Below are 72,089 nucleotides of genomic sequence, written 5' to 3' on the forward strand. Positions count from 1 at the left end.
CCTCCTCCTGTCTGAGTTCAGTGAGGTGCAGACTCCACTCCAGATTGCTGCATGGCTCCCTCTCACCTCAGGGCCCAGCTGGAGGTCTTTCTTCCTGGGAGGAGCAAGGCTTTAGCTTACAGTTGCCCCTCCATATGCATGGTTCCTCTGTATTTGCAGTTCCACCATATCTGTAGATTCAACAACTGCAGATGAATCATGAATTACTGCAGCATTTACCACTGAAAAGAAAAATCCATGTATAAATGAACTCATGGAGTTCAAACCTCTGTTGTTCAAGGGCCAACTGTCGTTTCATTTTGCCTGCATCATCCCATCATCCAGGATGGTATCTTTCAGTGCCAAGAGGCAATGCTCCAGCCTGAGAGTTCCCTTCACTAAGAAAAGGACAGTGAGCAAGCAAAACAACCAACTTTCCCACCCTTTCAGTACTCAACATGAAGAACCCATTTTGGTTTCACTCCAACTAGAGACAAACAAGCTGAGACATGGCTAGGAACAAGGAAGAAGTGTAGGGCCACTGGTATCAGCCACACAGTGGGAGGGACCATAGTTCCCCGTGGTGATCTGCTCTGTAGAGGACCTCAGCAGCCCCTGGGGATACTACTGACCACCTCCCCACCAGCTTCTATCACTGAGGCCAGCAAAGCTGCTGTAGACCTCCTCCAGGTGACACCATTGAGGTTTTCTCTCTACACATTTTCACATTCAAAGATGCTAGCCACCTGTGTTCCTTCCCTGCTGCCCTACATGAGCCCTAGATACATACTAGCAGACAGCCCTGGCCTCTGTGACTGCATAGGTGCTTAAGCCCCTGTGGCTAATTCCCAGCACTGTGTGTGTACCTGTGGCTGCACCAGTACACGCTGGCAGTACACAGTACGCACCAGTACACAGTACGCACCAGTACACAGCCTCGGCCCACACAGCAGCTTTTGGGCCCCCATCTGACCCTTACTCCTATCACTGGCCTGCACTGGTATACGTCTGCCGCTACAGGAATGCATCCCAATAGCCAGGGCCCCTGAAGCTGCTCATGTGCCTACAATTGGCCTTGGTCCCTGTTACTGACCCTAGCCCTTGCCACTCATCTGTCTACATCTGGCCCCTGCTACCACACAAGAACCAGTAGCCAGCCTGTGTAGCGAACATATACATACCAGTGGCTCCAGGCACATGGACCACCTGCCCTAGTTCCTAGCCACTGGACCTGGAGGCTCCACTGAGGACCCCAACAGCATTTTCAGCTACTGCAGATCCCCTGCAGCTCTCTCCACGGATCATGCAGTTGTCAATAATACGAAGCCAAGAGGACTCAATGAACAATACTGCATGTCTTCCAGGGCCTGGAGCTGCCATGGAGCCACATGCCACTGGATTGAGGCTCACAGCATCTTCCACTATGTCCAACATGCATGGGAAGTTCTTTCCTTATAAAAGTAAAGTCTATAAAGTCTAAAAAACGTTGACTGCTTCTTCAAATGCACAAACACCTATGTGAGGCTACAGGGATAGTAAAGAATCAGGGAAATGTGATACCACCATAAGAACACAATAAACTTTCAGCAACTGACCAAAGAGAAGTAGAGATCCAAAAATAGCCTGACACAGAACTAAAACTAATAGTTTTAAAGATGTTCAGGGAGCTACAAGAAAAGACAATCATCAAAACTACAGTGAGATATCACCTCACACCAATCAGAATAGCTATCATCAAAAAAAATATATACAAACAATAAGAGGATATGGAAAAAAGGGAACCCTACCAGGAAGTAAAAAACACTCCCCTGAACAACTAATGGTGCAAAGAAGAAAGCAAAAAGGAAATTTAAAAAAATATTTTGGAACCAATGAAAATGGAAATACAAAATACCTAGACTTAAGTGATACAGCAAAGGCAGTTTTAAGAAGGAAGTTACAGTGATAAGCTTATAGTATACATTATTGAAAAAGAAACAACTTAAATAAATTTACTACCTGAAAGAAATTCAGAGAAAGAATAAAGAAGTAAGCCCAAAAGTAGTGGAGAGGAGCTAATAGTAATAATAGAAATAAGAAATAGGAAAAAAACAGAACACATCAACAAAACTAAATTTTGGTTTATTTTAAAATATAAAAATTTACAAAATTTTAGCTAGACTTAGGAAAAAAAGGGAGACTCAAATAAATAAAATTAGAAATAAAAGAGTAGGCATTACAACTGATATCACAGAAAAACAAAGGATCATAAGAGATTTCCATGAACAATTATATGCCAATAAATTTGACAACTCAGAAGAAATGGATATATTTGTGGAAATTCACAAGCTATCAAGACTGATTAAGAAATAGAAAACATGAACAGATCAATAATGAGTAAAGAGACTAAATAGTAATTAACAATCTCCTAAGAAAGAAAATCCCAAAACCAGATGACTTAACAAGTGAATTCTACCAAATGTTTAAAGAAGAAATAACGTCAATTCTTCTGAAACTCTTCAGAAAAAAAAAAAAGTGGAAGAGGGTGGAACAATCCCAAACACACTTTATAAGGCCAGCTTTACCTTGATACCAAAGTTAGATAAAGGGCATTATAAGAAAACTACAGAGAAATATACCTGATAAATATAGATGTAAAAATTCTCAACAAAATATTAGCAAACTGAATTCATCAGAATATGAAAGGATCATACACCATGATAAAGTAGAACTTATCCCTGGGATCTATGGATGGTTCAAAAGACACAGATCAATAAATGTGAAAAGCTACATTAACAGATTAAAAGACAATAATCATATGATCATCTCAGCAGATGTAGAAAAAGCATTTTTAAAAAATGTAACATTCTTTCATGATAAAAATCCCTCAATAAGTTGAGTACAGAAGAAACATACAACACAAAAAGGGTTATCCGTTTGGTTATCTATAGCCAAATCGTACTCAACAGTGAAAGACTGAAAGCCTTTCCTTTAAGATCAGGAAAAAGACAAGATTTCCCACTATCATCATTCCTATTCAACTTAGTACATACTAATAGTATACATATAGTGAAAGTGAAAGTTGCTCAGTCATGTCCAACACTTTGTGACCCCAGGGACTGTAGTCTGCCAGGCTCTTCTGTCCATGAATTTTTCAGGCAAGAATACTGGAGTGGGTAGCTGTTCCCTTCTCCAGCAGATCTTCCCAACCCAGGGATTGAACCCAGGTCTCCTGCATTGCAGGGTGGATTCTTTACCATCTGAGCCACCAGGGAAGCCCAGTATATACATATCAATATACTATCAATATACTATATGTATATATACTATCAATATACTATATATATATCAATATCTATCTATCTATATCTATATATGGGGGGTTGATTCTTAAACAATTTAAGGTTAGGGATGCTGACTCTCTGCACAGTTGAAAATCCAAGTATAAATAGAGTTGCCCCTCCATACATTCGATTCCACTTCTGTGTATTCAACTAACCATGAATTTTATTGTCCTCTAGTAGGTATTTAGTGAAAAAACTCCAAATATAAGTGGACTCAGAGTGGACAGTTCAACCCATGCTGTTCAAGGGTCAGTTGTATGTACACAAATATACAATGGAATATTATTCAGTCAAAAAAAGAAGGAAATCCTGCCATTTGTGACAACATGGATGAACCTGGAGAGCATTATTATAAGTGAAATAAGTCAGAAAGAGAATGAAAAATTGTGAATGACTCACTTATATGTGGAATTTTAAAAAGCCAAACTTACAGTAAAAGAGAGTAGATTGGCTGGTGCATGTGGCATATGGTCAAAGGGCACAAATTTACAGTTATAAAATAGACAAGTTCTGGGAATGTAATGTACAGCATGGTGACTATAGTTAATAACACTGTGTTGTATAGTTGAAGATTGCTAAGAGCGTAGGTCTTAATTGCTCTCACAACAACAGCAAAAATGGAAATTATGTGAGTTGATGGATGTGTCAACTAGTCTTATCGTGGTGGTGAATTTTGCAATATATATGCATATGAAGTCATGACATTTTATGCCTTAAGCTGACACAGTGTTACACATCAGTTATACTTCAATAAAGTTGGGAAAAAGTAACAAATGTCAAATACACATAGTGACCATCATATCTACCTTTTTTTTTTTCTGTCAAACGGTGAAAAATGAATTTCAGGAAACCCAGGTCACTGATATAAAGTGGGATTTCTTTCTGACATATGGTGGGAGCAACTGAAAAATGTACTTGGCAATCACTGAAAGCCCTCTATGACCTCTTTAGAATCCTCCTGTCTGTGGTGTGTTGTGTGTGTGTGTGTGTGTGTGTGTGTGTGTGTGTGTGAATGTGAACACTCGAACTCTGAGAAAAGAGCAGTAAAAATGCAGATACTCTATAGTCAGGTTGGCCACATTCAAATCTTGCATTCAATTTACAAACTGGCTGATCTCGAACAACTTATTCCATCACTCTTAGGACCTGTTCCTTAAGCATTAATATGGACATAGAAAGAACCCCTACTTTAGAGCACTTCTGTAAGGATCAGATGAATGAATTCATGTGAAGGACATAGGAGACTGCTTGGCATATAACGAGCAGCGGTTATTGCTGTAATTGAAACAGCTACTCAGTAATTACTGGAAGGCAAACACAGTCACGTGAAATGATAGCATGTTCCTGAGAATCAACCGCACAATTCTTTCTCTGTGCCTCTCTTCTGTCCAAAAATCATTGTCACTATAAGCACTTGGTGCTAATTCTCTAATAACAGAAATGGCAGAGCAAAAGTAAAACAGAGTGAAGAGCGAGAGAGCAAGAGACAAAGCAAGTGATAGAAGCTTTCCCCCGAAATCGTCCTTCCTAAATTCCGAGGGATGGATGAGAGAAGAGAAAAGAACAGAAAGGAGAAGAGAAGAGGAAACTTGGAGCTGGCAGTCAGGGGACCTGCACCCAATGGTGTCAGGAGCTCTGCCTCTGCGGTGCTGTTCTGACCTCTGCATATTTACATTCCTCCTGCTTCACGCTCTGATTTGCTTCACGAGGCACAGCCGCTGTGTCTCATCAATTAAAATAGGTGCCCAAACTCGCAGCTGTGAGTTTCTCATGACTCCTGGTTTCAATGTGATGCATTTTTATTTCCTAGTAAACGTCAGTTTTCATCAGCTCAAATGTCCTCATGACATAATATGACTTGAAGATATGCAAATACCTCCTTACCAGACACTTCTATAATTAGGTAGAGGTCTTGGGTGAGGAGGTACTGCCTAATTACTTCTGAGATAATCGGGAGAAATCACACTTGATTATATGCTGCAAATTGGCTTCTAGAAACTCAGGGCCAGCATTAATAACCACAGGGATCTCCTGGGAGGCAGGATCCCAGCTTTTCTTTTCCTGAAAGCTACTTCATTTCTCTCCTCTCAGCTTCTTCAAGTTACCTCCTCCACCTTTATATTCATGGTTTGCAGACAGCTAGGGACTTCACTTTGCATTATAAGTGGACCACCAACCAGGCTCAGAGCAAATGCAACACAATTGTAAAGACACCCAATAGTTAAATCTCAAAGCAAACACACAGGTGTCTGGCGGCTTTAATCGGAAATCATTGGGAAATGTCACAAGTACAGACATTATGGTTAAAGGGAACTTGTCAGCTTGTGGGAAAGCGACATTGATGGCGTCTGGCTTGTACTCCAAAGAGGGCTTTGGTGCTACTAACTATACTGAAGAGAAATCTCTAAAGAGCTACAATCATAAGAACTTGAGGCCAGAAATCCATTTTCATAAAGTTTACTTATCAATCTCTCTGGGACCACTTTAAGTTAATGACTCTTAGTTTGATTTATAATTGTTAAAACTTCATGTTTGAGTTAAAACTTCATGTTTGAGTTAAGCCACACCGCTGGACTGACAGTAAACAGTGACACTATGAAATCCAGGGAACATTCTGAATGAGGATTAGCCTGCCTGAAGTTTTTGTGCTTGAGGTAAAAAATGCAGGAAGGTTCCATTCAGTATTCAGTGCATTTATCTACTCCTGATTTGTAGATCTCCATGAATTTTCTGAGGCTTCCCAGGTGGCACAGTGGTAAAGAATCCACCTGCCAATGCAGGAGACATGGGTTCAATCCCTGGGTGGGAAGATCCCCTGGAGGAGGAAATGGCAACCCACTCCAGTATTCTTGCCTGGGAAATCCCATGGACAGAGGAGCCTGGTGGGCTACAGTCCATGGGGTCACAAAGAGTCAGACACAGCTGAAGTGACTTAGCACGCACGCATGGAAACAACAAGCAAATTCTCTGCTGTGACTGCAGGGGCCTGGGGAAGGGTGTCAGATGTCTATTTGGTGCTGACACAGGCTAAAGTAGAACAGAATTTGGCCCACTTTGCAGTGTTCTATGCCTGAGCAATTGAAATGGTGACCAGAGGCAGAACGCTCAGTTGTGTGCTTTAGAAATGGGGACTGCCTATTTAGCTGGAGCCACAATGCCACAAGGCCGAAGAATTGATGCTTTTGAACTGTGGTGTTGGAGAAGACTCTTGAGAGTCCCTTGGACTGCAAGGAGATCCAACCAGTCAATCCTAAAGGAAATCAGTCCTGAATATTCATTGGAAGGACTGATGCTGAAGCTGAAACTCCAATACTTTGGCCACCTGATGCGAAGATTGACTCATTGGAAAAGACCCTGATGCTGGGAAAGATTGAAGGCAGGAGGAGAAGGGGACAACAGAGAGGATGAGATGGCTGGATGGCATCACCGACTCAATGGACATGAGTTTGAGTAAACTCCGGGAGTTGGCAATGGACAGGGAGGCCTGGCGTGCTGCAGTCCATGGGGTCACAAAGAGTCAGACACGACTGAGCAACTGAACTGAACACAGAATGTGCTTTAAGGTCAAGCTGTTTGGCCTTTATAATTCTGCATTTACCAGGAATTGCATGAAGACTGCATCCTGTTTTCAGGACTCTTGACTTTCAGAGATAATTTAATTGTTTGTCACTATCTTGCAGGTCTTCATAGGGGAAGGGGTTAGAGCCATTCAAAGTCCAAATCAAAATGCTAATCATATAAAAGTCTTCGCACTTGAAATGTAACAGTGGGTCACTTTGGGCTAGGGGGGTGAGAAATAGTTCAAGTATACCTAGGACTGCCCAAGAGATAGCAATAGGGAATAGTAATACCTGATTCAATCAACATAAACAGCCAGAAGAATAATTTTAAGACAAAATAAGAACACTGTACTATACCTCAAGAAAGCTGACTGGGCAAACTATTAAATTGAATTACACAAAAGCCATTTAATTATTTATTATGCAGATCAATAAATAGCATAGTAAGCTGACAACACCCCCCCCCCCAATCTAATATTATTGTTTCAAGAGAAAACTTTAGCAAACATTGACAATTAACACTTTCTTTCTGTCCTACAGCTACAATCTAGTAAGAACCACTTACTCAAGTTCTTGGGATCACTATAACTGCCACATCTTCCAGGTCAGATTTTTGGTCAACAACTTCTTTGCTCAAGGATTTAGACATTCATTCTGGGAAGGAGTCTTCAATTTAATTAGAACATAAAATTCACCAGCCCTTGGGGCTGATACGGTAGCAGGGAGAAGAGGCTGGTGCACTTGTGTTAGTGGACAGTGTAGACGAGTTGTGTTGGTGCTAAAGAACTCTAGACACGGCCACGCGGGACATGAGCACCATAACAGGTGGATTGAGTTACAAGCTACTGTACTGGTTCGCACTGCACTGCTGGCCTGCAGGGTACACAACACAAATTGGGATCTGTTGCTAATAAACAAAACAAAGCATGAGATTTTTAAAATAATTAAAACGAAATTGTAGCAAACCAGTCACTGCATGAAGGTCAGAAGAAACTGAGCAAGGAACCCAACCTCTGCACAAAACTGTGGCTTGAATATCCTGCTCCATGTCACAGTTGTCAGTAGGCTACACTTAAAAAACAAGAAAATAAAGGTTTTCTGTGGTCTTTGATAGCTGCCGCACAACAGGACTGACCTTGTTAGAATCATAAAACAATGTCAAATCAGATGATCACTGGCACAAAATACTGCAAGTTACTTTCCAAGCAGCACCCTTTACTTTTCTTCTGGTTTAGTTTATTTTGTTTCTAGAACTGGCATTTAAATTTTTTTCTGAACAAAGAAAACAGTATTTCAAACATGTTTCTGCCTGGGTTTATGTCTTCAGTTCCAGGCCAAAGTGCTTTAGTTAACACATTTTTTCCCCCCAGCAATTGACCAGAATAAGCTTAAGAAACTTTCCAATAGACACCCAAAATGACAGGACAATCGATTGTATTGCTTCAACGGTCACTGAACAAGGTAAGGATTGCCTACAGTTGTAAGTGAAACGTTCTTTTTTGGCTGGTGAGTTGTGAGCAACCTAAGTTGGCACTGCAGGCATACTCTCATCGATTAGGAAAAGACTTCTAAGAGATGAGAGCTGGGACTTCCCTGGTGGTCCAGTGGTTGGAATCTGCCTGCCAATGCAGGGGACACTGGTTCAATCCATGCTTGGGAAACATCCCACATGCCACGTGGCAGCTAGGTCTGTGTGCCACAACTACTGAGCCCACGCTCTAGATCCCACGTGCCGCAACCACTGAAGCTCATGCACCCTAGAACCGTGCTCCACGACAAGAGAAGCCACTGCAATGAGAAACCCACGCATCACAATAGAGAGTAGCCCCCACTCAATGCAACTAGAGAATGCCTGTGTGCAGCCATAAGGACCCAGCACAACCAAAAATAAATCAATTAATTAAAATAAGAAAGAGATAAGAGCATAAAAAATTTGCAAGTCTAACCCAACTTGATGTAAACATATCCATAGCTGAACTGTCTGCATAATACATGTAATTATTATAAGATTTTTAAATACTAAGCATATTTCTAACCTATTACTTTCTATCAATTTTCTTCTCCCAGAAGACAGGGAGTATGAAATAGAAGCTATATTAGGGCAGGGTAAGATGCAAACATATAACACAAACTTTACAAACATTGTGCCTAATCTAGTATTTATTTGTTGAATTTTTTGGCAAAGATTTAATTTGCTTTTTGTTAAATCCTCACTTGAAGAAAATATTCAAACAATTGGTCAGGAGATTTTTCACTCCAGCGAAATTAAGCAAAACTTTTTCACATACTCTGGCATGGATATAAGTAAGAGGCTTGCACTAGTAATATGTGTATATCATTTTCCATTCATCCATCCATTGACACGTAGGTTGTTCTATATCTTGGCTATTGTGAATAATGCTGCAGTGAACTTGGGAGTGTAGATATCTCTTTGAGAGAGTGATTTCCTTCAGATATATACCCAGAGTGGGACTGCTGGATCACATGGTATTTCCATATACTTTGTGAGGAATGTACATACTGTTTTCCATTGTGGCTGTATCAATTTATATTTCCACCAACAATGAAAAATGACTCACTTTTCTCCATATCCTCAATAGCACATGTACAGGTCTGAGGTGACATCTCACTGTAGTTTTGACTTGCATTTCCCGGATGACTAGTGATGCTGAGCACCATTTCATGTACTTGTTGGCCATCCGTATGGCTTCTTTTAAAAAAAGTCTACACAGATCCTTTAGTCTAGCTAAAAGTTTGTCAATTTTGCTTATCTTTTGAAAAAACCAACTCTTAGTTTCATTGACCTTCTTTATTGTCTTTCTGGTTTTTATTTCATTTATTTCTGCTCTAATCTTGAGGAGATAATGAAGGACAGGGAAGCCTGGTGTGCTGCAGCCCATGGGGTTGCAAAGAGTTGGACACAACTTAGCGACTGAACAAGAGCAAATCCTGAGTATCTTCTTTGTGCTAAGCTTGGGTTTAGTCCTTTTTCTAGTTCCTCGAGGTGTAACATTAGGTATTTATTTGAGATCTTTCTAATTTCTTAACATATGCATTTATTTATATAATATTTCCTCTTAGAATAGCTTTTGCTGCATTCCATAAGTTTTGGTATGTTGTATTTCTAGTTGATTTCTTGACTGATTTATTCTTTGACTCATTGGTTTTTCAGGAGTATATTGTTTAATCTCCACATATTTGTCAAATTTTTCATAGTATTCCTGTTACTGATTCCTGGTTTCACACCATTGTTATCAGGAAAGTTGTTTGATATGATATAAATCTTCCTAAATCTGTTAAGACTTGTTCCTTACCCTAACATATGATTATCCTGGATAATATGTGTGTACTTGAGAAGAATGTGTATTCTGCTGCTACAGTTTATTGGATACATGTTTTGTGCATGTCTGTTAGATCCATTTTGTCTGAAGCATAGCACCAGTCCAATGTTCATTTATTAGTTTTCTGTCTGGAAAAACTATCCTTTGTTGAGAGTGTGGTAGACAAAAAATATTGAGTCTTGAGTTTTGTTCTGTTTTTTAAAGTATTCAACAACTTTATCTCTTTTGATTGGAGAATTTAATCCATTTCCATTTAAAGAAACTGAGAATGTATTACTGTCATCTTGTTAACTGTTTTCTGTTTTGTATGTCCTTTGTTCCTTTCTTTTCCTCTTGCTGTTTTCCTTTGTGATTTGATGAATTTCCTCAGTAAGTTGCTGTTGTTTAGTCACTCAGTCATGTCCAACTCTTTGCGACCCCATGAACTGCAGCATGCCAGGCTTCCCTGTCCTTCACCATTTCCTAGAGCTTGCTCAAATTCATGTCCATCGAGTCAGTGATGCCATCCAACCGTCTCATTCTCTGTCGTCCCCTTCTCCTCCTGCCTTCAATCTTTCCCAGCATCAGTCTTTTCTAATGAGTCAGCTCTTCTCATTAGGTGGCCAAAGTATTGGAGCTTCAGCTTCAGCGTCAGTCCTTCCAATGAATATTCAGGATTGATTTCCTTAGTAAGTAAGCTTTAATTATTTCCTCTCTATCTTTTGTGTATCTTCTATAGGTTTTGTTTTGTCATTACCATGAGGTTTACATTAAATATCTTGTAGTTAAGAGTCTATTTTAAGCTAATAATAACAACCTAAGTTTAATCATGTACAAAAAAGCTCTACACTTTAACTCCTCCCCACATGTTACAGTTTGATGTCATAATCCACATCTTTTTATATTGTATCTATTTGCAAATTATTGTAGCTATGGTTCTTCTTAATACTTTTGTTTTTAACCTTTATACAAGAAGTATAAGTGATTTATACATAATACAACATTAGAAAATTTGAATATATATTTACCTTTACCTGTGAATTTTGTATTTTCTTAAGTTTTCATGTTACTAATTAGCATTCTTTCATTCCAGCTTGAAGAATGCCTTTCAGCATTTCTAGTAAGGCAGGCCTAGTGGCCATGAAGTTTCTTAGCTTTTCTTCATCAGGAAAAAAATTGCCTTAATCTCTGAAGAACAACTTTGCCAGGTAAAGTATTCTTGATCGGCAGTCTTTCTCTTTCAGCACTTTGAATAGATGATCACACTCTTTCCTGGCTTGCAGTTTCTGCTGACAAGTCTGCTTGTAGCCTTGTGGGAATTTTCTTGTATAGATGAACTACTTTCTCTTGCTGCTTTCAAAGCTGTCTTTGATTTTTGAAAGTTTCACTATAATTTGTCTCAGTGAAGTCTTCTTTGGATTAAATCTGGTTGGGAACCTTTGAGTCACATACCTAGATGTATATATTTCTCTTCAGATATGAGAAATTATTAGCCATTCTTTCTTTAAATAAGTTTTCTGCCCCTTTCTCCCTCTCTTTTCCTTCCAGAATTCTCAAAATATAAATATTAACTCTCCTGATGATGTCTCATGACTCCAATAGGCTTTCTGTATTGCTTTTCATTCTATTTTCTTTTTTTCTCCTCTGACTGAATAATTTCAAATGACACCTTCAAGTTCACTGATTCTTCCTTTTGCCTGAACAAGTTTGTTGCTGAAGCTCTCTACTGCATTTTTTATTGCATTCATTGTAGTCTTCAGCTCCAAAATTTTCCTTGCTTCTTTTTTATGTTATCTCTTTGTTCAGCTTCTGATTTTGTGCTTGTATTGCCCTGATTTTGTTAAAATTCTAATCTGTTTTCTTTTATATGTTGCTGAGTTTTTTTAAACAATTTTTTAAATTCTATGTCAGGAGATTATAGATCCCCATTTCTTAGGTGTTGGCTAATGGAAATTTATTGTGTTCTTTGGTCATGTCATGTTTCCCTGACTCTTCATCAATTCTATAGCCTTGTGTAAGTGTCTTTACATTTGAAGAAGCAATCAGCTCTTCTAGGCTTTATGGACTGTCTTTGATAAGAAAAGACCATCACCTAGTCGGGGGGGATACACTGGAGTACACTGTAGTACCAGGTCTAGTGGCCATGTGTGGGGGCATGTGACATCTCTAGGTCCAGGGGAGGGGGTATGGTGTATCATCAACTCAGTTGCCTGGGATCCATGATGCTATTAACTCTGTAGTCCTTGGAAGCAAGAACTTCATTGGGTCCATGGTAGCTATAGGGCTGTTGGGGTCCTCAGCGGGGCCTCTGGGTCCAGTAGTGGAGGCTGGGGTAGGCAGTGTTGGGGGCCAGGGCAAATGGTATGCATGTATCTGGCTTTACAGGCTGGCTGCTGGTGCATGTGTTGGCAAGAGCAGGAGCCAGGGCTGGTTATAGGTGCACGTGCATATTTGAGGGCTGGAGCTGACAGTGTTCATATTTATGGCTCATGGAGCTATATGTGGGTGCATGCATGGCAGTGGGGGCCAGCTGTGTACATGTGGACAGCTACAGGCGCCAGGCTGGTAACAGGCATGTCCATGGCCTTAGAGGCCAGGATGAGCTTTGGGTGCATGCATAGCTGCTGCCCTGGGTCCTAGAACCTGGGCATCTGTAGTGTTGCTGGTTAAGGCAGCTTCAGTGATGAAGTAGGGATGGATTCATGCAGCTGGAGTTGCAAAGGCAAAAAGACAGTTAAGTCCCCATGAGCAACTTCTTTTTTATTTACTGGTTTCTTCATTGTAAATACTAAGGACTAAATTCACAAAAGAGAAGCTGAAGTTCAGTATTAATTTTGTGAGAAGTCTCTAGTGATTATACAAACTATTTACTATTTGATGTAGTAATTAGAGAAAAGTATAAATTAAACTTTTGGAGATTAGATTAGGCTATTAAGCAAGATATACTCATGACTAACTAATTACTGAAATAAAAGAATGATTCCACCACAGCATTTTCATAATTACAGCTCTGGGTACCATTTGTCTTAATTAGAAATGTTCATTGTATTGAGGGACACTGCACATCATCCCTCATCTTATATTCAGAACTATTATGGATGCTCTTTTGTTTTAGAAGTTTCAGGTTGGGTAGGCAATTAAACAATGAACACAAAAAACTAGGAGATGTATGTCCATTGGATACTTTTCTCATAGTTAAAAGAATTTTCTTGAGAAAAAAAAAAACACTTACAGACTGATATATGGACTTCCCTGGTGGCTTAGTGGTAAAGAATCCGCCTGCAATACAGGAGACATGGGTTTGATCCCTGGGTGGAGAAGATCCCCTGGAGAAGGAAATGGCTACCCACTCCAGTATTCTTGTTTGGAGAATCCCATGGACAGAGGAGCCTGGCAGGCTACAGTCCATGGGGTCACAAAAGAGTCGGACAGGACTGAGCGACTAAACAACAGCAAAGTTGAAATACAGGCCTCTTTAAAGACATTTTAAGCAGTTTAATAAACCATAATTGAGTGTACATAATGCCAGTGAAGACATTAGAAAAAAAATCATAATCATTTGTCAAACTATTTCAATGGAATCATGGCAATAAAAATTTCCTGCTGACTGTTTTAATCCCCTATTGCTACTATAACAGATTATCAAAAATTTAGTGGCTTAAAACAACACAGATTTATTATCTCAGTGTTATGAGGTCTGAAAATGGATCTCACTGTGTTAAAGTCAAGGTGTTAGCTGGGCCGCATTCCTTCTGGACACCCTAGAGGAGAATCCATTTCCTTGTATTTCCCTGGTCCTAGAGGCTGCCTTCATTCCTTCACTCATGGCCCCCTTTCTTCATCTCAAAGCCAGCAACATTTGGCCAAGTTCTTCTCATACTGCTACATTCTTGGTTCTCTCCCTTCTACCTTGACCTTCCACTTATGAGGACCCATATCACTATACTGGGACCAACTAGTTAATCTGGGAGAATCTTCCCATCTCAACATCTGTTGATTAACAATCTTAGCTCCGTCTATACAACCTTAATTCCTTTTTGGCATGTCACCTAAGATATTCACAAGTTCCAGGCACTAGGACATGAACATCTTTAAGTTGAGAGTTATTCTGCCTACCACAGTGACTAAAATGTCTGTTCAGAAATTGTCTTATGTAACAATAGATTAAGAATATATTCCAACTGTTAAATTTGGGGGGATCAAAAATCACAACAATAATTAAATAACATCTCCCCCACATGCACAATATTTAATTATAAAGTATATGAATGACTAACTAGTTTCTATAGACACATATAACATTTCATATGGAAATGAGCTTTTTCCATCCAATGAATTACTGTACGATGACAAACATTTTATAGTATTTGAAACATTTAAGAAACCTTTTGAACTTGTCCTTGTATTCCCTCATTAAAGTTTTCTGAATGTTGAAATACTGTCAACATTTTGGTGGAAAGATGGTTTTTATACTTAGAACTAAAAACATAATACTTTGAAATATACCTCATGAAAAAGTGAGTTCTCCAAGTTATGCTGTTTGTTATTGCTTTCACTATTGTTAGTTGTGTCCAAAAGAGCATGGCCACAAGTTGATAAGACTGATTGAAGACAATCCTAATAAAGGAGATATAAAAACAATACATCTCTATCATTTCTTAATGTGAATATATGAATTGACTATTCTTTTTAGTATTCATGGAATTAGTTACAAAGTGCCATTATATAATTGAACCCTGTGTTAAGCATTTAACTAATTAGAAACTTCCTATTGCTTAAATTTTCAAATTATTATCATCACATATATATGTGTGTATATGTGTATATATATATATATATTTAAAACTGACACCATCATATGTGTTTCCTTGACTGTGCTGATTTTAAAGAGTCACTAGCTGATATGCAAAAGCAACTGGAAATTGTTTTGGAATGAAAATGTGTATGATGCCTATCTTTAAGTCAAACACAGCACAAGAAAACCTTTCATCTATTGTTTTCTCTATCTTTTTCAGTCATATTTAAACTGCTTTTAAGCATTCCCAGTGTAAGCCCTTCTTGCAGTTTTTTTCTCTAGCCTGGGTCCACTTGTGCTGGTACTTGCATTTGTTTTTCTCAAACACTTGCAAGTGATAGAAAAGTCAATGCTTCCAGAAGTTTCTTAATGCCATAAACTGTTAGAAATTTTTCTTGAGATCAAATCAGTCTTCTTAATGCTTCTCACCATTGGAATGTATTTGCTGGTATGAATCAATTTCTTCCTCCACCTGGAGACCTCCTTGGTTCTTAACATCAAGAGAATGATAGGCAAGAGTGAGAGAAGATGGGATAAGAGGGAAGGGGAGGGAATGACAAGGCAGGGGGAAAAGAAACACATGACTAGACCCTTATTTAGACCAAAATGAATCAGATCTAAGGGTACAATCCAGTATGTGTATTCAGACAATTCATTAACTCATTTATTTATTATTGCATATATGCTGTGAATTTTACCATATGCCAGTTACTGATCAATATACTGGGAACACATAAGTGAACAAAACATGCAAAAAATGCTGAATGCATAGAATATACATACTCAGCATTTTGGACAAAGAGCAAAATGGCAGTACAGAGTGTTTTACTTGTTTATTCAAGTGATATCTATTATTGCAATAAGATAATCTGGCCCTTTGGGGGCATTAAACTAAATCTACTTCAAATTAGGATTATAGTCAAGGTATAGTCATATCTCCATGAAAAGTTGCAATCTTTAAGCAATAGGTTTATTTTTTAAAACTATACTAACAGAAATTGATATAGAGTAAGTAAAAACTGATCTGGTCTAAGAAAAAAGATATATAACTTACACTGTTGTTCAAACTACCCAATTTCCAATAACTCACATCCAGGCCCTCCAACTTACCTATGATTTATGTTTAATTTGCTCATATTAAGCACCCCCCAAAAAAATACCCCTATAAATCAAAAGCTGTCACATAGCTAGCTATCCCAGTGCCAATGACAGTGGAATTTGATCTTTTCCTTTTGAAATGTGTGCACTTTAAGATACGTGGCCTATGGTATTTTAAACTAGAGCAGTTTAAAACACAATCCATTAGAGCTGAATTACACAGGCCTTCAATCATTTGATGACTGAGTTCTGTATGAGGAAATGGCCGATGTCAAAAGAAGAGTGACAAAGATAGTTTTTATAACATGCTTTAGGAGAAGAAATGTGGTTAATATGAATCTGCAGGACAACTTCCTTTGACAAAGAGCAAGTGGCATCAAATTGGGGTAAATACCCTACATATACAGTGACAAAGGAAAGTAAATGGGAAATTATAGCTTTGGCACTTAACTGTATCCAAAAGAAACCACTAGTCTTTCCAGAAAGAGCTATTTAGTCTGGCAGTTCTTAAAACTATAATTTTCTTCTTGTTTTGTTGGTTTCTTTAATCTAAGATTTCTTGGAAAATAAAGTAAAGGGAATTTTTGAGAGAACTTCCTTCCCTATGCTCTCAGTAAATATAACAGGATAAAGCATGCATCTCTTCATCTTCTCCAAGTGATATTTGACTTGGATCTGTTGTACCTTTATTAACACTCTGCGTGATATTTGCCATCACTGCATAGGTCTGGGTTTGTTGAGGTTAGCACTTCAGAAATAGCTTCTTTGCTTCTAGATACTATGTCTGCACTTCAAGGAGTCAAGTAGAAATTATGCCTCAGGTTATAGATGTATGAATCAATAAACTAAGATTTCCCTAGATGTGCTTGACAAACAGCTTCAACCAGGGGCATAATTCAATCATTTATATTTTTCTCTGGAATTAAACTATTTATTATTAAAATATTGAATGCATACTGGTAATCTCTCCCTCAGCACTTTTCTTCCACTCAGTCCTTCTTCCAATAATTTTTCCAGGGTGAAAAATTTTAAGTTCTTATGGAAACATGTTATTCCACTACCTCAATCCATTCAATAGTTGTCAATTTATATTATAATAAAAGCCCAAATATTACACATGGACTAATAGACAGGGAACAATTTGACCCTCCCCACCATATATCATGTTTTCCGTCACTCTTTTTGCTCCATTGCTTTTGTCTTTATTCTAGTTTTTCCTATGGTCACTTATAATTTCAGAAATAACTTCTTCAAGGCTGGAAGATTAAGTTAAAAAATGTAAGAGCCCAAATAAGTTACTATGAAAATAACATTCCAGTCACTTCTCAAAAATATAATCTATATTTGTTGCTGAAACTAAATGACTGGCCCCAAAGATAGACATCGAGTTTTAGAAATGAGCTGTGTATATACACATACATACACAAAGAGATTTTATTGTAAAGAATTGGCTCCTGACAAATCCCAAGATCTGCAGTCAGTAAGCTGAAGACCTGGCAGAGCCAGCTGTATGGTTATAGTCCAGATTCAAAGGCTTGACAACCAGCAGAGCTGACAGTATATTTTCAGTCAGAAAGCCAACAACTCAAGACCCAGGATGAGCTGATATCTGAGTCTGAGTTCAAAGGCAAGAAAAAAACTGATACCCCAACTCAAAGGCAGCCAGGTAAGAGGGATTCCCTCTTATTCAGGAGAGAGGCAGCATTTGTTCTGTTCAGGCCTTCAGCTGATTAGATGAGGCCCACCCACAGTAGGGAAGAGAATGAAAAAGGATAAACTAGGAAAACTCACCATAAGAGACAAATAACTTGAAGAGTTCTATAACTATGAAGGAAATATAACTTTTAATTTAAAATCTCTTGAAAAAGAAATTCCCTAGATGGCATCACTGGGAAATTCTACAAAAGGTTGAAGAAGATACAACACAAATTCTATACCATCTTTTCCAGAAAATAGAAGAGAAGAGGACATTTCCATTTTATGAACGCAGTATTACCATGATACCTAAACCAGACAAAAACAGTACAGTAAAGTAAACCATAGATGATTATCTCTCATGGTATTAGATTCAAAAATTCTTAGCAAATTATTAGTAAATAAAATTCAACAATATATAAAAAATAATTATACAATATTACCAAGTGGGTTTATTTCACTGATGCAAGCCTGGTTTGAATTTTGAAAACGTATTACATTAACAGATCTAAGAAGAAAAAATCATACAATCATCAACTGATAAACAAAAATAATTTCACAAAATTCAATACCCATTTATGATAAAAAAAAAACCTCTCAGAAAACTGGTAATAACAAGTTCCTTAGTTCATAAAGATCATATTTAAGAAAATTACAGCTAAAATCATACTTAACTGTCAAAAGCTAAATGCTTTACCCTTAAGACTGGGAACGAAGCAAGGATTTCACCTATACCACTGCTATTCAACATGATACTGGAAGTCTAGCAAGATAAAGAAAAGCAAGGAAGAAATAAAGTAAGGAAAAGAAATAAAGTCAAACAGATCAGAAATGGATAAATTAAACTGTCTCTATTTAAGGATGAAATGATGATCCACATAGAAAATCTAAGAAATTTAGGGGAAAAAAAAACCTCCCAGAACTAGTAAGTAGATTTGCCAAGATCAGAGGATGAAAGGTTAACATGTAAAAATTAACTGTATTTTTTATATACTAGCAATGAGCATATGGAATATTTTTAAATATAATACCATTTACAACCATTAAAAAAACCAAATACTCAGATGTAAATATATCAAAATATGTTATAAGACTTATACTCTTAAAAACTATAAAATCTTGGTGGAAGAAATTAAGGAAGATCTAAATAAATGTAGAGACATACTGCATTCATAGACTGGAAGACTCAACATAAGTAACAATGACAATTCTCTCTGAATTGGTATTCAATACAATTCCTATCAAAATATCAGCAATATATTCTGTAAGTATAGATGAGAGTTAATTCTAGAATTTGTATGAAAAGGCAAAGAATCTAGAATAGCCAAAATAATTTTGAAGAAAAATATAACATGGAAGGAAGCTACCTATCAAAGTCCAAGACTTACTATACAACTACAGTAATTAAGACTGTGGTATTGATGTTAAGATGGATACATAAATCAATGTAATAACAAGAGAACACAGAAACAGGTCTGAACAAGTACAGACAACTGATTTTTTACAGAGGTGCAAAAGTAATTAAAGAAGGAAGGATAGTCTTTTCTTTTCTTTTAAATTAGTTATTTTAATTGGAAGCTAATTACTTTACAATATTGTGATGGTTTTTGCCATACATTCACATGAATCAGCCACAGGTATACATGTGTCCCCCATCCCGACCCCCTGCTCCCACCTCCCTCCTCATCCCATCCCTCTGGGTTGTCCCAGTGCACCAGCTTTGAGTGCCCTATTTCATGCATTGAACTTGGACTGGTCATCTATTTCACATATGGTAATATACATGTTTCAGTGCTATTCTCTCAAATCATCCCACCCTCGCCTTCTCCCACAGAGTCCAAAAGTCTGTTCTTTATATCTGTGTCTCTTTTGCTGTCTCGCATATAGGGTCATCATTACCATCTTTCTAAATTCCATATATATGCGTTAATATACTGTATTGGTGTTTTCTTTCTGACTTACTTACTCTGTATAATAGGCTCCAGTTTCATCCACCTCATTAGAACTGATTCAAATGAATTCTTTTTAATGGCTGAGTAATATTCCATGGTGTATATGTACCACAGCTTCCTTATCCATTCATCTGCTGATGGGCATCTAGGTTGCTTCCATGTCCTGGCTATTATAAACAGTGCTGCGATGAACATTGGGGTACACGTGTCTCTTTCAGATCTGGTTTCCTTGGTGTGTATGCCCAGGAGTGGGATTGCTGGGTCATATGGCAGTTTTATTTCCAGTTTTTTAAGGAATTTCCACACTGTTCTCCATAGTGGCTGTACTAGTTTGCATTCCCACCAACAGTGTAAGAGGGTTCCCTTTTCTCCACACCCTGTCCAGCATTTATTGTTTGTAGACTTTTGGATAGCAGCCATTCTGACCAGCGTGAAATGGTACCTCATTGTGGTTTTGATTTGCATTTCTCTCAATAAATGGTACTGGAACAACTGGATATCCACAGCCCCCCTGGAAAAGAGATAGACCTACGTCTCACATCTCATCTCAAAAATTACCTCAAAATTTATCAAAGACTAATAGGACTGGAAAAGGTCACTTTTCATTCCAATCCCAAAGAAAGACAATGCCAAAGAATGCTCAAACTATTGCACAACTGCACTCATCTCACATGCTAGTAAAGTGATGCTTAAAATTCTCCAAGCCAGGCTTCAGCAATACGTGAACCGTGAACTTCCAGATGTTCAAGCTGGTTTTAGAAAAGGCAGAGGAACCAGAGATCAAATTGCCAACATCCCCTGGATCATCAAAAAACCAAGAGAGTTCCAGAAAAAAACATCTATTTCTGCTTTATTGACTATGCCAAAGCCTTTGACTGTGTGGATCACAATAAACTGTGGGAAATTCTTAAAGAGATGGGAATACCAGACCACCTGATCTGCCTCTTGAGAAACCTGTATGCAGGTCAGGAAGCAACAGTTAGAACTGGACATGGAACAGCAGACTGGTTCCAAATCAGGAAAGGAGTATGTCAAGGCTGTATATTGTCACCCTGCTTATTTAACTTCTATGCAGAGTACATCATGAGAAACACTGGACTGGATGAAGCACAAGCTGGAATCAAGATTGCTGGGAGAAATATCAATAACCTCAGATATGCAGATGACACAACCCTCATGGCCAAAAGTGAAGAAGAAGTAAAGAGACTCTTGATGAAAGTGAAAGAGGAGAGTGAAAAAGTTGGCTTAAAGCTCAACATTCAGTAAACTAAGATCATGGCATCCAGTCCCATCACTTCATGGCAAATAGATGGGGAAACAGTGGCTGACTATTTTTCTGGGCTTCAAAATCACTGCAGATGGTGATTGCAGCCATGAAATTAAAAGACGCTTACTCCTTGAAAGGAAAGTTATGACCAACCTAGACAGCATATTAAAAAGCAGAGACATTACTTTGCCAACAAAGGTCCATCTAGTCAAAGCTATGGTTTTTCCAGTGGTCATGTATGGATGTGAGAGTTGGACTGTGAAGAAAGCTGAGCACTGAAGAATTGATGCTTTTGAACTGTGGTGTTGGAGAAGACTCTTGAGAGTCCCTTGAACTGCAAGGAGGTCCAACCAGTCCATCCTAAAGGAGATCAGTCCTGGGTGTTCATTGGAAGGACTGATGTTGAAGCTGAAACTCCAATACTTTGGCCACCTGATGGGAAGAGCTGACTCATTGGAAAAGACCCTGATGCTGGGAAAGATTGGGGGCAGGAGGAGAAGGGGACGACAGAGGATGAGATGGCTGGATGGCATCACCGACTCGATGGACATGGGTTTGGGTGGACTCTGGGAGTTGGTGATGGACAGGGAGGCCTGGTGTGCTGTGGTTCATGGGGTCGCAAAGAGTTGGACACAACTGAGTGGCTGAACTGAACTGAACTGAAATGTAAAATGTGAAACTATAAAGCATTTAGAAGATAACATAAAGGAAATTTCCAGTACCTAGTAATTGGTGAAGACTTTTTAGACATGACATCAAAGTCACAATCCAAAATAGAGAAGAAATTTAAATATGGGACTTCATCAAAATCAACAATGTTTGCTGTGTGAAGAACCCCAGTAAGAGTATGAAAAGGAAAGCTAGAAGTTTGGAGAAAATATTTGCAAACCATGTATTTGACAGAGGACTCCTATCTAGAACTATATAAAGAGCTCTTAAAAGTCAATATTTTAAAATATTCAATTAAAAATGGCCAAAAGACATTAACAGACATGTCAGGGAATAGATTTTATAAGTGACAAAATAAATATATGAAAAGGTGTTCAACATCCTAAACTGTTAGAGAAATGAAAATTAAGACCCCACTGCTGGGCATACACACTGAGGAAACTAGATCTGAAAGAGACACGTGTACTCCAATGTTCATTGCAGCACTGTTTATAATTGCCAGGACATGGAAGCAACCTAGATGCCCAACAGCAGACGAATGGATAAGGAAGCTATGGTACATATACACAATGGAATATTACTCGGCCATTAAAAAGAATTCATTTGAATCAGTTCTAATGAGATGGATGAAACTGGAGCCCATTATACAGAGTGAAGTAAGCCAGAAAGATAAAGACCAATACAGTATACTAACGCATATATATGGAATTTAAAAGGATGGTAACGATAACCCAATATGCAAAACAGAAAAAGAGACACAGATGTACAGAACAGACTTTTGGACTCTGTGGGAGAAGGCGAGGGTGGGATGTTCTGAGAGAATAGCATTGAAACAAGTATACTATTAAGGGTGAAACAGATCACCAGCCCAGGTTGGATGCATGAGACAAGTGCTCAGGGCTGGTGCACTGGGAAGACCCAGAGGGATGGGATGGGGAGGGAGGTGGGAGGGGAGATCGGGATGGGGAATACATGTAAATCCATGGCTGATTCATGTCAATGTATGGCAAAAAACACTACAATATTGTAAAGTAACTAGCCTCCAAACTAATAAAAAATAAATGGAAAAAAAAAAAGAACTATCTAGGCAGCTTCACCATTAAGACTATTAGAACAGTTAGCTCTATCAGTTGTTGGGATAGACACCACTTAAAAGAAAATTATCACAAATCATTTCCTGTACCGAGAAACAGGTATTGGCATATATGATTGAATCTCCTTCGTATTAGAAGTGTTCTTTTGTTTTTCACTACACAAGGTGCTTCTAAATGATGAAAAGAAAATTGAGTTTCCAGTAATTTCAGCATTTCTTTTTCAAAAATTTTATATTTCCTCCCTTTTCACTTTTCCTGCCAAACTGTAAAATAAAGATATATTTAATTCAAAAATAAAAGAAAATTAAGACCATCACAACTGGGACCTTTACTCTTGAATGATTCATGGCCTAATGAAGTGAAATAATGCTAAATACAGTTCTTAAATTTTATTTTATTTTATGTTATGAATGCTAGTACAAAAACTAAAAGGATTATTTTATAATCTAGTCACCATTATTGTGGTTTACTATTATGCAAGTTGTATATATTTGATATCTTAAAAGGGCTATACTGTCCTTTGTAAACTGTCTACTTAATATACATCAAGAATATTTGCATTAACTTTAAATGATTTTCCTTATTGTTAGCTATTATATAACTATTTGCATAATTTTATTGCAGTATTTTATTCTTATAGTGGTAAGCACACCTGAATATCTCAACTAACTGATAGAACATCAACATATAAAAATAATAATTCAGGGAGTTCCCCAGTGGTCTACTGGTTATGATCCTGAACTTCCACTGCCATGCCCTGGGTTCAATCCCTGGTTGGGAAACTGAGATCCTAGAAGCCATGCAGCATGACCAAATGATGATGATGATGATAATTTCACTTCGACTTAAACTTTAAGGTTCACATATTATTTTAAGACACTTTTTTCTCTATCTCCTAGGGTTGTTCACTCTGAAAACATCTTAGAAATAAATAGTTCTTAACAGGTACAGGTATCTCTGCTTGTAATACGTATAAAGAAACATCAAAGACCCATGGAGAATATCTCTCAATAGAAATATCTATACATTCCATTTCTTATGGATAGTAATCTCTACCTACACAAATGCAGTGCTTACTGTGTACTAGTATTATGTTAAGCACTTTTACCTATATTAACTCCCCAGAGCCTCTCCACAACTGTGTTAATTGAGCACTAGTATTGCATAGATTAGCATATTAAGGCAGAGAAGTTAAGTAGTTTTCCTAAGGTCACACAGCTAGTAAGTGGTAGAGCGGAGACATATACCCAGGTAATATAATTGCAACCCTGTTCCATTGTCCACTATATCATAGAGCTTCTATAAGTTACTGCTTACATATTATATTTTATGCTGTTATATGATGATATTTCATATTATTATTTTATCCCATATACAAATGGCAGTCCCTTGTCATTGGTGGTCCAGTGGTTAAGAATCCGCCTGCCAATGTAGAGGACATGGGTTCAATCCCTGGTCTGGGAAGATCCCACATACCACAAGCAACTAAATCCATGCACCAAAACTACTGAGCCTGCGCTCTAGAGCCCATGAGCTGCAACTACTGAGCCTGTGAGCCACAATGAGAGAGTAGCCCCCACTCGCCACAACTAGAGAAAGCCTGTGCATAGCAAGAAAAATTCAGTGCAGTCATAAATAAATACATGCATAAATAAATGAACAACCTTATTTAAGAAAAAAAGTGGCAGGGACTTCCCAAGTGGTGCCAGTGGTAAAGAATTGCCTGCCAATGCAAGAAAAAAGTGGCTCCCCCATCAAGCTAAGGAAGCTATGGACAATTCATCTACTGTATTACCAGTAAGGAGTCCTTAAGAATGGAACATGCAGAGAATACAATTAGAAGGCAGGCGGTAGCCACATAACCATGGATGAGATGTTTTGGTCTGGGTCTCTTATTATGTGTACTCTTTTTGTTCAAACACTGACATGCCCTATCTTTGGCTATTTCAGTTTCTCAAATCTGGCTGAATATTTGACACTGTATTTACATTCAGTATTGGATTCTCAAACATTTTTGTTTTAATTGGTCTCAACTCTTTCACAACTCCTAACTCTTATCACCACCATAGAATATTGTGAAAGGCTTAATAAAATCTCTTAATAAGGTTCAAACACTATCTTTCTCTGCTCTTATCCTCACCTATTATGCGAGTGAAAAATGAACCCTGTCAAAATTATGAAATGAGATGAGTTTGACTTGACTTGCTATTATATAATCCATAATGGTGCTTAGAAGCTATCACTCCATACCTATGTCCTCATTAAAGTTCTTGACAGAAATTAGTTAAGAAACGCATGAGCTTACTCCTTTGTATGATGAAAGGTAAGAGTGTGAGAGAAAATTGCATCACAAGGGCATTGAGCAGTAAGATACGTGTGTTGGTACATTTGTGTGCCTGTGAGGTGAAATCAAAAGGTTCATGGTATTATGGAAAGAATACAAATTTGTAGTCAGACACTCCTATGTTTCTGAAATACATTAATGGGCAAGAGAAAATGAGGGTATCAATGACCAATCTGCAGTACCTTTGTAATAATTAGAAGTCACGGAAGTCACATTAGAAGGATTCATTTTCCACAGTTCTTGGCACTCAGTAAGTACTCAACTATTTTATTAGTGACTAGTAGTGGAAATGAAGGGAAAATGAAGGGGACATATAAAGATTAAATGGATATGAAATGCATATCAATCATTATAATATAATATCAAATCAATATAATATAGAGAATATATAATCAATCATAAAATATAATATAAATATATTATTTATATCTTTATTAAATGCAATATTAAAAAATTACAGTGTACTAATCAGTTGTAATTTTTAACACTAACTGGATATTTTATGACATAAATTATTTTTTAAGTACAAAAATAAAATTCTCATTTTTAACATTTACATTTTAATCATGCAAACAAGAATTTACAGATGAGAAGTGGAAATAGATGTGTTGTCAATGGAACAGGATTGGCCATGGGGTGATGATTTTTAGAGCTGAGGGATTGGTATCTGAGTGCACATTATGTTAGTCCACCTACATAACTGTATGTTAAATTTCTTCATAAAAAACAAATAGCAATTAGTTTCCCAAAAGGGAGGGAGACAGAATGTTATAGATCATAGCTTAAGACACATCAAGCTCACCTTAGAAACAGAGTCCATATCACACAAGGGATTTGAAGAGTGGCAGAACATACAGTAAATAGTTTATGAAAGAGCAGTGAAAACCAGAAATTTTTATTTGTGTCACAGATTTTACTGTGGCCAGGCTCTTACATATATAGTAATCACCATGAATGCCACACAAGATATGTTTAGCTGCGTTTAATGTCAACTTCACAGATCTCATCTTGAATTCTGACTCTTCATTAACCTCTTCATATCCTTCTCCTAATTTATAGTCATAATTGACTCATAGATTTGTTTGCAGTTTTACTTAATTGTTGACTATGCAATATTTCCCCTGCCTTTGAATGACTTATACTCCATTTGGATTTATTTATGCTTCTAGAACATACTTGTTGATATGAAGATGTCTCTTTTATTTCCTCAGGGCATAAATATAGTATAAGCCTTTTCATTACCTTTTGTATTGTTATCTCAATCAAGTCCACTTTAACTTTCTTCAGAAGAAAAACATTATTAAATGATGCTGAGATTATGCAAGATTGACCAAAAACATAGCTGAGGCAATTATTTTAGTTACAGAAAGTCTCAGTTCTCAAACAATCAAATAAATGACTACATGCTGCTGCTGCTGCTAAGTCGCTTCAGTTGTGTCCAACTCTGTGCGACCCCATTGACCCTAATTGTTTGTTAAAATGAAAGCAACAGCTAGCAAGATGACACCTTGATTCAGATCAGTCATCTTAATGACTGAGTCAGAGCAGGAATTTGAGGAATTAACTGCTACTGAGCTGAAAAGTAAGTCAGCTAGTAAGGGATACACTCCTTATATACCAGCAATCACAATGAGGGAGTTAGGGCACATAATATTAGTATTGCTATATAACAATTATACAACACAATGACATTTATAAGGTACTTTCACATGTGGCTCAATTTAATCTTCAGAACAATCATACTAGATACCATTGTCCCTATTTTATGTTGAGAAATTGTTTTTCAATATAATTGGTTTGAATATCTCAGTCAAAGTCATACATGTGGCTACTGCTATTTCAATTGGAATCAAGTTCTGAATCCAGTGGTTTTTCCACTGTTGCCAGTTGCCAAGTACAGACATCAAACCTTAACTTTTCCAAAGCTATATTATTCCTAAAAACAAATTTTCATTAAATTCATTTGTTTGCCTGTTCTTGGACTTTTAAAAAAATTATTGGAATGTAGTTGGTTTACAATGTTGTGTTAGTTTCATCTGTATCTGAATCACAAAAAAGGGATTCAGTTATACATATATTGTACATATATCCACAATTTTTTCTTAGATTCTTTCCCTATGTAGGCCATTACAAAGCAATAAGTAGTGTTCCCTGTGCTATACATCAGGTTATTATTAGTTATCTATTTTATATATAGTAGTGCATATAAGTCACTCCCAATCTCCCAATTACTCCCCCCCAACCACCACCACCACTTATCCCCTGTTAACCAGAAGTTCATTTTCTACATCTGTTTTATCTGTGGCTATACTTCTGTTTTAAGTTCATTTGAATTCTTTTTCTTTAAGATTCCACATATAAGTGATATTCTATATTTCTCCTTCTCTATCTGGCTTACTTCACTAGGTATGAGAATCTCTAGGTCCATCCATGTTGCTACAAATGGTCTTATTTTGTTCTTTAATTTTAAACTTAGATCATAGTTACATTGTTATCAATGAGAAAGATAACCAATTTTCTGCTCTCAGAAATTAGTAGAGGCTTATATCCAACTCACAGCTCTATTGTTAATTTTAGTGGAAGTCTCCCAAATTTCATCTTATAGCTATTTTTGAACTAAATGAAAAGAAGTTTGAATAGGTCTTTCTGTCAAAGGATTTTACCTTACTAGATGAAGACCTTATTGCTCTCACATGCATCAGGAAACTGAATGTTCTTGACAGACTAGAACATCTGATTCTAGTTATCAGTTATCCTGGTGATGAGTTTTCTGCAACAATATTTTTCTGGTTTCAATTTTTCATAGATTTTCTCATTTTTTTAACAACTTATCTATAGTCCTTTAATTATCTCCTGGTTAATTCATTACAATAAAATCAGTTTCACACATAATTACAGTCACTTCTTTGATTATTTGTACCTCTGAGCCAGTCACAAAACATTTGGCCATATATTTAAAGTATCTGAGATCCTTTACACATGTTCATTATATGTACTTCAGTAACTGTAGCTTCATCAGAGGAGGAAACAACTTCCCTAAAAATGTGTATGAAATTATTAAATATATAAGATGGAGACTATGTCTTCATGGGAGTGAGAGAGTGTATTGAGAGCGATGGTGCTTAGGAAGCAGAAATACTGCCCTAAGGCCCAGACAAAATAGCCTCTGACTGGGCTCCCGGTGGGACCACTAGCAATCCACTTTCAGCCCCCACTCTGGGTACTCACGTCCCAGGGATTCCCTTCTCTGATGGCTCTCAGTCCCCTTCCAGGGCTGTGTGGGCTTCCTCCTGGGCTCATCATGCTGAGTGCAGGCCTGTCTCATTTGTGTACAGCCCTGGTCCCAACGGATAACCAAGTGGCAGATATTAATGGGGAGGTAAGAATAAAGATTTTTATTATTGAAGTACTGACATACAGAATCATATTAGCCTCAGGTATACATCACAGTGATTCTCTATTTACATATATTTTGAAATGGTTACCATAATGTCTAGTTACCATTTGTCATCACACAAAGTTAATAATGTTTGTGACTATATTCCCTATGCTGTATATTACATCTCATGATTTAATTGTTTATAACTGTAGTTTGTACCTCTCAATCCCCTTCATCTATTTCATCCCTCTCAAAAAGTTTTAACCTATATGGGGTTGTCCACATGAGGACAAGTCCTTCCTAGTATGGGAGGATACAAGGGATGAAGAAAAGTAGGGGAGAGGACCACTGGCTCCTTGTTCAGGGATGTGATTTTTTCCTGGGCATTTATCTTCAAATCCCAACCACAAAGGGTCTGAGACTTCAGAATGTGAACATGCCCTTTCTGGTAATTAGGAAGGTACCTCGTCAAGGTAGGCACATAGAGCATATTTTACTGAATGGTTTCTTAGTGTCATTTATAAATTTTAAATACACAGATTTATGACATGTGGGCCTTTACTTGTTCTCTTGTTACAGGCATCACAAATATTACAGGTGGCCTGAGCAAGGTTTGCATTATCAGATAGGGAATTTTTACTTGCTTGCTAGCATACACCAGTAACATATTGAATATAATATAATGTCAGAAGAATGTGTCTTAATGATTATCAGAGCCTTGTTGATTTTTCCTTAAATTTAAATAGTTTCCCAGCATTTCTCTTGTAGAGGCACAATAAAAGTAAGCTAGCACTTGGGGAACCCCTCATTCAAAGTAATGAACCAAATACTCAAGAGTCTAAACACTCAGTATTACTGAAGTAAAGATTCAGGGCAATGCAAATTAAAATTACTCACATATTCAACAAACATGTGTGAATCACGTACTATGTAAACAGAACATATTTTTAGGATATGTTAAGAATAAGAAAACAAGCCAGGCATAGTTCTCATTTTCTTGTCTAATAATGAAGATCAGATTATCATGTTATGAATATAATTTAGGGCAACAAGTAGTATGTACATGAGAGTTAAAGACATGATTCTCTGGGAGTTTCAAAGCAGGCAGTTTGTGAAAATTACAGGCACAACTGTGCCACCCATACTAAAATTCCCAAATCTTGCCACTTCCTGCTCTTTCCATTTGTAATATTCTTATTATATATATTTTTGTAGCTAACTCATACCTGAGTTTTGAAAATTCAACCCAGATATTACAGCCTCCCCAAGGTGCATTTCTTAACACTGTTCTCCCTCACCCGGGTTATGTGGACATCCCTTGAGCTTCCAAAGTACAACATGCACACACTTCACTGTATCCTAAGAGTTTTCACATCTGTCCATCCCCCAAATTGAGTTCCTTTAGGGCATGGTGGCATCTTCCAATTTTGTATGTCCTTTGCTACACACGATGTTTGGGATATGCTAGGAATGCTCTAAAGTCCTGCTGAATGAATGAGGCTTGGAGGAGTACAATCACTGTGTTGTAGAATGCATAAAGATGGAACTTATTAATAAACCTAAAATTCATATGGAACCATAAAAGACTCAGAAGTGTCAAAGCAATCCTGAGAAAAAAAGATCAAAGCTGGAGGCATAACCCTCCCAGACTTCAGACAATACTACAAAGCTACAGTAATCAAAACAGTGTGGTATTGGCATAAAAACAGACATACAGATCAATGGAACAGAATAGAGAGCCCAGAAATAAACCCACACACCTATAGTCAATTAATCTTTGACAAAGGAGGCAAGAATATACAATGGAGAAAAGACAGTCTCTTCAGCAAGTGGTGTTGGGAAAGCTGGACAGTCACATGTAAATCAATGAAGTTAGAACACTCCTCACAATATACAAAAAAAGTTGTTCAAATGGTTTAAAGACTTAAATATATGACATGACACCATAAAATTCTTAGAAGATACATAGGCAAAGGATTCTTTGATACAAATTATAGCAATGTTTTCTTAGGTCAGTCTCCCAAGGCAATAGAAATAAAAGCAAAAATAAACAAATGAGACCTAATCAAACTTACAAGCTTTTGCACAGCAAAGGAAACCATAAACAAAATGAAAAGACAATCTATGGAATGGGAGAAAACACTTGCAAATGAAACAGCCAACAAGGGATTAATTTCCAAAATCTACAAATAGTTTGTATAATTCAATAACAAAAAACAAACAACCGAATCAAAATAATGGGCAGAAGATCTAAATATACATTTCCTCAATGAAGACATACAGATGGAATATTAGGTACATGAAGAGATGCTCAACACTGCACATTACTCAGTTCAGTTCAGTCGCTCAGTCGTGTCCAACTCTTTGAGACCCCATGAATCGCAGCACACCAGACAGGGAGACCTGTCCATTACCAACTGCCGGAGTCTACTCAAACCCATGTCCATCGAGTCAGTGATGCCATCCAGCCATCTCATCCTCTGTCGTCCCCTTCTCCTCCTGCCCCCAATCCCTCCCAGCATCAGGGTCTTTTCCAATGAGTCAACTCTTCACATGAGGTGGCCAAAGTATTGGAGTTTCAGCTTCAGCATCAGTCCTTCCAACGAACACCCAGGACTGATCTCCTTTAGGATGGACTGGTTGGATCTCCTTAGAGAAATGCAAGTCAAAAGGACTTGCAAGTCAATTTGCAAATGCAAATCAAATGAGATATCATCTCACACCAGTCAGAATGGCTGTCATCAGAAAGTCTACAGATAATAAATGCTGGAGAGGGTGTAGAAAAGGGAACCCTCCTACTCTGTTGGTGGGAATGTGAATTGGTACATCCACTATGGAGAACAGAATGGAGGTTCCTTAAAAAACTAAAAATAGAGCTACTTTATGACACTGCAATCCCATTCCTGGGCAGGTATCTAGACAAAAATCTAGTCTGAAAAGATACAGGCACCCCAATGTTCATAGCACCACTATTTATAATAGCCAAGGCATGGAAGTAACTTAAATGTCCATTGACAGATGAATGGAAAAAGAAGATGTGGTATATATACACAGTGGAATACTACTCAGCCATAAAAAGAGTGAAATAATGTCATTTGTAGCAACATAGACACAACTAGAGATTATCATACTAAGTGAAGTAAGTCACAAAGAGAAAGACTAATCTAAAATAGGCTACAAATTAACTTATTTACAAAACAGAAATAGACTCACAGACAGAAAACGGGAACTATATTCAATATCCTGTAATAAACCATAATGGAAAAGAATATGAAAAAGAATATATATATAAACTGAAATAAATAGAATAAATATATATATATATAAACTGAATTACTTTGATATACACCAGAAACCAACACTGTAAATCAACTATTCAGTTCAGTTTAGTTGCTCATCTGACTATTAATATGCTTCAATTTTATTAAAAACAGAGAAAAAAGTTGAAATGTGAAGATGAAGAAAAACAGGGAAACTGAGGCAGAGGAAATAAAATAAGCAAAGCCCAGGTGAGACTGATACAAGGAATAAAGCAAGACATACAGCTGAGCTCTGTTGTGGGTGTTCTGGAACAACGATTTGGGAAAGATTTGGGAAGTTATACAGATTGAGAAGGCTTTTGAATACTACGCTATGAAGTCTACATCTTATTTTTAAAAACTTTTTAATTAGAGGATAATTGTTTTACAATGTTGTGCTGGTTTCTGCCATACAACAATGTGAATCAGCCATAAGTGTGTTACACACATACATATATATTTATTCCCTCTGTCTTGAGCCTCCCTCCTACCACCCCCCATCCCACCCCTCTAGGTTGTCACGGAGCACCAGGCTGAGCTCCCTGTGTTATGCAGCAGCTTCCCACTAGCTGTCTATTTTACACATGGTAGTGTATATATGTCAATGCTACTCTCTCAGTTCATCCCACCCTCTTCTTCCCCTGCTGTGTCCACAAGTCTGTTCTCTATGTCTGCATCTCTATTTCTGCCCTGCAAATAGGTTCATCAATTTCATTTTTCTAGGTTCCATATATATGTATTAATATACAACACTGCATCTTATTTCTTAATAAATCTTGTGCCGGTAAGCCTTTTTGACCAGTAGACTTTCATGAATGGCGGTCTACCTTAAGAATTTAACATCATGGCTTGTGAAGATGCCTAGGAGGAGAGGCTAGCAGCTGCAAATGAAGTGAGAAACTCTTCATTCAACAGCCATTTATGGAGAAATTATTAGTTCACAGGCTCTGTCCTGGGATCTGGAGACACTGAGGCACCTAAGTCTTAAAAATCTCACAGTCCAGCAGGGGAGACTGACCTCTAAAATACTATGTGGTCAGTACAAGGACAATATAAGAATAGAAAAGGGACCCATTAAGTGCCACAAATGAAGATGAACTTGAAGAAAATGACATGTGAATGATCCTACAAGAGACCATAGAGTTTCAATGAAGGGAACTTTGTGCTGTGTATGCAAGAGAGCAAAATTATTCAAACTTGGCTATAGTTTATAGTCCAGCCTTTACCTGGAAGGGAATAAAACTTCACTAACCAAGTCAGGGAATGCAAAAGGAGGGACTGATTTATGGGAAATATAATGACAATCATATTGAGACAAATGTTTCTTTGGTACCCAAGGCAGAAAACAAAGCACATGTTTGTGAACAAACTATGTCTCATGAATTTTCTGACATATTTAACTACAATTACCCCATTATACAGCATGAGGAATTATATAGCATAAGGAATCACTAAAGCTAAACTACTGGGCAGGCAGCCGCTCTATTTGTGGATATCAGTATAAACTTAGGTAGAGGAAAAGTGATAAGGTAACCATTGAGAAGATAATGTCCACAACTAATACTAATCACATAGGATCAGAAACCAATTTACACAAGATATTGACAAATATTGACTGCTGAGGATGAATCCACTTTCAGACTTTAGGCTAAGGTAGTCCTCTCTACAAACCCATGCACCTTGCTGTGATGTATTTCTGTAAAACTATTGTAACAAGGGCTGTGATATTTCCTTAAAGATAACAATTTTCCACTTCTGATGTGTATACTTTCAGTTGGAGGAAGAACTTCCGAATAGGAAAAGCGGTAGGGCAGGAGTCCTTTCCTTTTAAAGCAGGTGAGTGGATCTGTCACATCTTTCTAGTCACAAAGGCCAGTATCAGCAGAATCATTAAACTCTGGTGCTTCTAATCCTGGCCCCTATTTCCAGCTGCAAACAAGTCTGCCAATCATTGTCACTTTCATCAGGAAATTTTGTGACATGAATGCCTGGAATGAGTCGAGTGATGAGGTTCTCATAGACTGTTGAGAACCTGTTGGAGAAATGACCCTATGGGAGTCATCACAGAGACTTGCAGTCTGTCTGTGTCCAAGGCAGTGGCCTAGAGAGGGAAGATCAGAATCTTTCCATGTCCTATTACCGATCAGCCAAATCAATGTGTTATAATTACACCTATTATACTTTAAACAGGAAAATGAATAAGTGACAAACCAGGAAGGAACCAACTCAAGAAATCCATGACCTAATTAGACTTCCAATACAGCCTCCCTTATCTTGAATGCTAGTTTCATTAATACATCTTTTGTACCTGGAAAGTGACTGAATTAGGTTATGCTAGCTTGCGCTCCAGGAAAAAAACAATCTCAAGATCTCAGTGCCTTAAAACAAAATTAGTTTGTTTGTATCGTGAGTTTTGTTGAGGAACAATAGATGCTCCAATCTGGAATCAAAAACAAACAAAAAAATTTGACGCTGGTTTTTATGAGGAATTTGGCATAAAGGAGATTATGGAGGAGGGCTGGACTTGAGAACATGGGCTTGGAAGGGGGGGGGCGGGGGGGGTGGATTTCTCCATGCGCACCCCAGAGCCTCTCCGTTCCTTTCACAGATTCCACTTCCTCAGGGCTTGTGATCTGAAGGATAAGATCTGAGGGCAGGGCCTCAGTGATTCCTGATATCACTGCATTCTGCTGTATTTCTCTATGACATTGTCTTTTTCTCCTAATGGTTTCAACATAAGGAAAGAAAGGGCTCTAGTTTCGATTACAGCAGGGCCTATGCTATTAAATGGAGATAAATTTATATCAGTTAGGTAGCATTTAAAATTAAATTTTCAGTGATTTGCTAAGAGGTCAGGTTAAATAGTAGTTTAAATATGTATTTATTTAGGCACCTTGGTCCAGTTTTAATTTTCTAACTATATTAAATTTTAGAAAAGACTTAAAAATTTCCTTTGTCCATAAGATGGTTTGGAAAAAATTATACACTTTTAAATAGTAAATGAGTGGCATTTGAAATAATGTCTAATATACTATAAGCTTAAACGAGGAGGGGGAATCTAGTTAGCTAAATGATTGTCAACAGCTAACACACTATCTTGGAGAACTTTAGTGGCCTGATAAGACCCAAGCCCATGTGGTGACTTCTGCTGGAATTGCATAGACTGTTGGAGGGATAAACTCAATGTAGATGCGACCTTAGAGATGTCGGGACATCCTGGCAGAAGCCAGGAGTAGCTTCTGATTTGCTTTGTGGGTTTTAAGCCCTTGTATCCGAGCCTCACTACGTTATCATCTTTGGTACAGTGCAAGGTTTCCTGAAAGTATGAAATGTTTTTGTTAAATTTCCCTGATACTAATAAAAGATATTTTATTTTTCTGGGCATCATGCTCCAAGGGTTCCAAGAAACTCTGCAGCTGTCGTCCTCCGAGTGCAGGCTTGTTCTGTTTTGTTTTCCCCTGCATGCTCCTGATCACACTGATTCCTGGCTATTATTGTAACATTCATCCAGTTTTCAGTAAATTAATTGTATTTTTTTGTTTGTAGTTCTGAAGGGGTTTTCAGTGAGGAGTCAGAACCCAATCCTGAGGTCGCAGGTGCGGTTGTTAAGATGGTTTCTCCTGTGCTCCAGGGCGCTATCTTCTCCAGACCCCCACACCCCCCGCCTCTGCCCCAGGTCCTTAGTTGCTGTGTCCTCATCACTTCAGAGTGCTCTGTGCTATCTGCTCTGAGACGGCCTCACCTCAGAGTAAATGGGCCGTCTGATCCGGACAATATTCTCCTTTGGGAGGAGAACTGTGACTGCCCGTCTGCTTACACCAGCTCTGTTCAGTGCATGAAGAATGAATTCATCAGCTGAAGGAACAACCCACAAGCTTCAGGCTGTCTGGATCCTGGTCTTGCCTTCACTCCAACCTCCACGTTTATAAGAAAGCAAGGAAAGCCACACTCCTTAGGGGTTGATCACCTTGATCATTACTCTGTGGAATTAGGGGAATACCCATCTCCAGGGTTCTTCAAGCTCTGAAAGTCTACATCCCTAAAAACAGAGGCTGTGTTCTTGTGTTCACTTCACTGCCCACCACTGACGTCTGCTGTGAGGAGAGCTCGGACAGCTTGCTTTCTCAGGCACATGTCATCCTCCCAGCCTTCCTTAACAACTGAGTCCTGACATTGTGTCCCCCACTCACACTGGCTAAGGTGCAATTTGGCAACTGTTTCACTTGGTCTTTTTCATTCAAAGACAACAATAAGAGTACAATTACCCCTCAAAACATCTAAAATATAAAACTGAAACAAACAATGGAAAATTATTTCCCTCTGGTGGAAGGAAGTGCTTAGATAACGAGAAGAGTAATAGTTGTCAATCAGTGTTCCAGAGATATGCAGAATGAGATTCTGGACTACAAAGCTCCTACTTACAAATAGTAAAACAAATAAACAAATGAAAAGGCGGGGCACAAGTGCTGCTATTTTTGTTACTGGAAAAAAAAATAAATCTAGAATACTTTTAGTTAAGAAAAGCATTCAGACACCTCTTTTAATCCAGTAATTGTTTAAATATTGCACTGCTTTAAAATTCCACAATCCTAATCAAGCCTGGTTATAAAATTACTCAAAAAACAAATGATCAATTATTAAGAATCAGACTTGGTTTATATTTTTCACAAGAACAAATGACCATCTTTTCTTTAAAAAATGGAAAGCAACGTACATAAACTTTTATGTCCACAACAGACTGTCATTACACAAACAATTTTTGAGGTACCACCAGAGGCAGATATCAAGGCCCTGTGCTCAGCTAGGGAGTCACTCACAGGAATAAGATGATGTTCTTGTCATGATGACGATGAAAATCAATGAGTAAACATTGATTCTTGCAGCTTAAATTTGCAGTATTCACACCACCCATTGATTTATGAAAACAGTTCACTAATGTTCCAACAGATATACCCAGTGAACTAGGGGACTCATTTTTTCATCCATCCACAAGGCTATGATCTCTGAGATTTCTGTCCTGTTTGTGGCCATAACTCCTGTGCTCTGCATACTGCCTGGCACAGAGTAAGCAAAATAGACATATGTTGACAGAAGGAATGAATTCACTTCTGAAATACTTCAGTTCCCCCATATTCAAAAACTGTGACAGTTTATAAAATGAACGAACGCCCGTGGTCATTGCACACTGGAGATTTAGAGCAGCCTCTGGACTCACACCCCAGATTCAAATTCCGGCCTCAAACTCTCTAGCTGTGTGAACTTGGGTGAGTTTCATGGGTTCTGACCTTCCGTCTGTCCTCGTGTCTTTCGGGAGTGGTCCTCATCAATCTCTTCCTGGCAGGGCTGCAAGTGGTGAAAGCGTCTTAAGGTACAATCTGTGCTCACCGTGATGCCTGAGTATGAAAACCACTGGCCTTGTTTGTGACACTGTTCTCCCTATTTCATAACGTTCAGCTCATCTGAATTAACTCATGTCTCTAAAATCATGTGAAATTACCATGGAAGATGAAAAGTTCAAAGGATATGATGTCAGAACACAGCCAAGCGCCTGAGGCTCAGCACGTGCCAAGCTAATCCGTGGCAACAACAGAGAACTTGGGAAACCTGCATCCCAGGGTCGGCGGCCCCATTGCAGCTCGTTCCTCATCTCCGGCTCATCCTCTGCTTTCCTAGCACGTGTCCTGCAGTCAGACCGGCAGCAGCCAGCTGTTCTCATTTCCAGAGAAACGTTATGACAAGAAGGTCACAGACCTATGCAGGGGCTGAAAAGGAAGGAGAGAAGGGTGTTCTGAGCAGCTGCCTGGAGAGAGCAGAAACACAGCATAGGAAGACCAGTGTGGCAGGGCTACATGTGTCTTCATTTTATCCACGTTGCCCCCAGGTTCTTATCTCTCCCAGACCTAGGTTGTCAGTCAAAACTGAGAGGAACCTGTGAGTCAGGGAAAGAGTTTCTTCACTTTCTGTGTCTTCCACTTGTCTCTGTTAGAAATGACAATTTTAAAACAAGTTTGAAATGGATGTATATTTTATAATAACTCTACCATGGTTTATATAAACATGTTTTTGCAATATTATGAAGTGCTTATGAAGGGCAGACCCCCAGCAGGAAGGCAGATGTGGTTTCGGGAGCAGGTCACGCCGCCTACTGACGGATACTGCCATCAGAGACCCAAGGCACCGCTGCCCAGGTGTGGAGCCCATCTTTCTCTCAGCCACGGATTCTGATTGGGAGGATCCAGCAAGCTCCATGGTGAGCTCAACATTCGAGGGATCAAGTTCGGTCACTACTGAAAGGACCAAGTAACTGCTCTATTTTCTTCATGCTCACCAAAGTCAGAAATGGATTTTGTGCCAACAATAGAAATCAATTCTGATGATCTGTGGAGATTAAAATTCCCAGCACATGTTTCCAAGCGTTGAAGTGTTAAAGCCGGTGTCATATTCAAACTCGTGTTGTGGAGTTGGTGTTCCAACTACCTCAATGCCCCATTCATTATTTGAAATACTTCCTGAGTTTCTATACTAACTAAATGGCATGTAAACTTAAGATGCAGAAAGGTATATTTCTAAGATTCTGGGTGAAAAGATGTTCTGAGCACATTTTCCACCTCCTTTCCTCCCAAGATTGCAAGTGACTCCTCCCACACCCCTCAGGTCAATGTGCCTGCCAAAGCCACAGAGGTGTAGATGTCCCCTGGCTGCCCGGCACTTCATCTCCTGTAGCAAATGAGGAAATAAGGAAAAGGGTGTAGCCTGCTTTTGCAGCTATTCAAACCTTCCCTTTCCAAATCACTCTGTGCACATTAGTCACACACCCACTCCTGATCAGGACAATGAACCCTGTGTCATGCTCTTCCTCCAAACAGGGGGTCCCCTCCCCACCATCCCACACTGACTCCATCCAAGACAGTCTTTTCTAAGTAGAAACTTCATAATCTCTCTTCATCTTTCCTAAATAAGGCACCTTATCTTTGACAAAGGAGGCAAAAATATACAACGGAGAAAAGACAGTCTCTTCAACAAGTGGTGCTGGGAAAACTGGTCAACCACATGTAAAAGAATGAAATTAGAACACTTCCTAACATCATTCACAAAAATAAACTCAAAATGGATTAAAGATCTAAGTGTAAGCTCAGAAACTATAAAACTCTTAGAGGAAAACATAGGCAGAACACACTCTGACATAAATCACAGCAAGATCCTCTATGACCCACCTCCTAGAATAATGGAAATAAAAACAAAAATAAACAAATGGGACCTAATTAAACTTAAAAGCTCTTGCACAATGAAGGAAACTATAAGCAAGGTGAAAAGACAACCCTCAGAATGGGAGAAAATAATAGCAAATGAAACAACTGACAAAGAATTAATCTCCAAAATATACAAACAGCTCATGCAGCTCAATACCAGAAAAATCAAAAAGTGGGCAGAAGACCTAAACAGATATTTCTCCAAAGAAGACATAGATGGCTAATAAATACATGAAAAGATGCTCAACATTGCTCATTATTAGAGAAATGCAAATCAAAGCTACAATGAGGTATCACCTCACACTGGTCAGAATGGCCATCATCAAAAAGTCTACAAACAATAAATGCTGGACAGGGTGTGGAGAAAAGGGAACCCTCTTACACTGTTGGGGGGGCTACAAATTGATATAACAAGTAAGGAGAACAGTATGGAGATTCCTTAGAAAACTAGGAATAAAACTACCATATGACCCAGCAATCCCACTACTGGGCATACACTCTGAGGAAACCATAACTGAAAAATACACATGTACCCCCAGTGTTCACTGCAGCCCTGTTTACAATAGCTAGTTACAACATCTAGGAATCCAGATGTCCATCAGCAGATGAATGGATAAGGAAGTTGTGGTACATATACACAATGGAATATTACTCAGCTATAAAAAAGGAATGCATTTGAGTCAGTTCTAATGAGGTGGATGAACCTAGAGCCTATTATACAGAGTGAAGTAAGTCAGAAAGAGAAAGACAAATATCGTATATTAACACATACATATGGGAATCTAGAAAGATAGTACCAGCAGTCCTATGTGCAGGGCAGCAAAGGAGACACAGACATAAAGAACAAACTTTTGGATACAGTGGGAGAGGAGAGGGTGGGATGATTTGAGAAAACAACACTGAAACATATATTACCACATGTAAAATAGATAGCCAGTAGTCATTTGATATATGACTCAGGGAACCCAAGGCTAGTGCTCTGTGACAACCTGGAGGGATGGGGTGGGGAGGGAGGTGGGAGGGGGGTTCAGGATGGAGGGGACACATGTATGCCTATGGCCGATTCATGTTGATGTATGGCAGAGGCCATCACAATATTGTAAAGTAATTATCCTCCAATTAAAATAAATAAATAATTTAAAAAGATAAAAAGACTTCTCCCATTTTGTCTCTTTTCTCCATTAGCCTGGTATCCTAGGAAACAATCCTATATGATTGCTGTATACAATGATTTTGAAAAAGCATCAATGATTAATTCCCCTGGAAGTGTATTTGTCATATAACAAGGAGATCCTGAAGCTACAGTGGTTTGCCCCAAAATGAAGTGTTGTGAAAGCTCAGGTACTAGATCTCCCAGTTTAAAACAGCAGGATTCTCAGGTATAGTCTGGAAGACATGAGTCATAGGTACATCTTTAGAACTTTCAAGTTGCCTGTGTGATATTAGACTTCCCTGAGGCCAACTGTATTTGGAATGGGCAGTATAGAACATATAGAAAGTAGAGGACTCCAAAAGAGAGAAGACAATGCTAAAGAAGGAGAATAAGGAGGCAGATATTACCATTACTAAATACTAAATATTAGTCAAAACAGGTTTTGTTTTCAAAGAGAAATCAGTGAAACATGGTAAGATGTTCAGAAAGAGTCCCAAGTATGTCTGGGAATTTGATAAGTATCAGAAAATACATCAAGGGAGATAAATGGACCATTCAATCAATCCACTAGGACAACTGGCTTTCTATAAGATTCAGAGAGAGTAATGAACTAAATGTGAAAAAAAAAATCAAAACTATTATAAAAAAGTGAAATAACTTCATGACTTTAGGATTGAGAAGGGACTTCTTTATTAAACATGGAATATTCACAACTCATAGATAAATATAACTATGTTAACATCAAAACTTTACAGAAGAATGAAGAAGCAAAGGCTTCATAAGAATAGCTTTCATAAATTCAACTGCATCAAAATACACAACATCTATAGGACAAAAAATCCACAGTGTTGAAGATATTTGACAGATGGAAAGACTTATGTGCAAAACATATAAAGCACAAAATATAATCCAGAATGTATATATAGAGAGAATACATATAAATCAGCAACAAATAGTGGTCAAAGGACATTAACAAGAGAGGGAAATGTACGCCCTCCCCCACAATGACTTAAACTTCCAAATAACCAAGGAGACAAAAAACAAAGAGATTCTTTCATGCTATTAACAGAGGCTTCCACCAAAATGTTCCTGATGATCTGAGGAAGCAAAAATATCACAAACTTTTGGTGGTCATTATTTAAAAGAATGAATTAGACCTATTATTAAGCAAAGAAAAGAATGTGAAGATTACTACAAGACAGGATATAATATCATAATTTTAATAAACAAAAATTCATACATTTACACATATCACAGGAAAATTACACTAGAAAGTAGGGTAACTTATGAATATCGACTATCTTTGATACATGAATGACAAAGAATCAAAGAGAAATAAATTACTTTGGTATATATACCACTTTTTTGTTTAAATTACCATAAACACATTTATTGTAGTTGAAAATTTTTAAGTAAACTGAATAGCAAAAAAATACAAACAAAGGAAATAAGCTAAAATTAGTATCGTAAAAAGTAAAATTTAAGTAAAGAATCTAATGGGATTGTTCCCATTAATAAAAAATATAATACAATCGTCAAATACATAATGGTCAAATTTTATAAGACTGATATACTAAGCAAAGTATGTTATAGATAAAAGGACAATTTAACACAGAAGACTAAAGACTTTTTTCGGTGATGTTTATTTTAGTGAAAAAAAATATAGTTTTGTGATAAAGATAGCTAGCTATCTTGTCACAGATTTGATCTCTCTCTTCCATTGTGAAAAGGTTTTAGCTATAAAAAGGAGTCACGAATGCTATTTCTAGGCCTGAGTGGTAAAAATCTCCCAAGAGAGATCTCTCATGCTCTTTTCCTAACCTCCAGCTGACTGAAAGATCCTATAAATTTTTCAATGTATGACAAAAACTACTGTAATGATGTAAAGTGATTAGCCTCCAACTAATAAAAATAAATGGAAAAAAAAAAAAAGACTTACAGAGAAAAAAAAAAAAGAGAAGAATCACAAGACAGTAGAGGTCTGGGTCATCAAGTAGAAAGTCTTACATTAACCATAAACATAAAGAACAAATAAAGTTTTACTGAATTAAATCACTGTAATTTACAGGTTTTGTTTTCATAGCAAATAGATTTATAAGCAAATTGGTTAAATAAATTATGCTACACTCATACAGCAGAACACTAAGCAGTCATTTCAAAAGATGGCATCGAAAGAATTCCATAATATAGAATTACATGTAAAATATAAGAATTAGAATCTATATCAATCTAAATCCACATCTAAGTATGGACACACACATATATATATGTCTATATCCATATATACATACCTATTTGTACACGAACACATAAACAAAAGTTGAGAAAAATGAACTCTAAAATGTTATCTGTGGTTACTTCTAAATTGACATTATAAGTGATCTCATCATATATATATATGATATATAAACCTCATCATACAAATATACACATACACAAATAATTTTTAAAACAAAAATCAAAGGTGTTTTAGCATAATTTCCATAGCAATGCTAATTTTCCTGCACATCTGTGCAGATGGCAACCTCAGCTTAGCAGACCAAAAATGTACAAGGTGATATATACATGGGCATGTTCTGATGAAGTAGGAAATGTGACTTTGTTCCAGTACCAGTGAAGAGAGTATTATGTGCCAGATGGCAGCACATTACTGAAACTCTCATTCCCCAGGCTCAGCCAAAGCACATGTGCTGCTAGAGTCAAGCATGCATAGGCATCTAAACACTCATCTCCATGACCTGACTTGAGTGAAATGGAAAAAAAAAAAAAGAATGCAAATTTCTTACTTGATGAGACAGAGGTTTACCATCTTATTAAGCACTAATTAATTAACTGGTGAAAGATACAAACATAAATGGCCCTAATAAAATGAAGATTAACATTTAAAATGTACAAAACCTCTAAAGCCACATTAATTATATCAAACATTCTGATTTGGACATGCATTTACTAAGCAAAAAGAAAACACACTGTTCACCTACTGAAATAATTTGGCAGTGCATGAAAAATGCAGTGGTGAATAAAACATAGGCTTTATCCACAATGAACATTAGTGTGATTCAATATTCTATGAGTAATAGACTGGATTATTATTCAGCAAATATCCATTCTTCTCTCACATATAGGGTGGTATACACTCCCTGCCACACTGACTTTGGGCTCAGTGGTATGACTTAACTTTGCCCAGTGGACTGTTAGCAGATAGTCTCATGACATTCAATATGAGAAGAATGTACCCTGGATAACCACTGGTCCAAGGAGGATATTTAGAAACAATTTTTCATGGAATTTCCTGCATTTTTGCACATTTTCTTGGCAAAAGGCACTAACAGCTTTTTCCAGAATATCTTTGCTTGGATGTTTGTAGAGCAAAGGGGCTTTAGAAGTTGAAGATTGTATCTCCCTCTAAGACAGGGGGAAGTTTCTTGACCAAAATAATAATGTCTCCTTCTGGGACAATGTTTAGTCAAGTTTGCTAGGCACCTCCTTTTAAAATATTGATTTTCCTAAATTCAGAATTCTTCAACTGTGATACAGACGCACTAAGTGAATAGCATCCAGCTGCCTCCATATCATGCCCATGGAGCTTAGAGAGCTAGAGAAACCAAGGAAAACATGAATCTCATTCTGTCTGCTATGGTATGAACAATCAACCATGTACAATATATAATAATAGCAATAGTACCAAATAATAAAGTCCTGTCACTGACCAAAAGGTCCTGAGTCTTCTGACGGCATCTATGGAACTGTGACAAGTAATGTATTAATTTATAAGTAGGATAAACTCTCTGAACCTTCATAGTTATTGACAGAGGTTAAAAGTCAAGTGGAGCCAACCTCAATCGAATCCACCACTTACAGTTAAGCTCAGCCCACCTGGAGTTTGAAGCAGAGTCCAGCTGATGTAAGTCAAACCACAACTGGCACAAAGACACATGAGTGAGATCAATGTATTTATGTTTTAAGCTACTAGGTTTGGAGTGATTTGTTATGCAGAACTATTGCAGCATGAGCTGACTCACATCAATATACTATGCCATGTGCTGTGGTAAGACTAAGCATAAGGTATAGAAAATGACAGGAATACCTAACATGGAATTGTATAGTCTAACAAGGACTGTGGATATTAAAACAATTCTAAGATTTCATATCACCTACCTATCACCCACAAAAACAAATTCTGCTCACTTCTTGCTTATAAAGATTCAGAAATTATTCTTTTATGCATCCTTTGCTATTTTTACATGTAATAAAAGCATCTACAATAAGTTGAGATAAGCATATTTAGATATATTGAGTTGAATATTCCCAATCTATTTCTCAAGCTCAATCTATAAATACTAAAATATGGAGCTACTGAAAGATATCTGACACTAAGTTTAATATAGTAAGGTTTGGAAGGAAAGTAATTAAACTTTATAAAACTACAAATGATGTAGGAATATCTCTAGAGAAGAGTATCTACTTCATTAAGCAAGATGTTTTCTCCATGATATTTTGTCAAAATAGTCATGGGTACAATTGAAAAGAGTTGTTGGTCCTTTTTGCTAAAGTACCCATAATCCTGAGACAGAAATGTGGTACATTTCAATCTTTCAAGCATAATGTTCAACGAATTAGACAGGGAAAATGACCTTCTTAGGGTAGCTTATTTGAAATATCTATTGTTTGGTGCAAATATTTTTGGCTAATTGGGCAATTTTGTTACCTCTAGTGAATTTGTCAATTGATGATAAGAATGTTATGTGAACATCACCCGGGCAAAATAAGAAATGGGAGCAATTATTCTTCTTAACTAGATATTTTATGTGAAGTTCCCTTTTAATACTAGTGCATCATATGCAATTCTGTGTAAGCTCTCCTCTCTTAGGATTTCTGAACTCAATTTCACATCTGCCATGGCTACATTATGAAAGCAGGGTTAGCTTACTCTCCTTGCCTCTACCAACTAGAAAATTTAAACAGAACTTGTCATTCCCAAAAGTCAGAAAATAAAACAACCTAAGTGTCCATCAATGGGTAAATGGATAAAGAGATTGTGGTATATACAATGGAATAATATTCAGCCATAAAAAAGGAGGGATGTCTGTTATCTGCAACAACACGAATAGATCTAAAAGGCATATATTAAGTGAAGTAAGTCAGATAGAGAATGACAAATATTATGTGTGTGATCTCTCTTCCACGTGAAACCTAAAAACAAAAAAAAAAGTCTCCAAAACCCAAGCTCATAAAACATACAAGCTCATACATAAAACAGACTGGTGTTTTTAAGAGGTTAGAGGGTAGGGAGTAGGGAAAATGAATGAACTGGTTTTTTTAATTCAGTTTAAATAAACTGAATAAAAGTGTAAAAAAGGAAAAAACCTCTGGCAGATAGCCTGCTTCCTCCTGCTTTTTATGGTTGAAATTACTTCTGTGTTCTATACAACATTGAACACTCCACATTCAATGCACATCCCTTTATTTGTAGCAGTTACAGCCCTAATTTCTTGCATGTGTAAAGTGAGTTCCTTTCACACAGCTCACTCACTGCCCTTGTACTACACAAAAGTAAAGTATATTATTTCTGTTCTTTAGGTATCTTGTGAACTAGAGACTACAGCCTTGGGATAATTGCTTTTTTCAAAGGAGAATATTTCTGGGATAGCAATGGTTCTCAAAGCAAAATGCTAAAGCACATGAGGACACTTAAAAAAAGTTTTATCAATACATATGCATCCCCTCCAACACACACACACAAAGTCAGAAAATAGTATCCCATTCTGCTCGTGGATGACATTCTGCTCATGGGTGATATTGTAAATATGGTGCTAACCAAGGATAATTTCTAGGCAATGGTTTTGCCTTACCACTGTATCCATCAAGAAGTGTTCACTGCATCCCTGAAGAGCCCAATACTATAGGAGACAATTAAAAGAAAAGGATATTGGTACTAATAGATCAGCCTCCTTCCCATAGTTGAGGGAATGGAACATAGAATTGCTCCAAGTTACAGAATTTGGCTGTAGGCATAGGAAATTGGGTTCTTTCCTCCTGGCTATTAACATTGTCCTTTACATTAATTCTCTCAAAAAATCAACTTGGTGTCTTCTCTATATCATATTAAGTCTTGAGGACACAAACATAAAGAGGATATAATCGTTACCCTTGAGAAGCTCATAGTCTAATGGGAAACACAGATATTTAAATATAAAGCATAGTCAGAGGATGACTTTACACAAGTAAACACCACAACCCCGGGTGGAGCACTCTTAATGGGATATGTAAAACTGACACAGAAACTAACATGAGAATACTGAAGTGGGGAGGCTGAAGACCACTTTTTGAGGTAGGTCACAGCCTAGAAGTTTTGTCATTAGTTAAAAGCAGAGCAGAGAAAGGGGAAAAAAATCTAATTAATAGGCAACTGTAGCAGGCAATATTCAGAGTACAAACACATTAGGGGAAAACAAACTTTCTTAGGTTCTATATTTAATTTTCCAGGCAATAACAAATGGGATACTCAGCAAGACTTGCATAAGTCCAGTTTTTTATCCTGTATACATTAAAACTCTAAATTTGAGCCTATGGAAGAGATTGCGAATTTTTGCCAATTATATTTTATTCCTGATACAAGGAGGTGATCAATTTGAATAACGTAATCTTTTTTTTTTTAAGTATGAGACCCAGAAGAGGGTCACAGAAGATAAAAAATACTAGGACAATAAGGGCAGATGAAGACCAGGGTAGAAACCAGGCACTCCTAACTAGTATTTTATGAATTGCACATTTAGATATAATGCGGAAACATAGTGTAGACAAACATTGTATGAAGGTGCATGTTTCATTTTATTGGGCAGTAAGTAATCTATATAGATGTAGATAGTTTCACATAATGAAATCATTGTCACTCAATATAGAGATAGATACATACATGGATATGTAAATACACATATATGTAGGCATTTATACATATGTATAGAGAGATACAGATATGTATGCAATTAAAGAGAGAGAGAGCAGTTTACCACAAGTTGATGAGGTTCTCAACTGTCCCCCACCTTCTGTGCAAACAAACTATGAAAGCCCTTATAGGAAAGAAATGTCAATATTTAGGAATGAGCTTAAACATTTTATTTTAAATTTTAAGTACATAGTTTTGAAATAAATTAAGTAATACAGCACAAAATAAATAATAAACATTTAGTAATGTATAAATTGGGACTTCCCTGGTGGCTCAGATGGTAAAGAATCTGCCTGCAACATGGGAGACCTGAGTTCGATCCCTGGGTCGGGAAGATCCCCTGGAGAAGGGAATGGCAACTTGCTCCAATATTCTTGCCTGGAGAATTCCATGGAGAGAGGAGCCTGGAGAGCTACAGTTCATGGGGTCTCAAAGAGTCAGACACAACTGAGCAATAAGACACACACACAAAATGTATAAGTCAAAATTTTTACCTGCTGGTAGAATTAAGTGAGATAACTAAATTTCTCTTAGACTTTCACAAAGTTGCAGGATACCTAAACACTGTACTTGTGCAACTTGTGGAAGACACAGCAGATAAAAGGAAGATAAAACATTTCTATGAAAGAGAGCTTTACGTATCTTCAAGAGTTAAACGGGGATAGTATTGCTTACCTTACTAGGATATGGTGAGCATTAAATGAGACTATGTAAATCCCCTGGCACAGGAAGGTTGTTTAAGGTTAGCTCACTTTCTTAACCCAGCAAAAAGCCTTATTTTTAAGGATGCAACTATGACAACGATTAAGTGTCTGTAGAAGGAATAAGAGCAATTGCTCTTATTCTAAAGTTCTAAAAAAGGAGGCATTGATTAGTGGAAGAAATATGAATTAAGGAGGGCCATATAGTTCAATATAAAAATAATTTATTATTTTGAAAGAAGAGGTTTGTATGCCCATAGTACTTAATGTCTAAATTGGATTTTAATGCCATTTTAGATTCTAAAATATTCTAGTCACAATTATTAGAAATGCATATGCATAATTTCTAAAGTGTCCTCTATATATTTAGATTTGTACAATTTATATTTTTGCCATTATTATAAATAGCATCTTTTATTTCATTGAAAGAACTAATAAGTTATGGTTATATATAAATGGAACTGATTATGGTAGATTCATTTTCAATCTTGTGGCCATAATAATCATATGTTTATTATTGTTCATTCCAGTTATGTTTCAAGAAGTTCCCTAAATGTTTTATGCAATTTAGTCTCCTATATTTCAAAAGTTAACAGTATTATTACACTTTTTTGCCTTAAAGTATTGGCTAAAATTTCCAGAACAATGTTCAAAAGAGCAGTGAGAACAGGCACTTTAAAACTGTTCCTTAACATTAAACCTCTAAAAATTGACTATTGAAACAATTTTTTATCAAGTTAATGATCTACATTTCAATCTGGGTTTTTTAAGCATTTTTATTTTGAAATGTTTTTGGATTTAATCAAATGAATCTTTATAGCCAATGTACATGATCATGAAATTTTTTTGGTTTTTTATTGCCCCTATTGCTTTAATATATTAATAATTTTTTAGTGTTAACTGTTCAATTCTAAAGCAAAATGTAAATAAATCATTTTATCTATGGCTTAATAAAATCATAGATTTATTAAATAAATATTTTATATTTAACTTATTGAATTAAAACAAATGTTTTATTAAATTTATTGGTATTTTTAGAGGATTTTTGCATTCATTTTTTTAAGACTCAGCCTTTAATAGATAAAGCTGAGGTAACAAACCACTCCAATATGTCTGTGGCATACAAGAATGTCTTTCTTTCTCACTCCCCAACAAATTACATTGACTGCAGTTCTATAACCCTTTTACTAAGAACTGAGACAGGATCATACTCACTCACGTTTCATTGATCAAACCAGTTATATGGCCAAGCTTGTTATTAATGAGTTGAGGAATCATATTTCTCCCACGGGGAGATGCCACACATCACATGACAATGGACAGGGATATATGCTCTTCTTGCAGGAAAGTGAAGTGAAGTCGCTCAGTCGTGTCCGACTCTTTGCGATCCCATGGACTGTAGCCTACAATGCTCCTCCGTCCATGGGATTTTCCAGGCAAGAGTACTGGAGTGGGTTGCCATTTCCTTCTTGCAGGGAAGGAGGACCTAAATAACTACTCAATCTAATCTGCCAAAATAATTATAAGTAAAATTGTTTGGTAAAGCTCATTTTAGTTTTATCTTTGTCAGGTTTCATTTTGCTTTTTCCTAGGTATGCTAGCTTTAAAAAATAAATTGGAAAGTTTTTTCAGATTCTTTTCTGGAATTACACACACACACACACTCAGAGTCAATTCTCATTATCTTTGGTAGTTAGTTTCAAAAAGTTGCCCAAAACACTGATTTACAGTAGGTCCCCTACATATGAATGACTTCTGTTCCAAGAGTGCATTTGTAAGTCCAATTTGTTCATAAGTCTAAAAAGTTAGCTTAGATATCTAACTAAAACAATGTAGTACTGTACTATGATAGGTTTACACTACTTTTCACACAAATAATACACACAAAAAAAGCACAAAAAATCAAGAAAAAATTTTAAATCTCATAGTATACTACCTTGTAAAGTACAGTAGTTCATGCCAGACACAAAAACTAAATAATATGATTAGACCTCCTAATGTGAAAAAGCTGGCTTAAAACTCAACATTCAAAAAACGAAGATCATGGCATCCGGTCCCACCACTTCATGGCAAATAGATGGGGAAACAATGGAAACAGTGACAGACTTTATTTTCTTGGGCTCCAAAATCACTGCAGGTGGTGACTGCAGCCACAAAATTAAAAAACCCTTGCTCCTTGGAAGAAAAGCTATGACAAACATAGACAGTGTATTAAAAAGCAGAGATGTTATTTTGCTGACAAAGGTCCGTCTAGACAAAGCTATGGTTTTTCCAGTATGGAAAAGAGATATGTGAGAGTATGGATGTGAGAGTTGGACCATAAAGAAGGCTGAATGCCAAAGAATTGATGCTTTTGAACTGTGGTGCTGGAGAAGATTCTTGAGAGTCCCTTGGACTGCAAGGAGATCCAACCAGTCAATCCTAAAGGAAATCAATCCTGAATATTCATTAGAAGGATTGATGCTGAAGCTGAAACTCCAATATTTTGGCCACCTCATGTGAAGAGCTGACTCATTAGAAAAGACTCTGATGCTGGGAGGGATTGGGGGCAGGAGGAGAAGGGGACGACAGAGGATGAGATGTCTGGATGGTACCACAGATTCAATGGACATGAGTTTGAGCAATTCCGGGAGCTGGTGATGGACAGGGAAACCTGGCGTGCTGCAGTCCATGGGGTCACAAAGAGTCAGACACGACTGAGCAACTGAATAACAATAACAATGTACATTTGCATCTTTGAAAGTTCACAACTTGAAGGTTTGTATGTAGGGGACTTATTGTAGTGAATACTAAACCATTGCTCCTTGGAGAAATACATCATTGGTTTTCTGTGAACTTGTGGTCACATTTTCATTAACCAATAAATACACAAACTTGTTTTACATGTGTTTGTTTAAAGATACCTACATGCGTGCTCAGTCACTTCAATTGTGTCCGACTCTTTGCAACCCTATGGACTGTAGCCTGCCAGGCTGTCCATGGGATTCTCCAGGCAAGAATACTGGAGTGGGTTGCCGTGCCCTCTTCCAGGGCATCTTCCCAACCCAGGGATCGAACCCATGTCTCCTGTATTGCAGGCAGATTCTTTACTGCTAAGCCACTGGGGAAGCCCCAAAGACACCTTATCTAACATGTATTTTTGATTGAATAACATTGAATTCAGTCACCAACACTGTAACCTATGCCTGAACAAAGCTAATCTAACACATGTATTTTTTCCAGACACATGTGGAATGCTACCTTTAGGGGCCATTTTAAACAACAAAATCATAAAAAAGCACAAAAAGGTGAAAAATGAGGCACTAAATATACTGCAAAAAGGACACATTCACATTATGAGAACTGAACTCCCCATTTCTTCCACACCCTCAGCGCTTGGCAACCACCATTTCACTGTTTCTATGAGCTTGTCTGTTTTAGATTCAACTTGTAAGTGGGATCCTATAGTATTTGTCTTTCCTTGCCCAACTTCTTTCGTGTAGCATAATGCCCTCAAGGTCATCCAAATTGTTGTAAAATATCAGGATTTCCTTCTGATTCTGGTTGAATAATATTCTACTGTATACATACTCTGCATTTTCTTTGTCTATTCATCTGTCAATGGATATTTAGGTTAAGACTTCAATTTTAATTTTACAAATGTTTATACTTTTAAAATTCTTTCTGCATATTTATATGTTTAGATTACTTTAACTATTTTAAAGGATGGCATACTGGAGGCAGAAATACTGACTGCACAAGAGTTAATTCTGATACTTCAGTGGATGCAACTCAATTCCTAAACATAAGTGCAAAGATTTTGCTGATTTTGAAGGAGCAAAACAATGGAGATCTCTCAGCTGTGAAGGTTGGAGGTGCCAAGGAATGACTATTTCCTTCAGTTGGTTACAGAAAAGGACTACTCCTGACACTTCCTGAGTTAAGATGAACAACTGGATATAATTTACATAAAAATTCTTAATCTCTATGGAAGAAATATACATGTATTAATGCTGTTGTTAGTATTTTCCATATTATACTATATCTTTTAAATTATTTACAATGTTCAAAAAATTATCCATATGTGCTTAGATTATGCTTTGTTGAAAAGAAATAGTCATATGATACAACGAACCAGAAGAGATGCTAATATTTAATCTTTGTTCACAGAATGAAACTCACAATATTGAGGGACATAATATAATTTGATTTGATTAAATATGACATTAAAATTGCAAAATATAATTTCAAACTAAATTATACAAAGATCCACAAAGACCTTTGAGCTTCCCAGGTGGTGCTAGTGGTGAAGAACCTGCCTGCCAATGCAGGAGACATAGGAGACACAGGTTTGATCCTGGGTTGGGAAGATCCCCTGGAGGAGGGCATGGCAACCCACTCCAGTATTCTTGCCTGGAGAATCCATAGACAGAGGCACTGGCGAGCTACAGTCCATAGGTTTGCAAACAGTCGGACACGACTGAAGTGACTTAGTACAGCATGGCACCACAAAGACCTTTGCTTTTTTGTTGTTTCATTTGGTTTTCATGGGAAGGGTCAACCCTGGTCTAGTGAAATTACTCACCCACCAGTATTAGCCAGAGCACCATCTGTCACCAAGTCAGTTGAATTAACCTCTGAACTCTGTATAAAAAGATATAGGGGGCTAGTTCTAATGTTAGCTTTGATAGCATAGGCTTTCCATGTTAACAACTAGAGCTGTCAATTAATTTCACATGGATTCTAAAGCAATATTTTTAGTGATAACAGTGTTCATTCAATAAACACACAGAGTTGCATTAAAAACACAAGTCCAAAAGAGGAAAGTTTTCCTATGGTTTATCACCCTGCTGAAAAATTCATCTAAGTAAAACCTTATAAGCTCAGTAAGATAACTAAAATGTTTAAGGAATCATTTTGCATATTTTTCCCTTTCTTCAGTACATTAAAATTGGCAACAAACCAGGATATGATATTTAAGAAATTAAACTAAATTCATTTAATAAGCCATGAAAAGGAGTCACACCCAGCGATAAGTCTAGATTACTATTTCCTTATTATCTAAAATCTATGATTTATTTTACTTTCAAAAGAAGAAGGTAAATGGTAGGAGGCTAACCACCAAACTTTATTACCCCAAAATACTCCCTTTATTCTATGGCCCATATCAAGGCTTTTCATAAGTTCTGCAGAGGTGATACTTAAGAGTCCACCACAGAGGAATGAGATTAGCTGTTGGAAAAGAGGGATGAGAAGAAAGAGGGCAACGAAGTACAGCTGTAAGGCACACCACCTTTTCAAAAACCTGAATAGCTTCCTATGTTATACATAATGATGCTAGATGATTTTATGTAGAAGATGATTATTTAATTTAGAAAATCTTGAAAGCTATAGGTCTAAATATTTTGATTTCCTACCTGCAGAAAAAATGGTATAGAATATGAAATGAAAGGTCTTTTCTTGTAGGTAAAACTTGGGATGAAGAAAACAGCAAATTTTTAAATGTTATAGTAACAGCTGGCTTTGTGTATTAATGATCTTCCTACTCCATAATAGCAGTTTTGAATGGTAATTCACATTTTGTTTTGTTTTGACCTCCATAAAAAGATAGAAACTTACAATGAATAAAATGAATATGTGGGAATTCAGAATTTCTGCAAGTAAGTAAGCTAATTCACCAGTCACCACAAGAAACACTTTAGTAAATACTTATTTAAGGTTATTAATAACTGTTGACTGTATTGAAGGATCATTGGATTAAAATCTAATTCTGTAAGTTTCTAAACAATGAAGATGTACAGGTGGAGACTGCCTACTCAATAGGTATTTTGCCACTTGTTTGCTGAGAGCATTTTGATTTTCTTTGCCCAATTTTTCAAAAATTATGAAAGTATGATAACACATTTACAGGAGACTTGGAAAATACAGAACAAGGTTACATATAGTTCCACTATATATTACAATTATTTTTTAAGTAGATAAATTAAGATTTTTAGTTTGGAGTTTCAATATCACAAAATTAATAGAACGAATATAGAGAGTTTAGAAGGGTGTAGTAGAGCTGAAAAGCACTGTGAACTAACGCAACATAATTTTGATTTATACAATTTTCACACAACAGTAGGATACAAATTCTATTCAAGTTCCCACAGACTATAAACTAGGAGACACTGGAACATATCCAGGGACATAAAACAAGGTTCTTTGCCCAATTTTATGTCTATGATGTTTGATAAAGATTGGATCCCTACCCAGATCCAAAGGGTATTTCCTGATTGGTTTTAAAGTTTATTACGACAACATTGTTTTGTTTACTAGTTGTTTAGTGTGTGTGTGCATGCTAAGTCACTTCAGTCTTGTCTGACTCTTTGTGACACTATGGAGTGTAGCCCACCAGGTTTCTCTGTCCATGGGATTTCCCGGGCAAAAGTACTGGGGTGGATTGCCATGCCCTCCTCCAGGGGTTCTTCCCAACCCAGGGATTGAACCTGCATCTCTTTATGTCTCCTGCATTGGCAGGCGGGTTCTTTACCACTAGCACCACCTGGGAAGCCCAGTTGTTCAGTAATGTGATACAATTCTGGCCAATGGGACATGAAGGATACATGATACGGATGTGTAGGAAAATTTTAACCTACTTTAAAAAGGGAATCAAGACAGGGAAATTCTTACTCTCAACCTAAATATGATACCCAGAACTAATGTCATTATGCAGCAATATGCTGATGATGATAGAGAAGAAACTGAGTCACTGACTTAACTTTGAAACCACCTACTATGCATGGTTTTGTTATATGACACAATAGAGATCCATTTACTATTGTTTATAGCCAAAACTGGGCTTTCCAGTGGCTTACCAGTAAAAAATCCATTTGCATTGCAGGAGCCAGAGGAGACAAAGTTTCGATCCCTGGGTTGGAAAGATCCCCTGGAGGAGGGCATGGCAGCCCACTCCAGTATTCTTGCCTGGAGACTCCCATGGACAGAGGAGCCTGGTGGGCCATGGTCCATGGGGGTCGCAAAGAGTCGGACACAACTGAAACGACTTAGCATAGCCAAAATGATCTCACATGGTACAAAATATTTGCTACATCATGGGTATGAGTTACAAGGAATTATTTGTTAAGCTAATAAAATCAATCATAGAAGTAAGCATTGTGTTTTATCTATAATACTGATGTGGAAAAGTAAATGAGTGAGAATGTCCAGGAAAATATGAAAAAGAAATAATGAAGGTAAACTAGCCCAATCACATATTAAAGAGCTATACAGAATAGAGTGCAATAACAAAGTTGTATGTATATAGGAACTTACTGTATCATAAAAGTTTCACATCAAGTCAGTGGAGAGGAGATACATTAATAAGTGGGTTGAGATAGCAAGCCAAATTTCTTCCTCTTTTCTTACACACAACACATTCCAGAAGAATAGAACATTTATACAAAAAAAAGAAGGAGGAGAAAAAGAAAAAAGAGACAATTTAAGTCCAAAAAAAAATATTGGAGGGTTTTTTAGAAGTGTCATCTTGGAGTTGGGGTATATTTTATGAGCACCATTAAAGAAAATGGAACAACGGTTTAATATTGGTTTCAATAGAAACCCATCAATAGATTTCTTGCATTCACAGGAAAAAAAGGAGAAAAAGTATATGATCATCTCAATTAATACAGAAAAATCATGTCAATATCCAATAATGAAGTTTTTAAAAAGCTTTACCAGCTAAAAATAGAAGGAAACTCTATCAGAAAAACAGTACTACCAAAAATCTATACAAACATCATACTTAATGATGAAATGTTGAAAGTTTTCCCTTTGAGATCAAGAGAAGATAAGGATATTCACTCTCACCATTTTGTACATGAAGTTTTAACAGTAAACTAAGAAAAATAAATATGTGTTGTAAGGAAGAAATAAAATATCACTATTTGTCAACAGCATGATTATTTTATAGAAAGTCCAAACTAACCTACAGATAAACAATTAAAACTAAGATAATACTAATAATACATAAGAAAATTAATTTTTTATAAAAAAGCAACACAACTAGGAAATAATAAAAATATCATTTGTAATAGCATCACAAATATAAAAACATTTAAGAATAATTTTAACAAAATATCTTCAAAAATTCTAAGGAAGAAATGATAGAATATCATAGAAATAATCAAAATCTATCTGAGTGGAGAGATATGTCTTGTTAATGGGTTGGAAGACTAAATATTCTAAGATGTTAATTCTCCCTAAATTGATCAACTGATCAATTGATCAATTGATCAACTGATATCATATAGACATTTTATAATGGAATCTGACAATATGTTTTAGGATTACTAGGGAAATACAAAGGGGCAAAAAAGTCAAGACATTGCACATGTACAATGGACATATGCATGTTCACAGCACTAATGATTTAATGTCATATCAATGGAAAAAATCCAGTATAAATCAAATGTGGTTTTGTCATACAACTGAACAGTATATAACAATGAACATGAATGAACTCCATTAATCAATATGGATGACTTACAGCTAAGCAAAATATGTCAGACACAAAATACTGTCTGATTCAATTAAAAAATGTTTTAAAAACAAGCATAATTAATGCTGGCAATGCCTCTTTAATCACTAAAGCCATTAATAAAGATAAGGAGCTACTACCACCAAAATCAGGCTGGGGTTTTGATGCAGGGAAGAGAAAGAAAGAGTAGTGATTAGGATGGGGCATGAGAGAGCTTCTTGGTGTAGTCAACATGCATCACTGATTAGTTTATGATAAATGATTATTTATTTGTATTCTCTGTAGTGTTCTGTATATATGTGATATATTTCATGATAAAAAAGGTTAGTTTTGCTATATATAAATTTAAAACTTCTGAATAGTAGAAAACTTAATTAAAAAAGACAATGATAAAACATAAATAATAAAGTGAGGAAATATTTTTCCACATGTAATAGGCTAAAGTGTGAGTCATTCAGTCATGTCCAAGTCTTAGACCCCGTGGGCTGTCCTAGGCAAGAATACTGGAGTGGGTAGCCATTCCCTTCTCCAGGGGATCTTCCCGACTCAGGGATCAAACCCAGGTCTCCTGCATTGCAGGCAGATTTTTCACTGTCTGAACCACCAGTGTCAGGCAAGGGAATTATAAATAACTAAGATAAAGGCTTGTTCTTTTGCATTTAGGTTTCTGTCTCCCTGGCCCTCTAAAAACCTTAGACCTTCAAGCTACCTTTCTGCCAATGTTGGAACCAGCACACTAGTGTTTTGAAGTTTTTCACTTTTCAGGTGAAGGTTGCTTAGTCGTGTCCAGCTCTTTGTGACCCCATGGACTGTAGCCCACCAGGCTCCTCTGTCCATGGAATTCTCCAGGCAAGAATACTGGAGTGGGTAGCCTTTCCTTCTCCAGGGGATCTTCCTGACCTAGGGATCGAACCCAGGTCTCCCACATTGCAGGCATATTCTTCATCGTCTGAGCCAAATGAAGCATAGTTAAATGTGCAGAAAATCGAGAGTCAGTGTTTGTCTTTGATAAGAAACACAGATCCTTTTATATTTCCCCCTAATTTTTTTTCAGAGACTACTTAAGTAGGGAAAATATGTGAAATGAATGAGTGCTTGGGTGTAGCTAACAGTGAATTGGGATTTATGCGCAATTTAAAAGAATGACCTGGGCTTAAAAAAGGGAGAGGGCTGTGCTTGGCATATGGGAAAAAGGGCTTAGCAAAACGGAAGTGGTAGAATAGATAAATAAGATGTGGCACATACATACAATGGAATATGGTTCAGTTAGGAAGGAAAAAAGATATTCTGTCATTTGTGATAACATGGATGAACTCTGAACACATTATGCTAAGTGAAATAAGTCAAACAGAGAAAGATAAATACTGTATGATATCACTTATATGTGGAACCTTAAAAAAGCCTAACTTACAAAAACAGAGAATGCAATGGTGGTTACCTGGGGCTGAGGTTTGGAGGAACAGGATGGATGTTATTTAAGGGTATAAACTTACAATAAGTAGCATACAAGCCATGGATAAAAAATGGGTAGTATAGTGAATACAGATAACAGTATTGTATTATAATCATCAAACTTGCTGAAAGACTACAACTTGATTGTTCCAACTACTAAAAAGAAATTATTTAGCATTATAGAGGTACTAATTACTGCTACATGGCAACTGTAATAACAACATAGAAATACATCAAATTAGCATGTTGTATACTTTAAACTTATACAATGCTATATGTCAATTATATCTCAATTTAAAATAAAATAGAAAACCTGGTGGTGATCAGAGGAAGGACCTTCTCTACAGGACCACTCTCATTTTTGCTCACTTTATCAGCCTTATTTTCACTGCCCCAGCCAGTGAAGCTCTCTCCCCAGACCAATACTGTTGTATGGAGAAGAGCCGAAATCAGAATGGAAAGGTAAACCACTGGCAGCTCTGAGAGGGAAGGAGTGGAAATATTTTCAGGGCAGAGGGAAGGAAGGGTACCTGCAGGTGGGAGGCTGAACATTATGGGTAATAAATAGAAAAGAACCAGGAATAGACGTGAACATGAGTGACAGTGCTCAAACGGTCCCCATGACTAAATATTTTTAGACTGGAAAGTCACTGGAGAGGTGAATTGGGATACCATGGATATAAGGTCAATATTATACAACATCTGTCATCAAATTATGCACAAAAATTTGATTGCAGAATCTTAGCCCCAGTGAACCCATGGAGAATATCAAGATTTTCCTGGGACTTTTCCGGTGGTTCAATACTTAAGACTTCAGGGCACTTCCACTGCAGGGGTGAGGGTTTGATCTGGGGTCATCAGGGAACTAAGATCCTGCATGCCACACAACCAAAGAAACTTTCCCATTAAATTGAGGGTGAGAACAATAGGAAAAAAAGACATACCATTTTGGTACCGCAATAAAATATTTTTATATAATTAAATATTTAAATAAGGTGATTACAATTCACACTGAACAGAAAATCCCCATATTAAATTACTTATATTTATTTATTTTCAATTTTATTGTCTCCTTCTTCTGATTGAGACTCCTGGAAGTTTACAGCTTAGATAATTACTAGAAATAATGCTTTCACACCAAAAAAAAAAAAAGTGCACTAAGGGAATTATCTAATGAATAAATTAGGAGTTAATGATTTAACATTCAATTTACTTTGCTGACAAAGGTCCATCCAGTCAAAGCTATGGTTTTTCCAGTAGTCATGTATGGATGTGAGAGTTGGACTATAAAGAAAGCTGATGGCAGAAGAATTGATGCTTTTGAACTGTGGTGTTGGAGAAGACTCTTGAGAGTTCCTTGGACTGCAAGGAGATCCAACCAGTCAATCCTTAAGGAAGTCAGTCCTGAATATTCATTGGAAGGACTGATGCTAAAGCTGAAGCTCCAATACTTTGGCCACCTGATGCGAAGAGCTGACTCATTGGAAAAGACCCTGATGCTGGGAAAGACTGAAGGCAGGAAGAGAAGGGGACGACAGAGGATGAGATGTTTGGATGGCATCACTGACTCGATGGACATGAGTTTGAGCAAACTCCGGGAGTTGGCAATGGACAGGGAGGCCTGGCGTGCTGCAGTCCATGGGGTCACAAAGAGTCGGCTAGGCTGAGCAACTGAACTGAACTAACTGATCCTATCCAACAATCTGGAGCTAAATGATTCATATTTTATGCCATATCCAGTGAAACTGATTCCCACATTCAGCATGTATATAAGCGATATGGGAAAAAAAGTCTTCTTGACTTTGAAAATAATTCTGTGACTGCTGTTTAAAGTATTACTATTTTCATCAGCCATTCTGTGAGAACACAGCTTCAGATCTGGCAAGTTTGTGAACTTGACTTCTCTGAAGGTCATCATTCAGGATACATTAGGGAAATGTTACAAGATGTTAAAATGTCTTGTAGATAGTTTGACAAAGCCATGGTCAGAACAAAAGCTAAAGACCAGAGGTGGAAGTCACAAAATTTAAGGAAAAGACACTAAAATAATAATTTTTAAGAGATTAATTCTAGTTTATGCAGTATTTCTACTTCAAGTAACTTAATCTGAAGATACATTCTTTCACACTCACAAAATGACATATACAAGAATGTTCATTATAACTTTTTTTTCAATAGTGAAAAAACTGCAGACAACCAAAATACTCATCAATAGAAGAACACATAAATAATTTTCAAATTCAGATACTGGGATAATATAGATATTAACATGAATAAGATTTATCTATATGTGCTGATAGAAGAATGACAGAGATATGTTGTGTGAAAAGATATAGAACATTCTGATGCTGCCGGCTGCCATATGTATAGTACTTCTACGTATCAATACACATCTAGAAAAAGCTTGGGGACTTTTTTTTACCAATCCATTCTTAAGGATCTGGGAGATGAGGTCACCAGGGAATTCCACTGCCCATGTTACATATTTTAATAATATTTAGATTTTATACAAATTCACATTATATTGTATTTAGGAAAAAAAGAAAAAGTCATTAGATTTGACATCCAGGTTGTATTTGCACTAGGCTAGTGGTGAAGGTGGATGGTATACTAAGGCAACATCTATATCAGATTGTGTCCAAGACACATGTCTTGGCTTATGTCTTTTTCAGAATTCACTGACTTTCATGGCAAGGTCTTGCTAGGGCGTAGCCATACTAGTTTTGGTGCCCTAAAACTGACCCTTCCTACAATAGAGAAAAGCAAAATAAGTTTCTTCATAAAGTAAATAGAGCAATATTATTCAGGTGTAATTTTATTGAAATAGTCATTTCATTATAGTATTTCACTGAGGTGGGAGTTCCTCTTTGTTTTAACCAATGAGAAGCACTTAATTTTCAGTTACCATAAGAGAGCAATGTTACCAGGAAACTTTTTTTCTAATATATTTTATACTGATAGTGCCATTTTGGGGGGTTGTGCTGTTATTGGTTGTTAAAGTAAACTTTATATTAAGTTCTGATAATATAATATTATAAATATAGAGCTCAAATAACTTTTTTCAAGTAAGCACACCTGGAAACAATCATCCAGCTAGAGTTACAGAACCTTACCAGCACCTCAGAAATTTCCCACGAACCTCTTCACAGACAGCTCCATAGGTTAACACTGTTTGGACTTCTCTCATCATGAGTTAGTTTTGCATGTATTTGTAATTTATATAAATTTATCCATACAGCATGTACTCTCCGAGTGTGGCTTCATTCACTCATTCATGTTATTGCAAGAAGCAGTGATACATCCATCTTCATAGCTGTGTATTATTCCATTCATATGAACAGACCCAATGCACTTATCTTCTCTTTATGAGCTCTGGGTTTCTTCATTTGGTGCTTTTATTAATAACATTGCTATGTATGCTGTGAATGCAGTTTGAAGACTTATACATATTTCTCCTGGGTAAGTATTTAGAGGTAAAACTGTTGTAACATGAGGTTTTATCAGTCCAACTTTAACAGAGTATACCAAATAATTTCCAAGGCAGTTGTGACATCAATTCATAGTTCCACCGGCATATGGAAAACATTTTCTCCCACTTTTTACTTGACTTTTCACTGTCTTAAACATGTCTTTTGATGGATGTGCTGTGCTATACTTAGTTGTTCAGTCATGTCCAACTCTTTGCGACCCCATGGACTGTAGCCCACCAGGCTCCTCTGTCCACGGGGATTCTCCAGGCAAGAATACTGGAGTGGGTTGCCGTGCCCTCCTCCAGGGGATCTTCCCAACCCAGGTGGATTGAACCCAGGTCTCCCGCATTGCAGGTGGATTCTTTACTGTCTAAACCAGCAGGAAAGCCCCTTTTGATGGATAGAAGCTTTAATTTTAATTGTGTCTAAGTCTATTTTATCAATCTTTTCCTTATGATTCGTGGTCTCTGTATACTGTTTACGAAATCTTTGCCCAGCCCCAAATTTATTAATTTATTATATGATGTTATCTTCAGGAAGTTTTATTACTGCACCTTTCATTTTCAGGGCTACAAGCAATCCATCTACAATTGATTGTTCAAAATAGGTATGTGATAGAGGTCAATATTCTCTTTTTTTCTCATTTTATTCACATCTATATCCCAACTATCCCAACGCAACTTATTAACAAGATGATTCAAAGCAATGTCATTTCTATCACAAATCAGATGACTGTACATGTATAAGAGTATTTTTGAACTATATTCTGTTTCATTCCTTTATTTATCTATCAGTTCAAGTTCAGTTCAGTCGCTCAGTCGTGTTTGACTCTTTGCAACCCCATGAATCGCAGCACGCCAGGCCTCCCTGTCCATCACCACGCTGCTAATTACGCTCCTTTTAAAAAGTAGTTTAAATTTCCCAACTCTGTTATTCTTTGTCAAGATTATCTCACTCTTGATCTTTTGCATTTTCACAAAAAATTTTAGAATAAGCTTGTCACACTGTTGCCTGGCTGTGTAATGAATGTTTATGCCCTCCCCCCAAATTTATATGTTGAAGCCTAATACCCAGCGTGAGGGTGTTTGGAAGTAGGATCTTTACAAGTAATCAAGTAATGAAGAATTAGTGTCCTCACATAAAGCTGATATATGTTGTTCTCCAGCAGAAAGTAATACAACAGTGTAACACAATTCGACTCCAATTAAAAAAAGCACCTTGTGGGGGTGGATGAACTGGGAGATTGGGATTGACATATATACACTGCTAAGTCCCTTCAATCGTGTCCGACTCCTAGCGACCCCATGGACTGCAGCCCACCAGGCTCCCTCCATCCATGGAATTTTCCAGGCAAGAGTACTGGAGTGGGGTGCATTGCCTTCTCCGGACATATATACACTGCTATGTATAAAATAGATAACTAATGAGAACCTACTGTATAGCACAGGGAACTACTCAGTGCTCTGTGGTGACATAAATGGGAAGGAAATCCAAAAAAGAGGGGATATATGTATATGTATAACTGATTCACTTTGCTATACAGCAGAAATTAACACAACATTGTAAAGCAATTATACTCCAATAAAAATTAAAAAAAAATAAAAGCAACCATCTGAAAATATAAGGCCAGTTTGTTTTTAAACATCTAGTTCTGACTTCTAAGTGTATTTACATGAGTTTGTAAATGTTTCAAAGACATGAAGGAAACAAGAAGTTCTCATAGGCCTACTTCTTCTTTGCCAAAGCAGGAAGGGCATTCAAGATAAGAAAACTATATTTACGTACCACTTTAACTCATTCATATGAATTAAAGGGCTTAAAAATTATACTTCGAAAAAGTAGCGCCTATTTCTAAAAAAAAAAAAAAAAAAAAACCTTTAAGCATTCTAAAAAAAAAAAAAAAGAATTCATCTCCTTATGAAAAGATCTTGGAGAGCTCCCTTGTCCCTTCTGCCTTATGAGGACAGAGCAAGGAGGCAGTCTATGAGTACGAGTGTGGTAGCAAGCTCTCCCCAGGCATCAGATCTGCTGGACCTTGATCTTGGATTTCTCAGCCTCCAGAACTGTGAGAAATAAATGTCTGTTGCTTTCCCAGTCTATGGTATCTTGTTATCGCAGCCCAAATAGACTAAGACATCGTCCCCCACCACCGCTTGCTAGGATTTTGATTCAATTTGCTCATTCTTGAATCTTTCAAACTACAAGTATGTTTTAAGACTCTTTATTTGGGATTATTTTAATTTCTTTAGGAATAATGCTGCAGTTTGTAGACATTTTAAATGTCTTGTTAGAATATTATGAGGTAGTTGATGCATTTTTAAACTAGTATGAATACTTTTAAATTTTAATTTACTATTTATTGCTGCTGAATAGAAATTAATTGATTATTGCATATTGAATTGCATCCAGTAATTTTTTCTAATAGTTCATTAATATATTTCTTGCATTTTCTGTGTGTACAACCTGTTATAACTGGGATCAAACCCATGTCGCCTGTATCTGAAGGCGGATTCTTAACCACTAGACTATCAGGAAGATCCTCCATTTACTCTAATTCAATTTCATTAAATGATGATTTCAAGGTGTTTACTTCATTTAAATTTGGAAATTAGTGACATAACATTGTTTATAATATCTTCCTATAATTTTTCAACATGTGTGCCCTCTGTTATTTTTGCCTTTTATCCTTTTCCTTCGATCCAAGGGTCTATCAATTTTGTTATATTCAAGAACTGACTTTTGATTTTGTTGATTATGTTTGTCTTCTATTTATTGGACTTCTGCATGTATCATAATCATTTTTTCTTCTACTTGCTTTGGATCTAATTTGCTATTTTTATAGCTGCTTCACACACACACACACACATACACACACACACACACGGCTCAGAAGGTAAAGAATCCACCTGCAATGCGGGAGACCTGGGTTCAGTCCTTGGGTTGGGAAGATCCCCTGGAAGAGGGCATGGCAACCCACTCCAGTATTCTTGCCTGGAGAATCCCCGTGGACAGAGGAGCCTGGCAGGCTACAGTCCATGGGGTCGCAAAGAGTCAGACACAACTGAGTGACTAAGCATAGCACAGCACAGTATAGAGTGATGAATTCCAGCCTTCTTTTTTAATACATGCATGTGAGTCTAAGTTTTTTTTCTATGCATGGCTTTAGTTGCACCCTATATATTTTGATATACCAAATATGTTATCATTCATTTTGAAGCATTTTCTAACTTTTCATTGTGATTAATTCTTTGCTCAGTGGTTTATTTATACCTATATAGATTAATAACTAATATTCAGGTAAGTCTTTTTCTGTTTATCTTTTTGCTACAGATTTCTAGTTTAATTCTACTTTCTTCAAAGAGTATAACTTCTTTTGAAATTTACTGAAACTTGTTTCATGGTCCATAAAATGGTTAATACTGATAACTTTCCAAGTACACTTGAAAAGAGTATTTCATAGTACGGGGTTCAGCATTCTACATATGTCAATTAGGTCAAGTTCATTAATGATGCTATTCCATACCAATCAGAATCCCAAAAAGGTTCAGTTATATATTCATAAAAATTTGATTCTAAGGGGGTTGAAACAGAAAGGGTCAGGTTCATCTCAATGCATTTTGTTACTTTCAGGAAGTCACAAATCCTGACTTCTCTTATTGCCTTCTAATGCCTTTAAACAACTTGTCTTTGTATTTTATCCAGTTTTTATAGCTGTTCTCAGCGAAAGGGCTATTCTGATAAACATTATGCTACCATAACTGAAAATGGAACTCCCCAATCACTGTATTTTCACTGATGACATTACAATTCCCAACAAGGCAAGCTATTTTCCTAAAAATATCACAAAATAAATCTATTTTTAGGATTAAAAAGTTTTCATTTTGCTTGACTTTATTACATAATCATTGAACTAGTGTGTTTCTAGAAAACAGAATGGCTGATAGAATATAAACCAAAGCTTTTTCAACAGTGCAGGCGTTATTCACATGTAGGAAATGGTAGCATTTACCACAAACCATCATGTTTCACAAAGGCTCATCAACTATAGTAGAACAAATTGTTTTTCTTTGAGAGAAATGTTGCTCATGGCTGAGCCAAAGCTAAGCAAGGACAAGAACCCCATGTACACCCACACCAATAGGTTTTCTGCTATAAGTCAAAATGATTAGTGTATGATGTAGATATCCGTGGTGACCATAAATTGGTATGCATTTGCATGAATGTGCCTGTGTGACATCACTGTAGGTATACATATTTACATGCATAGTTTGTATAATTGCCTATATACAGCCAGTTTATCCATAGGCATCTGGTGAGAGCTAGATGTGGACTTGTGCATAGCTGTGGGGCTAGCCTCTTAGCACAGGTGTGTATACCTAGCATGGGTCAACATGTGTCTGTAGGCCATTGTATCCAAGAAGATGGGTTCAGGGATCTGGGATGGAGGTATCCCAAGATGGGAATAGGGGAAGAGGAAAGGGTCACTTGAAAGTTTAAACATTTAATATTAGTATGCTTTGGCACCTTTATGACCAACACATTATAACCTATCACCTAATTCATTATGTTTATGCCCATTCTCCTAAAGGTCTTCTGCCTTAGTATACAGAGGACATTTCAATTTCTGCAATATAAGAAACCCTTACTTGGGTCTTGACTTCTGCAAAACAATCAAATTCCTATCATCTTCCATCCCACAATCTGGACCTCAGTCTTTTTGGGGGGTTCTCAGCAGCTGTACCTAGGTCAAATAGAAATACTTCTTGGACCACATGCACTTATCTGACCACAAATATGGCCTCTTCTCATAGGCTCTTATATTCATAAATCGTATCATACTAAACACTGCTAAGGCATGCTATGATCTTTTGGACAGTGTTTTCTACAAGCATACCACATATTTACTACTCATTCACCTCTAATTATTACTATAGCCCCAGAGTACCTTCTTACCATTAGGCTCCAAGGAACTTGTGGCTGAGTCTACATGAGATACAACAGTAATAATCATTCACAAAACTCACTGTGAAATTTCCTAATACTATGTTCATTCACAATTTCTAGGGCTAGCAAACACTTCCATATTCTAAGCCTAAATTCAATAATAGAATATATCAATTGTACTATAAGAGAGTTGAAAAAATAGGGGATGATTTAAAATAGTTATTATAATAATTTCTTACATATTTCCTGCCCAAATTAATTGATATTGCAGAAAAAATTAAAAAGAAGATTCAAATATACTCATAATAAAAATGATAATCTCTAGAATTCTAATGAAAAACATTTATTATTATAATTTTTGCAAAATGGGAAAATCTTTGGAAATAATCTAATATAAGAGATTTTGAAACTGACCAAATCTAGTATAGAATGAATGCAATGACCATAAGGAGACAATGTGGGTTCACTGAAAACAAGTAAAACTAAAATAATTTCATGTCCTTCTAGGTGAGTATTGTTATGTTAGTATTTTAAGTGAATGTTGTTGGTAGTGTTTGCTTCTTGATTTGAATGAGTCATTAAATGTAACTTTCACAATCATTATGGAGAAAATGGAAAAACATGGACTAAAAATAACTAAGTAGATTTACAGCTGGCTGAACCACCAGATCCAAAGAGCATTAGTTAATGAATCAGAGTTAGCCTGGGCCAGACATCCTGGTAAGCAGCTACAGACCCTACGGACTTGGAAGCCCTCAGGAGAGTGTTGTTGCTCCTAAGTTTCCCTCTGGTTCCATCTAGTGGCTGATTATGCCCTAATCAGTTGTCCTTGGATTCATCTCATTTCATGTTTACATTGAACATTATTTATTTAACAGAGCTGTGATTATATAACTTCACGTGGGTTTGCCTAGCCACTGCCTGGTGCATCTTAAATTGTCAACAATTAGAAGAAGTCTATGTTTAGGACCTGGGTTACATTCCAAGTCTGTAGATAGAAGCCAACCGAGTCTACTCAGATCAGAGTCAGTTCAGTTCAGTCATTCAGTCGTGTCCGACTCTGTGACCCCATGAACTGCAGCACGCCAGGCCTCCCTGTCCATCACCAACTCCCGGAGTTTACTCAAACTCATGTCCATTGAGTCGGTGATGCCATCCAACCATCTCATCCTCTGTCGTCCCCTTCTCCTCTCGCCTTCAATCTTTCCCAGCATCAGGGTCTTTTCAAATCAGAGTAGGGAATCACTTTTCATTAAATACCATGCAACTCCCATGAAGCGCTTTTTGTTTTTTTGCTTTCTTCTCTGAGGCACAGCCATTCCTGCACCACAAATTTATTCTGATTCCCCTCAGATCCTTAAGCTCTTTTCTTTTCATAGAGTCTCCTGACTTACCTCTCATTATATAGTAACACTAGCATAAATGTTAGCCCCATTTTGTGTTTGCTTAGAGTTTAATGGATTAAAAAGTACATCTCTGTATGTCCTTTTATTTCAGTACACAGGGAGGTTGGGAATATCTCCTGGCAGATGAAGACACTAAGGCTCAGGGATGTTAAGAATACTGATCAAGTTGTCACAGCTGGTTTATCATGAAACCTGAGCTCCAGCCCAGTCTTTTTAACAGCATTTCTAACAATATGTATTTTTTTCAGCTTTACTGAGGTGTAATCGACAAATAATAATATATTTAAAGGGTACATCATGATGATTTGATTCCAGTACAGTCTTTTGAAGAATCGTCTAGGTCCCCTTCTCCTTTATCATACTGGTGAGCAGAAAACTCCAAATGTGCCCAGTAATCTAACGGCAGGGAGCTTCTTGAGGGCTTTCACCTTTTCCTCTAGCTGTGATTCTAACACATCAATTTTGATCAACCTAGTCATAGAGACAAATATACACCATGCTTCATGGGTCACTGGGAAAATTCCTCAGAGCACAAACACAAGGGGTCTAAATTCAAACTAGAATACAGTGTCTTTTCTGCAGAAAACTTCTCTAGTAAGCACAAAAAAAACTACTTGAATCCCAGTAATTTTTACTGGACAGAAGCTCCTTCTAATTTTACTCAGCAACACCCTTTTCTTATCTGCTAACAGCAACCCACCACAATATAACAGGAATGAAGAAAGTTTCCAAAGCTCTTTGAATACACAATCAATACCAGTCTTCAACACCACCATCATCATAGGTAACACTGATTGAACAATAACCATGGCCAATAATTGTGCTCTATGCTCTTAACACTCATTCTCAGCTAATCCTTCATGACTCAGAGGAAGGAATGACCACATTTAGACTGAGCTTTTTCTTAGAAAGCAACAAAAATCATGGACATAGTAAATTCTAGAGCTTTAATTTGAAACTGGCTCTGTCTCATGTATCTAGCACCCAATACACCTTTCACAGGTACTCAATTCTTGCAGCAGCAACAACAGCAATTAGTAGCTTCCTGCTGTATCTTCCTCTTGCTCTCACTGTATAATAGATTTCTGCTTGAGATGAAATATTGAACCAAATGATCTTTTGGTCTTTCCAACTCTTAGATTCTAGGAACCGAATGATGAACCATGCCTTACACAAGCCTGAGACATAGCAGTTGTTGTTTAGTTGCTAAGTTGTGTCTGACTCTTTGTGACCCCATGAACTACAGCACACCAGGCTTCCCTGTCCTTCACTGTCTCCCAGAGTTTGCTCAAACTCATGTCCATTGAGTTGGTGATGTCATCCAACCATCTCATCCTCTGTCGCCCCCTTCTTCTCCTGCCCTCAATCTTTCCCAGCATCAGGGTCTTTTCCAATAAGTCAGCTCTTCGCATCAGGTGGCCAAAGTACTGGAGATTCAGCTTCAGCATCAGTCCTTCCAATGAATATCCAGGGTTGATTTCTTTTAGGATTGACTGATTTGATCTCCTTGCAGTCCAAGAGAGTCAAGAGTCCTCTCCAGCACCACAACTCAAATGCATCAATTCTTCAGCGCTCAGCCTTCTCTATGGTCTAACTCTCAAATCTGTACATGACTACTGGAAAAACCATAGCTTTGACTACACAGACCTTTGTCAGCAATGTAATGCCTCTGCGTTTCAATACACTGTCTAGGTTTGTCATAGTCTTTCTTCCAAGGAGCAAGTGTCTTTTAATTTCATGGCTGCAGTCACTGTCCACAGTGATTTTGGAGCCCAAGAAAATAAAATCTGCCACTGTTTCCACTTTTTCCCCATCTATTTGCCATGAAGTGATGGGACCAGATGCCATGATCTTAGTTTTTTGAATGTTGAGTTTTAAGCCAGCTTTTTCACTCTCCTCTTTCACCCTCATCAAGAGGCTCCTTAGTTCCTCTTCACTTTCTGCAATTAGAGTAGTTATCCGCATATCTGAGGTTATTGATATTTCTCCTGGCAATCTTGATTCCAGCTTGTGATTCATTCAGCCCAATATTTCACATAATGTACTCGACATATAAGTTAAAGAAGCAGGGTGACAACAGAGTTTTGGTAAATGTGTGAAGATTAAGCCACATCACATACTTCTGTGATGATAAACATTAATTCCAGAACTGTAGCCAAGAGTGTCTTACTTTTAGTTTGAAAGAAACTTTATATTACATAATAAGCCAGATGGAAACATCAATGATAATATTTGCAAACATGGCTCAGCACACTTCAGCAGAGAATTACCAAGCTCCTGTCATGATGAAAAGGAAATTAGAAGGAGGTCAAGTGTTATGATCCCCCATACACTGATCCAAACCTGCAGGTTTTGGATGATTTGCTGTAAATTCATTTTCTACATCATCATTCTTGAGGTTTGGATTGTTTGTGAGCTGTATGGTTTGTGATTTAAGGGACATAAAAGAAAGTTCTTTTGAAAAAGGAACTTATTAGTATATGTGCTGCCGAAGCGAGCACAAAAAAGGAACTTATTAAAGGAAACAAAAATAGAGCTAGTTATGTTGTTAAAATATCTGGGGTTTAATTTATATACAAGGCTTTAATAAGGCTTCAGTGAAGGTAGTATTGTGAATACCTTAAGTGAAGGGGACAACAGAGGACGCGAAGAGCTGACTCACTTGAAAAGACCCTGATGCTGGGAAAGATTGAAGGTGGGAGAAGGGGATGACAGAGGATGAGATGGTTGGATGGCATCACTGACTCAATAGACATGAGTTTGAGTAAGCTCCAGGAGTTGGTGATGGACAGGGAAGCCTGGCGTGCTGCAGTCCATGGGGTCACCAAGAGTTGGACATGACTGAACTGAACTGAACTGAAGGTATTATTTGATGAATGTTTTAAGTTTTTAGATTTCTTCAAGGTCATAGAAATAAAATCCAGTATAAATGGATTAAGTGACAGTGCAAAATAGCTTACTGTCTAGTTTTGTTGCTCTTTAATGCTATTTTCACAAAAATTACTGATGACACTGCATTAACAACTTTCCTTTTTACTGTCAGATATTTTATGCGCCTGTCCAGATGCAATTATAAACTGAAAAACCAAAATTATGAGCCATATATCATGTTTAAAATCACTATTACTTTTCCTAAAATGTTACTAAAATAACTCTCAAATAATTATTTATTGGTTCCTTTGAATATGAATACATGGAGTAAATCTCACTGACTAAAATTAAAGGCATATAATAACTAATTGATAAACATTTAAATTAGTGGCTGGAAGGTGGGTGGAATGAATATTTTCAAACTGGACTTATAACTCATTAACCTCAATTGTCATTTTATCTTATGCTGATAGGAGAAATCTATTTTGTTTAAGATTAGATGAACATGTTATGTGAGTGATCTACTAATTTCCTCAATGGCTTATTTAAAAATCATCTATCAGGGAAACTGGAAAAACCATGCCTTCAAGTTTGTTCCCAGTATATAGAATCATGCTGTTACCCTCGCTCCACTTCCAATAATTGAGTCAGTGAATTGTAATAGTCGTTTCTGCCTATAATTTTGCCAGGTAAGGTAGGAGTATTATTCCATTTATCAGTGAAAGCACAGTAATAACTGGTGATTTTATTATGTATGAACATGTTCCAAGGAGTGACAGATCTTTGATTTAGAATGCTTAATTATGGGTTACTGTTTTGCCTGGTGAAAGCTAGGGCTGTTCAGTTTTAGCCTCACATGAAAAGATATTGATATGCCCCCTTTCCTTAAAGTGGCTGCAAGATGATTATGGTAACTGGATGCCTCTGCAGGAGGCCTATAGAGATAAGAACATTATTTCTCCCTGTGAATAAGGTCTACCATCCTTAGAGACATTGACATCCTTGTGTTCATCAGATGCTTAAAGAGAATTGTGGTGGGATCACAGATAAAGAAGAGCCTTGGGCTCAGATGAGATATTCATAACTCATAGGTTACAAGCTCCTGAAGAAGAAATATTGTTGAAATATTTATCTTTCATATCATCTGAAACAGGTTGGGCGCACAGCAGACATTTAGTACATTTCTGCTGATCTGTTTAATTGTTTTCACTCCTGGGTGGCATAATAGCATGCAAATAGAAAATAATATGAGGTCGTCACTGGTATATATGCTCAGACTGGTTCTGGTTGCTGAAAATAATCAAGATGAGAAGGAGAATAAAGGTAGAAGGGTGTGTGTGTGTGTGTGTTAGGGAGGGAGAGAGACGGTGAGGGGAACCAAGGAGAGGGGTAACCCTTCCCATCTGTTTCAGGAGCACCTATTATTGCTAGTTTCAGGTCTGCATGTAAAGTAAGTCTAAAAGCATTTAATCTATTCCCTTTGTTAATCATTAAATTAATAATTTAAATTATGGATTAATTAAATTCCCCTCTTTCTACTCAACCAAAAGAAGACACACTGTACAGATGGCCAAGAGGCACATGAAGAGATGCTCAACATCACTAATTATTAGAGAAATACAAAT

This window comes from Odocoileus virginianus, unplaced genomic scaffold, assembly GCF_023699985.2.
Source record: "Odocoileus virginianus isolate 20LAN1187 ecotype Illinois unplaced genomic scaffold, Ovbor_1.2 Unplaced_Scaffold_10, whole genome shotgun sequence".
Classification (NCBI taxonomy): domain Eukaryota; kingdom Metazoa; phylum Chordata; class Mammalia; order Artiodactyla; family Cervidae; genus Odocoileus; species Odocoileus virginianus.